This window comes from Carya illinoinensis, chromosome 14 (assembly GCF_018687715.1).
Source record: "Carya illinoinensis cultivar Pawnee chromosome 14, C.illinoinensisPawnee_v1, whole genome shotgun sequence".
NCBI lineage: Eukaryota > Viridiplantae > Streptophyta > Magnoliopsida > Fagales > Juglandaceae > Carya > Carya illinoinensis.
In genome coordinates, this window is record NC_056765.1 from 5,432,148 (window position 1) to 5,489,222 (window position 57,075).

The 57,075-nt window shown below is 35.3% G+C and overlaps 5 protein-coding genes across 26 annotated transcripts; all 5 read right to left on the reverse strand.

Moving 5' to 3' along the window:
* Window positions 1–10,594: 10,594 nt before the first annotated feature.
* On the reverse strand, window positions 10,595–19,470 carry LOC122294347 (serrate RNA effector molecule-like). Its single transcript, XM_043102992.1, has 12 exons — window positions 18,959–19,470; window positions 16,654–16,778; window positions 15,913–15,970; window positions 14,201–14,275; window positions 14,023–14,097; window positions 13,834–13,881; window positions 13,501–13,569; window positions 12,555–13,358; window positions 12,433–12,478; window positions 11,945–12,228; window positions 11,668–11,847; window positions 10,595–11,111 (listed from the first exon to the last, which is right to left on the reverse strand). Exons 1-12 carry the CDS (start codon window positions 19,291–19,293, stop codon window positions 11,051–11,053), a joined length of 2,160 nt encoding a protein of 719 aa, XP_042958926.1. The 5' UTR covers window positions 19,294–19,470; the 3' UTR covers window positions 10,595–11,050.
* A 2,786-nt stretch (window positions 19,471–22,256) lies between these two features.
* LOC122294399 (ETHYLENE INSENSITIVE 3-like 1 protein) lies at window positions 22,257–25,625 on the reverse strand. Of its 5 annotated transcripts, none has more exons than XM_043103099.1 (2): window positions 25,469–25,625; window positions 22,257–24,564 (listed from the first exon to the last, which is right to left on the reverse strand). In XM_043103099.1, exon 2 carries the CDS (start codon window positions 24,479–24,481, stop codon window positions 22,646–22,648), a length of 1,836 nt encoding a protein of 611 aa, XP_042959033.1. In that variant the 5' UTR covers window positions 24,482–24,564; window positions 25,469–25,625; the 3' UTR covers window positions 22,257–22,645. The 5 variants fall into 5 exon arrangements, with proteins under 5 accessions (XP_042959033.1, XP_042959035.1, XP_042959034.1 ...); XM_043103101.1 differs by having other exon boundaries at window positions 22,257–24,560; window positions 25,469–25,617; XM_043103100.1 differs by having other exon boundaries at window positions 25,464–25,610.
* A 7,474-nt stretch (window positions 25,626–33,099) lies between these two features.
* On the reverse strand, window positions 33,100–37,181 carry LOC122293890 (probable pectinesterase/pectinesterase inhibitor 47). Its single transcript, XM_043102331.1, has 3 exons — window positions 36,362–37,181; window positions 33,987–34,347; window positions 33,100–33,889 (listed from the first exon to the last, which is right to left on the reverse strand). Exons 1-3 carry the CDS (start codon window positions 37,121–37,123, stop codon window positions 33,192–33,194), a joined length of 1,821 nt encoding a protein of 606 aa, XP_042958265.1. The 5' UTR covers window positions 37,124–37,181; the 3' UTR covers window positions 33,100–33,191.
* An 8,641-nt stretch (window positions 37,182–45,822) lies between these two features.
* LOC122294348 (type I inositol polyphosphate 5-phosphatase 10-like) lies at window positions 45,823–52,251 on the reverse strand. Of its 17 annotated transcripts, none has more exons than XM_043103003.1 (10): window positions 51,024–52,251; window positions 50,423–50,494; window positions 50,220–50,285; window positions 49,481–49,567; window positions 49,250–49,351; window positions 48,026–48,560; window positions 47,693–47,886; window positions 47,459–47,567; window positions 46,710–46,858; window positions 45,823–46,635 (listed from the first exon to the last, which is right to left on the reverse strand). In XM_043103003.1, the coding sequence occupies exons 4-10, from the start codon at window positions 49,510–49,512 to the stop codon at window positions 46,389–46,391; spliced, it is 1,368 nt and encodes a 455-aa protein (XP_042958937.1). In that variant the 5' UTR covers window positions 49,513–49,567; window positions 50,220–50,285; window positions 50,423–50,494; window positions 51,024–52,251; the 3' UTR covers window positions 45,823–46,388. The 17 variants fall into 17 exon arrangements, with proteins under 17 accessions (XP_042958937.1, XP_042958936.1, XP_042958932.1 ...); XM_043103002.1 differs by having other exon boundaries at window positions 49,481–49,580; XM_043102998.1 differs by having other exon boundaries at window positions 50,220–50,314.
* Window positions 52,252–52,394: 143 nt separating this feature from the next.
* On the reverse strand, window positions 52,395–56,290 carry LOC122294351 (SUN domain-containing protein 1-like). Of its 2 annotated transcripts, XM_043103011.1 has the most exons (3): window positions 56,177–56,290; window positions 54,970–56,063; window positions 52,395–52,977 (listed from the first exon to the last, which is right to left on the reverse strand). In XM_043103011.1, the coding sequence occupies exons 2-3, from the start codon at window positions 56,029–56,031 to the stop codon at window positions 52,672–52,674; spliced, it is 1,368 nt and encodes a 455-aa protein (XP_042958945.1). In that variant the 5' UTR covers window positions 56,032–56,063; window positions 56,177–56,290; the 3' UTR covers window positions 52,395–52,671. The 2 variants fall into 2 exon arrangements, with proteins under 2 accessions (XP_042958945.1, XP_042958944.1); XM_043103010.1 differs by having other exon boundaries at window positions 54,970–56,247.
* Window positions 56,291–57,075: the final 785 nt, after the last annotated feature.

The window sequence follows — 57,075 nt, forward strand, 5'->3', positions numbered from 1 at the left end:
TCCTAAACATCTTATATACATGTTATATTATTATTTTGAAGATATTTGATGTTAGTTTTAAAGATATGAAATTTTATGCAAAGAGATATTCAGATAAGCCAAAGTGTGGATATTCTTGGCTAAATTTATGTTTTGGTTAATTTCTAACCATGTGATCTTGAATTAGAAGCTTGTATATGTTTTAGGACATCTTTTTAAACCATGTAATGGTTTGGTTTGAAGATCATATATTTATAAGTCATAGATCAAGAGATTTATCAAAACTAGTTGAGGAAAAAGTTTCTGTTTTTGGACTAAGTGTAAAACCAAAAAACTCCAAATATTATTTTGTGATTTTGGTGACTTTAGTTTGATGATTTAAAAGCATGGTTGATGTTAGGATGATATTATGAATATGTTAGAAGTAAGATTTGATTTTTGAAATTCTTGGAGATGTTTTGATTTAAGGTCAAAACTTGTGATTCAAGTGCTTGGATCTTTTTACAAAAAAGTTTGGTGTTGATTATTAGCTTTTTCTAAATGGATGTTTTAAGTATGGTTTTGAACTAAGGATTGGAAGATGTTTGTTGCAAAATTTTGGTTTAAGCATGAGTTTTGAAATTGGAAGGAATTGCAACAAAAATAAAGGGAAATGACCTATGGATGTTTCAACCATAGTGTGTTCTTCATAGTTGTGTTTTGTTTTAAATTTTTCTGAGTTGATATTTAAGTTTAGGATAAAATTTACATGAGGAATGTAAATTTTAGAAACTTTTAGAGTTAGTATGCAAAATCCTTAAGTTATGGGTAAAACGGTCATTTTCCCACATGTAGAGAGTAAAATGAAAATTTTACTCTTTAAGTTAGTATTTTCCATATTTCAAATTATTAGTGATTTAGTTCTAACTTTTAGAATCACTAATTACAGTTCCTCGTGATCGCATTTGAAGTTTTATAAGAAACGCGGAGATCGAGGTAAGTTAGCTTTTAACTTACTAGCAGTCTATTGTGTATGTGTGCTAAGTAAAAGAACTACAGTGTATGTATGTATGTTATCATATGTGTCATGCCATGTCAAGTTATCATGTAATTGTCTATTATACAGAATTTATTCTGTCATCAATTTTTATCTGTTACATAATATATTCTGTTATGTATTACTGTACATTACAAGTACGTCATGCTAAATATGTCATCTATTACATGTAAGTCAAGTCATGTAATATTCACTGTTGCAAGTATGTCATGTTAAATATGTTGTCTATTATATGTTATGCCATGTTACGAAATGTTTCTAACTCAAGTTGGTCATGTATTCTAAGTTATGTTCAAGTCACGTTATGTTACGTCAGGAATTCAGTCCTTTCGTATTCCAGTCACATTTCATCTTGAGTACATTATGATGTGTAGAATACATGGGGCCACAACAACTGTGGAGTATGTATTTTTATTGTTAAGTCAAGTTTGTGTAGAATACATGGGGCCACAACAACTGTGGAGTATGTATTTAACTACAATTGTGATGCGTAAAATACATGGGGCCACAACAACTGTGAAGTATATATTTTTCATGTTAAGTCAAGTTTGTGTAGAATACATGGGGCTACAACAACTGTGGAGTATGTATTTTTAATGTTAAGTCAAGTTTGTGTAGAATACATGGGGCCACAACAACTGTGGAGTATGTATTTACACGTAGAATACATGGGGCCACAACAACTGTGGAGTATGTATTTTTCACGTTAATTCAAGTTTCAGAGCAAGTTCATGCTAAGTCAAGTTTCAGATCAAATTCATGTCAAGTCAAGTTTAGTTCATGATTCAATTTAAGCTATGTCAATTATACTATGTTGTACGCTAAATTATACTTTAATTACTTATGAATTTGATTATGCATTTATGCTTTTACTGTCATACATGCATCATTAGTCTGTATGGAAGTTTTTTGTTAACTTGCTGAGATTTGTAATCAAATCTCACTGTGGTAGTCCCAACTACCATTCCCCCCGAATGGTAGATCTTGTTACAGGACCTGAAGGAAGATCAGGAGCTGACCAACTAGATACAGTCGACTGAACGACGGTGCGTCGTTAAGGTTAATATAGTAGTTAAATTACTACTTGTACGATGGAGTTGCATCTCCAGTACTTTTAGATCATAACTATTTTGGAATAGTTCTGTGATCTTAGTTATTCAATGTATCTTTATATATGAAGTATGTTTTAAGTATTTGGGATATTTTAATTTGGTGCATAGTATTGCTAAAGAAAAAAATTATCCGCTGCGAATATTGCATAATGTTAGATGCATGTTAGGATTATTGCATCTTATATGTCATGAACGGGGGCAGGTAACCTTGTGTTGCATGTCTCGACGCTTCAAATGTCCGTCCAATCCCAAACGGAATTTGGGGGCGTCACAGGGTGGTATCAGAGCAATACGTCTCTGGGCAATAAATCCACATGTCCTTAGGAAATGCACCAAACATTAGGTTTGAAATTTTAGTCGTCATTAGGCTTGAATTTCTTAAGGTATGAAAGGTAGTATGTGGTTTTAATACATATACTCGTATGTTTCAAGAAGGGACACATGACTCGTGATAGAATACCTCGGAATCCTAAGGGAGATAACAATCAAGAGGATCAGAATTTCTCGATGTATGAAAGATTAGTTGAGGTAAACATAGTTAATGTTGATCTGATTGCAATTGATGGTAGTATTGCATTATTGTTATTTTGGAGTAGGTCAAGTCATTGGAGTTGGTAAATTGTACATTGTTTGATTCAAACGGGTCATTGTTTCTATTAATTGTGGTGCTTGAGAATTCAGCTTGGAAGCTAAATTGTTACCCTAGTGGTAAGAGTAACAATTTTCATTAGAAGTATTATTGTTCATACCAATGTAGATATAGAATACCTTTTAGTAATATGAGAAAGGATATGTAGGATTGATAAATGGTATTCCACATATTTGGAGAATTGTTTTGATTCTGAGAATACGATAGAAATTGTGTTTGGAAGAGTAATTTGATTGGGAGAAACTTTAGCCTTAGTAGAATTTACTTATGATAATAGTATTACCACGCCGCCAGTAAATGATTTCTGGCAAAGCACTATCTTTATGGATACATAGATCGATCTTCTTTTGAAGACTATTATATGGAGAGAAAAATCTTGGTCTTGAGGATTTATGTGAACATTAGGAACAAATCATTTAGAGTTAGAATAATTGATAACTTATGATGGATAGAAGAGTTATGACAATCATAAGAGAGAAAGTTTCAAGTTTAAGTTATTAACTGGTCAGTTATCAAAGTACCACCTAGGAAGATGACTGATTGTTGCGATTATAAAGAAGTAAGTTAGTCCTAGACCAGTAGAACTCCTTGAGGTTTTTATTAACTTGAAGATTACTGAAAGTTTGGATATGCATGATTAAAAGCATATTTATATGAGTCATTGGATCATGTCATATATATGAAAATCCCTGAAAGAAATAAAATGGAGTACATAAAACATATACCAGAAGATAGAAACACAAATATGAATATTTGTGAAGTATTATTTTATTATCATAAAGCAAAATTACAGAAATTTGAGACTCTTTGCCTCAATCTTTAAACGTTCTTGCTCTTCAAAAATCTGCATGCCTCTCCTATCTAAAGGAGTAGCCACTCGAAAAGAAGAGTTAAGCAAAGATTTTAAATCTCTGTTCTCTCGCTTTACTGCTTCTATCTTCATGTTGGATTCCATAAGAAGCCTCTGAAGGATAGAAATACTCTCGTGGAGTTTGTCAACCCCACCAGTCCTGGATTGCAGTCGCTGAGAATATGCGACAATGGCTGATGAGTATCGAGTACCGAGACTCACAAGCTCGTAGATAAGTTCATTTTCTGACTTATTAGTCAGATCATTATTTGATTGCATAATAGCACCTACGGAAGAAGCAGAAATAACTGGGGAACGAGGTGCAGAATACCTCATGTTTTGGCAATGAGAAGATTGCTGAGCCATTGCAAAGTGAGTAAGCAGAAAGAGATTGCAGAGTAAGAATGCAGACTAATTTCAGAAAAGTGAAGAAGATGAGATGAGAAAGAAGATGAACTGAGTAATCCTTTTATAGAGAAAATTTTGATGAATCATCTCTCGTGAAGCATTTCTGTACAAGAGATAAGAACAAAGTAGTGTCATAGCTATGCGGCGCCTGACAACTACAGAAAACCTATAAAAATCACGCGGATCAGAGTTGTCTGGTCTAAAACAGAGTGCCACCGATTTTGTTAAAGAGAGAGAGAGAGAGAGAGGTTAACGGTTTAATTTTGATGAATTCTATACTAACTATGGTATTTACAAGAACATTTAAACTATATCACATATGCTTTTCTAAAGAAGAGTTTCGGCAGATTAATTACTTAAAGTTTTAGGTTTGGAGAGAATGTCGTTACAACTTGGCCAACCTTGTGCAAAGAAGTATAATCTAATTGTTGATTTAAGTAAGAGAGTTAAGGAATGACATAATCTCAAAGACAAATATATACGGGATAGACAGTAGGTTGGTAAGCAACACATCCTCATTAAATTGCTACTTCTTATTTAATTCGATTTCGAGGACGAAATCTTTTTTTTAGGAGGGGAGATTGTAACAGCCCGCTAGAAATTCAATTGTGAAATTTCTATTAACTTTAGGAATCTCGTGAAAACCTCATAAGTTTTCACGAATCCATTAATCGTATAGGTTTTTGTCTAACTATATAGTTAGTGTTATTATTTACTATGGTATCATAAGTGTATTTTTGATTATTGGAGATAGTTAGAAGTGTCAAAATGTATTATGGTTTGTGCCATTAGACTCGGAGGATTATTTAAAGTCTTATGGCGCAATAACATTTTTTCATATTTTCGGACAAAACGTCTGTTCAAAACTGTAGATATTATTGGATAAAAAGAAATATCTTGAGGTAAATTTCGTGAATATTATTGGGTAAAAATATTTTGAGTTCATAGATATTATTAGATAAAAATATCTTAAGTTGATGTTTTTTTTAGATATTATTGGATAGAATATTATAAGATAATCATTTATAGATTTTTTTTGGGTAGGAGAAAACTACACTCAACTCTCAAGTCCAGCCTCATCTCTTCCATATCTTATCCACAAATATCTCCAGCCATCCCTCCCCACGAAATTACTTCATTTATGCTTTCCATTGAAAGAATACCAAACACTCTCTCTCGGACAGTTTTTAGGAGTTCTTTTGCACACCCATTTCGAAGCTTTTGTAAGTGTTTTATCATAAAGTCTCCTTCATATAAGTTGTTCCTCTTTGAGTCTAGTTTCCGTAGATATATTTTTCGTATCATTCCATAGTCATTTGGTCAGTCAAAAGTATTTTTAACCATAGAAAGGTCATTCTGGGCGTGAATCTGGAGAGTATGTTATAGTTTGGAGTTTTTGACCAAGCTAATGGATAGATATTGGTCCGAAATTTTTATGGAGTATTGTTAACATGTATATATGACTATTGGTTGAGTATTTTTGCATGATTAAAGGTTTTGATGAAAGATTTTCTTAGATTTAGAAACTTAGAAACTGGAAGAGGAAAAACAGTTTCTGTTTTGAGAAAGTTTAACTCTTTGGTAGTCTAAACCTATTCTAATGACTTTGATAATTTTATTGGAGGATCCTAAACATCTTATATACATGTTATATTATTATTTTGAAGATATTTGATGTTAGTTTTAAAGATATGAAATTTTATGCAAAGAGATATTCAGATAAGCCAAAGTGTGGATATTCTTGGCTAAATTTATGTTTTGGTTAATTTCTAACCATGTGATCTTGAATTAGAAGCTTGTATATGTTTTAGGACATCTTTTTAAACCATGTAATGGTTTGGTTTGAAGATCATATATTTATAAGTCATAGATCAAGAGATTTATCAAAACTAGTTGAGGAAAAAGTTTCTGTTTTTGGACTAAGTGTAAAACCAAAAAACTCCAAATATTATTTTGTGATTTTGGTGACTTTAGTTTGATGATTTAAAAGCATGGTTGATGTTAGGATGATATTATGAATATGTTAGAAGTAAGATTTGATTTTTGAAATTCTTGGAGATGTTTTGATTTAAGGTCAAAACTTGTGATTCAAGTGCTTGGATCTTTTTACAAAAAAGTTTGGTGTTGATTATTAGCTTTTTCTAAATGGATGTTTTAAGTATGGTTTTGAACTAAGGATTGGAAGATGTTTGTTGCAAAATTTTGGTTTAAGCATGAGTTTTGAAATTGGAAGGAATTGCAACAAAAATAAAGGGAAATGACCTATGGATGTTTCAACCATAGTGTGTTCTTCATAGTTGTGTTTTGTTTTAAATTTTTCTGAGTTGATATTTAAGTTTAGGATAAAATTTACATGAGGAATGTAAATTTTAGAAACTTTTAGAGTTAGTATGCAAAATCCTTAAGTTATGGGTAAAACGGTCATTTTCCCACATGTAGAGAGTAAAATGAAAATTTTACTCTTTAAGTTAGTATTTTCCATATTTCAAATTATTAGTGATTTAGTTCTAACTTTTAGAATCACTAATTACAGTTCCTCGTGATCGCATTTGAAGTTTTATAAGAAACGCGGAGATCGAGGTAAGTTAGCTTTTAACTTACTAGCAGTCTATTGTGTATGTGTGCTAAGTAAAAGAACTACAGTGTATGTATGTATGTTATCATATGTGTCATGCCATGTCAAGTTATCATGTAATTGTCTATTATACAGAATTTATTCTGTCATCAATTTTTATCTGTTACATAATATATTCTGTTATGTATTACTGTACATTACAAGTACGTCATGCTAAATATGTCATCTATTACATGTAAGTCAAGTCATGTAATATTCACTGTTGCAAGTATGTCATGTTAAATATGTTGTCTATTATATGTTATGCCATGTTACGAAATGTTTCTAACTCAAGTTGGTCATGTATTCTAAGTTATGTTCAAGTCACGTTATGTTACGTCAGGAATTCAGTCCTTTCGTATTCCAGTCACATTTCATCTTGAGTACATTATGATGTGTAGAATACATGGGGCCACAACAACTGTGGAGTATGTATTTTTATTGTTAAGTCAAGTTTGTGTAGAATACATGGGGCCACAACAACTGTGGAGTATGTATTTAACTACAATTGTGATGCGTAAAATACATGGGGCCACAACAACTGTGAAGTATATATTTTTCATGTTAAGTCAAGTTTGTGTAGAATACATGGGGCTACAACAACTGTGGAGTATGTATTTTTAATGTTAAGTCAAGTTTGTGTAGAATACATGGGGCCACAACAACTGTGGAGTATGTATTTACACGTAGAATACATGGGGCCACAACAACTGTGGAGTATGTATTTTTCACGTTAATTCAAGTTTCAGAGCAAGTTCATGCTAAGTCAAGTTTCAGATCAAATTCATGTCAAGTCAAGTTTAGTTCATGATTCAATTTAAGCTATGTCAATTATACTATGTTGTACGCTAAATTATACTTTAATTACTTATGAATTTGATTATGCATTTATGCTTTTACTGTCATACATGCATCATTAGTCTGTATGGAAGTTTTTTGTTAACTTGCTGAGATTTGTAATCAAATCTCACTGTGGTAGTCCCAACTACCATTCCCCCCGAATGGTAGATCTTGTTACAGGACCTGAAGGAAGATCAGGAGCTGACCAACTAGATACAGTCGACTGAACGACGGTGCGTCGTTAAGGTTAATATAGTAGTTAAATTACTACTTGTACGATGGAGTTGCATCTCCAGTACTTTTAGATCATAACTATTTTGGAATAGTTCTGTGATCTTAGTTATTCAATGTATCTTTATATATGAAGTATGTTTTAAGTATTTGGGATATTTTAATTTGGTGCATAGTATTGCTAAAGAAAAAAATTATCCGCTGCGAATATTGCATAATGTTAGATGCATGTTAGGATTATTGCATCTTATATGTCATGAACGGGGGCAGGTAACCTTGTGTTGCATGTCTCGACGCTTCAAATGTCCGTCCAATCCCAAACGGAATTTGGGGGCGTCACATCATCTCTATTGCTTCATTGCATCTCTTGTGAAGCATCTCTCTTTAAAAGACAAGATATATAGCATCATAATTTTGCAGCGCCTGACAGCTACATAAGAGTTGTAAAAGCATGAGGTATTTGTTTGGTCTAAAAAGATGGCCACCGTTTTTGTTGAAAAATGAGATTAGCGGCTTAATTTTAATGACTTCTCCACTAACTATGTTATTTATAAGAACTCTAGAAGAGCAACTCCAGAAGAGTAGTGAATTTAATAATCTTGAATCTATATGGTGAATTTGTTTACCAAAACATTATCAACTATATCATTTAAAGAGTTGGTACATAATATTGAGATGCATTAACGCAAAGGCCTTTCATTATAAAGTCTTAAAGTACTTTTATATGGACAAAGTTCATCCCATGAGTACTCCAATAGTTGCTCGATCATTTGATGAGCAGAAAGATTCATTTTGTTCTTGTAAAGACAATGAAGAAATTCTTGATCCTGAAATACCTTATCTCAATGCAATTGGAGTCCTGATGTATCTTGCAAATTGTACTCGGCTTGATATTGCATTTTCAGTTAATTTACTTGCAATATATAGTTCCGCACCAACTCGAAGACATCATTGGAATGACATTAAACATGTCCTTCGATATCTTCGAGGTATAGTTGATATGAGATTATTTTATTACCATGGTTCAAGTCCACAATTAGTCGAATATGTGAATGCAGGTTATCTTTCAGATCCACACAGAGGTAGATCTCAAACTGGATATGTATTTACTTATGAAAATTTTGCTATATCATGGAGATCTGTCAAGCAAACATTATCTGTTACCTCTTCAAATCACTCAGAGATCATTGTAATTCATGAAGCAAGTCGATAATGTATTTGGCTAAGATCAGTGATTCAACATATTTAAGAAAAGTATGGCCTTCCAGTGATTAATGATAATGCAAAATTTTATACGAAAATAATGCTGCTTGTATTACTCAAATTAGAGGAGAATATATCAAATATGATAAAACCAAACATATTTCACATAAATTCTTTTATACCTATGAAATTCAGGAGAAATGTGAAATTAATGTCAAATAGATACGATCAAGTAATAATCTAATAGATTTATTCAGAAAAGCATTACCGACTGTAACATTTAAGAAGATTGTGCAGAACATTAGAATGCGAAAACTTGAAAACCTATTATCATGCAGTTTTCAGGAGGAGTAATGTCTTGAAGACTTATCCTGATTGTACTCTTTTTCCTTCGCTAAGGTTTTATCCCACTGGATTTTCCTTTGCAAGGTTTTAATGATTTAATCTTAAAACACTTGACGACATACATGAATATTGTACTCTTTTTCCTTCGCCATTGGTTTTTTCCCACTGAGTTTTTCCTTTGCAAGGTTTTAACGAGATATATTCTTTATATATAGTCATCCAAATGAGGAGTGTTATAAACTTATTGTATGACCATACATAACCATTAATTAAGACCATTAAGCCATCAATTAAGATCTATTTTTAACTATCAATTAAAACTTAAGCTATACCTACTCCTTGTACTCATATATATATATATGGATATCATTCATTTGTATATGATCAAATTTTGTATTGAAAAACAACTCTCTCTTATAATATTCTTTATCTTGCAATATTCTTTCTATTTTGTTATATCATTTCTCTTTTAGTTTCATAACACATATAACACTATTATTTAATTTTTCATTCATTCAATGCCTTTTTCGAATGCAGAGAAAATCTAACTGATTCCCTAAATGTCTTTCTGAATATTTCTCAATGTCTCAATCTTGAGAAGCAATGATAGCCACACAACATATTGCAAAATAAAGATATTTTTATAAAATATATTATAAAAATATCCCTCATTTTAAAACATTATTGTGTGAAGTGTTGTAAGAAGTAACGTATGTTTATCATTTTTCTCAATTCATACCCATCATTCTTTGAAAAAGGTAGTAGAGACACAGGCGTTGCAAGTGTTCCTCACATATAGCATTCATGTACCATGTCAATACCATCTAGTGTTCCATTGATAAAATTGGTCTAGTTGCAGTTACTGTTTTTTTAACTTTTCCATTTCCACGTTCAGTTTTCAGAAAGTTAGGCTCCGTCTCTTATCTCCCAAACTGAAGATGCATCATTTCCATATTAGCATATATTGGAAACTCATCTCTATATGCAACCCTCCATATCTTTTTACCCAATGAACATTGCATTTATTCTGTATTTTTGCTGTCAGTAGATTGTGACATGTTCTTCTATTTGAAACCTGCGATGCTTTAATTTTGTTTCTTTATTTTTTTTTTTCTCGGCACAACTGCGAGTTCTCCATGCTTTGACTATGCTGTTCCGATTCAGTCAGTTGGCTGCTGCTTCTCCCGGTGAAGGTGAACATCATGCAAAAATATAGAGATTTGCGTCAACTGGTGCATGATCCTGCAAGTATGCAACAATAAAGACAGGCCAAGGATGTTTTCTTTTTTCTACAAGGCATCAGTGAAATTTACCGGAATGTTTCCAATGGTCTTCAAATGTCAACCCAATTGCAATTGCTTATAAAAGTATAGTTTATACTTGGCAAGTCATCGGTGAAGGTTTTTGGCCAGAAATTCACAAAATTTTCTAGAATTCAGACTTGGGATCAACTGAAATGAACAAACCCTGGTAGTGCAATACGCCATCTAGTAATCAATAATATACCTCATTCACCCAATTACAAGGCAATTTAAGAAATCTTACGGCATTTGATCTGGCAAAATCTGGCAGCATATGCTAAGTCATCTGCTCAGGTCCCCGGGTACTTACTGTAAATGAAAGTTCAAAGCAAACAGAAGCTGGGAATTCTCGATGGAAATGGAAGCCATCACTCCTAGAATAAAGGCACCCAATGCAAATAACGTCGAAAGTAGTTTATACTTTGATGAAGAAGGGACCCATGCAATCATGCGATTGGAGGAAACGCATATCAAGTGAAGCTTTACAAACTCCGATAGTCTATCACCGTGACTTCATCCTCCAGAGCATCCAAATCTTGATAACTGCACCACCATCATAACAAACACCACAATCAGGTATATATGACAATGCACACACTCAAAATCACAAATCAGAGAACTACAAGCTACACGGTGAACTGGAAACTACAAACTATAGAGCTAAATTAACAAATCACCGGCCAACATCACATCATCATCATCATCACCACCACCATAATAATAATAATATTAATAATAATAACAATAACAAAGCAATTTTAAATCCGCTGGAATTAAACAATCTAGTAGTGCTACCCTAAACCATTCACCATGATAACATTATGTGTTAGAGTTCTAGAAAAATCAGTCAAAAGGTTCCCAAATCACCATCAGTGACCAGTTGCCAGTTGTGATTTTTGCCAAAAAGTTGCAAGAGAATCATTCTCTTCGCAACATTGGTAAAGCATGGGCCTGGTCTTAACAATAATTTAATTACTGCCTTTTTAAATACTCAATTTCAGATTAAGAAATGGTGAAGGCTTAAGCAAAGAAGCTGCTAGTGATATCTAGTCTAATTGTGAACCAACAAACATTAGAAATCCAAAAAAGAAACATGAACCTTCGCATGCGTCGAGGGTCAGATCTAAAAGCAGGGGGGGCAAGAATTGGTGTTGGCCCTCCAACATTAGGACCATGCCGCATGTTCCTACCACTGCCATCATAAGAAGATGGCCCCCCCTGCTCCCGTAACATCTGCATTGCAACTTCTGGGGGAGCAGGAACAAAGGGACCTAAAGGCCTGCAATGATTAGTTCAGGTTAGATTTAAAATTAATTGCAAAATTAATTGTGCTTCAGACGAAGAAGGTTAAAGCATTATATGGAAGGGTGACCAACCCGGCACCAGGAACAGGCATAAATATTGGTGGGGTTACATCCGAGGGAAAGGGAGTGACAGCACTCATGCCTTGCCCACTATATGCATCATACATTGACTCATCATGATTCCCCAATTCGAGAATGCCACGTTTAGACTGTCGATCATGGGAAGGGGAATTCTCAGTCCTATCAAACCGTTCACCATCGGTAACCCTTTCAATCCGTTCATTATCCCTACGATTACCACGATCATCTCTCAATCTACTATCCAGACCCAGTCTCCGCCTCTGTGGCTTGTCCTTCTGAAAATAGTTCATGTAATTCATCATGAAAGATAACTCTCAGTAATGATTAAAAAGGCACCATCCAAGTATACAAAAACTATACATTAGATACATCTAGCTAGAGAAAGTAAAGTGGTCAAGAAAATTTTGAAAGATAATTTATTAGGTCAATCCACTTGGAGGTCACTGCATGACGTGCATGACATACAGCATGAGGGATACCTGAGGTTGCTGCATGACAGGTGTTCCACCCGGAGCATCTGGATCACTGCATACATAATAAGGTATTCATCATCTAATTCATAAAATACTGCCAACATTTACAATAACAAAGAAACACTTACTTTATGTAGTTTTGGAAATATAGATCCTCGCGCACTTTTGAGGTCAGTTCCATCACAAGTTCTGGGTGTTTAAGTTTGAGATGTTTATGCACAAATTCAGCAGCATGGAAAAGCTTTGTACAGCCCTTAGCTCCACAGCCATACTTCCATCCGTACTTTTCATCTCTTATTTTCCTTACATGTGGATCTAAAGCTTCAATAGCTGCTGCATCTATCTTATCCTTAGCAGTCATTAGTTCCAAGGGATCCTGACCTCTCAACCTTTCTTGCCAAAATGAGTCAAGTTTCTTTTCCCAGTCCGTACCAGATTTAGTTGTTTCTTCATAACTCTTTCCTTCTGGCCTTATATGCCTAAAACCCTTAGCTTCATTAGTTTCAGACATGCCGTAGTAATCTAAACCATGGATGCGCCAAAGATATGTAATTAGTGTGTCCAGAAGCTCAATGCCCTCTAGGCCCTTAACAGATGTTAAGCCTCGTATAATTATAATCGGGCCGACAGATCCACCATGAGACTTACCACCACCTGTTCTATCATTATCGACGCTGCTTAAGATATTATTTTCAATGCCCTTTTCGGAATCGAGCTTGCGTACGAGGGCCTGAGCTTGTTCAATATCTATATGTATTCGTCTAGGCTCAGAACTGACAGGGGGAGCCTTAGGAGCAGCTGAAAAATCGTTTTCTTTAACTGGTCCCCTTACATGTCTTCTTCGATTACCACTAGCCTCTGCTTCATCATCAGAGGCTTGATCGCTTGGTAGTCCTGATTTATTTGATGGGACAGCATTAACACCAGGAGTTCTGCATCACAAAATTCAAAATATGCATCATAGCCAGGACCCAATTTTCTGTTTTTTAATCATTTTCTCCTTTTCAATTAATTTTTAATTGTTGAGAGAGAGAGAGAGAGAGAGAGAGAGAGAGAGAGAGAGAGAGAGAGTACATGTCAAGTGTTCCACTCTGCAGATCAAGCAAAAAATCCTTCGCCACCCGTCGAGCAAGTTCATTCCTCCTAAAGGGCATAAAAGTTAGCAAAGACTTTTAGATAAGTTTGCCCAGATAAATACCCTCAAAAGTCAATTTAGCCCACAAATTAATCCAGGTATGCTCAATTCGTATTTGTGTTCACACACGTACATGTTAATACACATACACACAGAAAAACCCTTCACGAACACAAACCTTTTAACCATACCAAGATCAAATGATGCCAAAAGAATTGTGCTCTTTTTTTATTTAAAAAAAAAAAATCCAGACAGGAATCAGTACAACCCACCTTTCAATGACAGTAAGTAGATTGGTCGGATGATACTTGTCTTTCAACCTTCATCGACGGATAAATCTAATTAGTAAAAAAGAAAATCTGTATCTATATAAACAGCTAATATTATAATTTTGTACATCAATGAACCATAACAGTCAAAATAGCGACAGCTAAATTCAACACCACAAGAAGAGAACCTACCATTCCTCATCTTTATGAGCATCAAAGAAAGTACGTTTCTGAGTAGAAATGTACTCTGATTTATATTCTTGATACCTAAAATCCAATACACAAATTATTTATTAATAAAAATAATCTATCAATTAGTGAATGCTCAGATGAAAAACCATTTCAAACTTATTTACTTTCTAGAATATACCTACGCTCAGCTTCGGCAGGTAAGATATCATCTTCAAGCTCCTGAATGAATTGCTTATAGGACATCAACCCCTCCCTGAAACAATTATCATAATGCATCATATTAATAAATATCAACACCTGACGTCTTCAATAAAAGTGAAACAAGGATAACCAAGACTACCTGCCATCAATTATAGCAAAAAGGCATTTACAAACCCACCGCACCCCAAGGAGGAAAACAAAAGAAGGTACTTGAAAAATGTGAGAGCAGTTAAATACTTTTTGATGAAAAAAGACTGCTATGTCAAAAGAAGCCTAACAAAACTTGATCGTTCCAAATATAGGAACAGCAGTGGAGTGGGTCTGCATCTAAACATGAGGTATGACTACTGTGTGGGTTCTAAAGTTCAATGGAATTAAGAAATGTCTTCCACGTGGCTCAGAGGGTGTGTCAAAAAAGGTCTTTTTAGTTGTGAGATTTCTAGCATCCAGAGGAGTATGATCACAGGAAATTCTTCAACAGATTCATTTTGGACGAACGCAAATACTCCCACTAACTAAATTCAATAAAAGCAATTCACAAATGTCTCTGGACCAAGTTTCTTTATATTCTAATGCAGCTCCTATTAAATTATCACCTCATTGTCTCCACCCGAAAGACTGACCCGATAATATACAGGTGTATTTGGGTGTAGCTATATACTTTTAGTTGTCTAGGGAAAAATAGTAATATTCAGGACGTGGTTAAAACTTGAGCCACCTAACCACAAAGGTCTCATAGTTCCCAGGCTAAACTTGCAAAGAACACGGTAAATATACAAGTTACGGGAAAATTTTCCAAGAAAAAAAAGAAAAAAAGAAAAAAGAAAATGACAGCTTCCTAGTGGAGCCGCTCAGTTGGAAAACAATCTAGGAAACATTACTTTAAAGCTTAGTCAAGGGGAGTTCAACATCCATCATCCAACTAATCTTTTACCATTAAATGGACCACGTCCAGTGAAATAGTACAATCTCAATACAGCTACACTTACCAAACCCCCTTTTCTGAATTCAAAGTAATTCAAGTGTCTATGCATCAAAAGTGTTTCACACTAACAACTAAAAATCGCCCTTAATCCCAAAAGAAGGGCAAAAAATTGTGCTAGTTTAAAGTGTAGAAATATATGTACTGTTTCATGACTATTTTAACATAATACATGCACAAAACCAGCCCACAATAATCCTCTCTAAAGAAGTTCTCTAAGATGAGGATCTTTTCCATTGCACAGCTTCTTTGGGCACCTTTAAGGATCAAATGCTTTCCCATTAGAACATTTTTACGGTGGGTACATCTCTGAAAGCCTTTTAAGTGTTGAAAACATAATATATTGAGACGAATAGTAGGGCTTCCTAATAGTGGAGAGAACACCATGCTCGAACTAACTCTGCAGCAAAAGGAAGCTGCAAATATGACGAAGGCAATTGCTCAAATAATACGAACTAGCATAATATGGCATTCAAATATTTTTATAGTTTTTAATTTTCTCAACATTTCTGTCAAAATTAAAAAGTAAAAAAGGGAAAAGCCGAGTCCATAGGTATTACATTTTCCATTAATACTGAAGGATACTGACATAGTACAGCTTGACAGATCCAATGCCTAGACTTAGCTTTAAATCATGCAAACATAAACATAGGAGATATTATGTACTTCCATTTACAATCAAGAGAATAGACATTTAGAAACCTAACCTCTGTGTACTCCCTGTGTTTGACGAATCTGCATAACCCCCACGGTTTGATTCAAAATCTGCCCAAAAAAGGTCCCAAAGAGGCAAAAATAAATATATTGAGAAACAACATAAGGACATACCATTTTACAGTCAATTTGACGCTTCCCTAGAATCACTTCTAAAGCTCAGTTTAACCTAGTAGCCAATGTAAGAGTTAGCACATATGACTACCTTTATAACAAACCCATTCTACATGAGTTATTGCTTTTTCCCAATGGGGAGACTAGGGCATTACAGCTATACAGTATCATGCGGCAATAATAATCATCCAATATCATGGATACAGAACCCATTCTCATCTGACATATATTGTAATATTGTTCACATGGTATTTGGTAAGCATTTGATTTACCCCATCAATTGATGCTTAGACAGGGGATAAAAGCAACACGAAATTACTTATAAAAAAATTTAAAAAAAAAAAAAAAGCAACATGAAATAACTAAACATTGTTATTAAATGGGACGCCCATAAATCTAGATCAGCCTGTGTTTTTTATGACTTCTCAGTGATTCTGTTTTCCTATTTAAACTTTTAGAATGCATATTTTAAGCTTATTTTAGCTTTGATATATGTAACATAGAGAGATTTTTCTTTTCAAAGAAAATGCATATACTATGTCAATATGCGATGATCATCAATGCAAAAACTTCTAATTGAATAAGACATGGTAAATCAATAACCCAAAAAACTTACATACCAGAAGGTCCATTTTGATATGTGCCTGCTGAGCGATTCATAAACCGACCATGAGATTTTTCATCAGCATACCCAAGTCTTCCTCCCATCCCTCGTTCATATCCACCAATGTAATCATAGCCAAACCTGAACCATCATTAACACAACATAAGAATAACCATGAAACTACAAAACATCGATCCATTTAGATAAAAAAAAATTTAACTTGTATGATAATTTTTCATATCAAACCCAGAGATTATATCTTGAGCTGCTCCAATGAAAAATTTTCTTTGCCCTCCCAAACTTTGTTCTGTAGCAAAAAAATTTGTCAACTTCTTCTCTCTCTCTCTCTCTCTCTCTCTCTCTCTCTCTCTCTCTCTCTCTCTCTCTCTCTCTCTCTCTCTCCTGTGAGTGAGACCTTCCAAATCATTTTTTGATTGGCACCAGGTGTCTAGGAATAACGTCCCGACTAATCCTGGGAGTACACAGACCCTTGGCAAGGAGTTTGCCACAAGTGCACCTCGGGTAATTCAAGGAGAAAATAGATATTGTTTGCACCCAAGGGGATTTGAACCTTAGACCTGGGTGGAGCATACCCCGAAGCCCAAGGCCTTTACCGCTTGAGCCAACGGTTGAGACCTTCCAAATCATGAAGTGGCAAAATAAGAAAAACAAGCCGTAGCACACGAAGATTATGTATAATCAACCTTTTCCTCACATCCCCACAGGTCACCAGTTTGAAACACTCCAACAGCACTCTCAGTTTTTTTATCAGTAAACAAGGATTTTATTGATGATATAAATAGGCATAGCCCAATTACATAGGTTAATTCTCTTATCAAAAAATGATTATGTATAATCAGCCTTTTCTATTCTTTTTTCTTTCTACTTTTTGGTGATGGATTGTGGTTTTAGGGGCGGAAGGAAATGAAGAACATGGATATGCTATCTTCTCATCTCAACTTTGAATGAGCAACGTATTTAAGTATAGGAAACAACTCAATGCTACTATGTGAAACACATCAATGTCCTTAGTAACCTCAAAGATTTACCTGAAACAAAGGGGAAGAGAAAAGGAAAGAGGCTAAAATACACCCATGTTTGCTTATCTGCTGGATAGAAGACAACCCATCTCTAAGAAACAGTAGCCTATGCATCTGATAATATTCCCACCCCTCCAACACATCACATAACTTTTTGTTTGGCTGTAAACAACATAAACAATCCAAAATCTGATGGAAAGCATTGTGCTGTTCTTTAAATCCATGGGCACATAATGATAGGTCCTAGCTCTCCCAGACCAACGATGACAAGGATAGTCATGAACCACAAAACACAGATACATTCCGCTACTACCATGTTAATGGCACCATCAATGACAAATCATTTCCAATGGTTCCCAAAAACCACATGTTCAAACTATTCATTCAACTGCAACCAGGTTTCACATAAGCAGAGCAACTGGTATCTTTTCTACAGGAAGATAAAACAAGCCAGCCAATGAGTTGTGAGAGAAATGGCACTTCCATCCCTATAAAAGGGTATGATTCACGGACCAATTTGTAAGGGCTCTGTGTTGGAAGGAAGGGAATTGGCTGGGAATGGGAAATATAACGATATTAACTGTCGCAGCAAAACGGTGCGTTGCAATTAGTCATGCGGGGTGTTTTGACGAGAACGAAGGAAGTCTTTGGCTGAGTAAAACGGTGCGTGCAGGTTAAGCGTAGCAGTGCATTTCGGATTGTGAAGGTGTCACAGTCAGCGTTTTGATTGTAAAAGAATGTAATAAAAGATGTGATTTACTGTAATTAGCCGTAGGTATAAGAACTAACTGAGAAGGAAGGATTATTCATTCCGGAAGTTCGTCTAATTCTTTGGAGTTGGAAGATTACTCGAAAATCTCTTCCAAGAAATGAGAAGTAGTTTCTTGGTTCTGATTCTTGTATTCTTGGTTTGTTCTTGAATTGTTCTTCTGTTTTCTTTACCATTCTTGTTCTTAATTCTGCGGGCTGAGTTGGGAAGTAGCAGAACCATAACACAATTCTAGTTTCTTTTCTTTTTTAACCCAGTTCTAGTTTCTGTTTCAGGTGTATCTCTAATATATTTCCCAAACACTTGGCTAGCGATCCTTTTACCTATAAAGTTTAACTTGTTACAAAAGAAAAAAAGCTAGTTGCTGATTAAAAAATGCAAAGAATCCTCAAACACGGACATTAAAAAAATGCATCAAACAATCACTCAAACAAACTAATAACCCAAAACAATGATGATGATGGCTAAGAAAACAAAAGAATAAAATAAAAGGAGCAAATTTACTCCCTTACCTATCGTCCGGTCCATAACCACCGCGGGGGCTCCCACGCCTCGAACGCTTGAAGTTCGGAGAAGAGCGGCGAGGAGAGGAGTACCGGCGGTCGCGGTAGGGCGGAGAACTGGGGCTACGCCGGCGCTTGTAATCCCTGTCTCTTTCCCTCGGGGGCAGCGGCGGCGATGTGTTCCGGTCGTGGTAATCACGGCGGTTCGGAGGGCGATCCAACTCCCTCGAATCTCTCTCCCTTCTACGAGACGTCTGTGTTGGAGGCGGAGGCGGTTCATCGTCAGCGGAGGGCTTGGGGGATTGGTCGACAGAGTCCGGGGGCACGTTCATGACCTCCGCCATGGATGAAGAATTTGCGAGAGAGTTAACCTTCAACTCGACGATGAAGGGGGTAGAAGTGGGAAAATTGGAGGGTTGGATTAGGGTTTTAGGGGGTGAGAGAAAATTTAGCAGCAGCAGGAGTGGAAGAAGGAGATTGGAGTAGAAATGGATGTGCGTGGTAAAGTTTCCTGCAACGCTAGCTTTTTTTATTTTTATTTTTTATTTGTTTGCTAATATATTTAAATTATTGTTAATTAATAATCACATGGATGCAGCACCGTGCACGTCTTTCCATCTTATTATAGTAGTAAAAACTAATAATTAAATGAATTATGAAACATATATAACAAAGTAAAATGCTACTATTTGTAAAAAATAATAATGAAAATATTATTTTTTAATAATATTATAATTTTTTTTAAATATTTAAAAATACCAAAAGAAAAAACACACACAAAATTAATCATGGGAGCTCCCAGCAGCCACCCTTGTCTTAATCGGATGTAATTTATTAGAAAAATTAATAAATATTAAGATATTTATTCATTTTTAATTGTACTTAATTTCATTTGTTTATTTTTCTAAAGTATACATTAAAAAAATAATAGCGTTACACGTGCCAATTTTAAGCACAATATTATATATATAATAAGTGACAGTCCCATTTTATCAATATATTATTTTAATTTTAATTTTAAATTTTAAATTTTTTACCATTTGCAATAATTAATACATTTGTGAAACATAAGTAACATCTTTTTCACGATATCAATTTAGATCATTCAGCTCGTATCGAGTTGATCAGGTTAATTTTCTTTTTATAAATCATTGTAACAATTTTGCCATAGTTAACCTCGTTTGATTACGTAGTGAGATATTTTATTAAAAGTTAAATATTATTATAATATAATTTTTATTTTAAAATTAAAAAAAAATTAAATTGTTATTATATCTTGTATGATAGTGTGAGTTTGAGAAATTGTAATAATTATATGAGATAAAAAGAGATGAAATAATTTAATTTTATATAATCAAATTCGTCTCAAGAGTTAAAATATTGGTTCTGCTTGTATGTGAGATAAAAATTTTGAGTTTAAAATAAATATTTTAATATTATTATTATTTTAAAATTTTAAAAAGTTAAATTATTTATTATATTTTATATGAAGATTTGGAAAAGTTGTAATTATGAAATGAGAATTTTGAATTTGAAATGAAAATTTTTTGTTACCAAATTTCAAACCAAATTCGAAAGAGTTCTGTCTTTTTTTTTTTCGATCGATTTATTGGAAAGATTTTGATTTATGCGAAATGGGATAAAGTCTTATCAAGACATTATACAATGTACTTATGTAAGATATTCTTCCTATGTTGTTCTTCAATTAATGCCTCGTAAGGATCAAAACGTGAATTGAATGAAATGATTTCCAGTATTTGTTTTGTTTAATAATCATTAATATAGACTGATTACTTTTATGAAAAATAAGAGAAAAAGTAAAATAAAGAATGTAATTTTGGGTATAAGATTTACGTAATTCAATAACTTATTTATGTCCACAAAATTGTCAAGATTTTATTCAAATGATAAATAAAGATACAAGAATTTAATATAGTATATAATGAATAAAGTCTATGGAAGATGAGTGGTAATAATCCATTAACCCTAGTGCCTAGCGTCTTCGTCTCAAACTTTATCTAAAAAATTCTCCAAATCGTTGGAGGAGGAAACTGTGGCCTTCTCCTCCTTTCTCTATCCTTCCTTTATCTTCCTTTCCTCCTCTCCTTTCTTTATTTCTTTATTTTTTTAATATATCTTTTTTCCTTCAAAACTAAAAAAAGGGATCTAGAGTTCTTTAACATCTCTTGTAAAGATATGAGCAGTACAAAATGTTTTCCAAATAGATCGTTGGAAAGATAGTGACAGATCACCAAATCAGATAATTCAGATATAATTTTTATAGTTGATTTCGAAATCTACCGAAATACATTTAAATTGTAATTTATCATTTTCACATCTATCTTTCTGCTTTCATTGTTGTTTCTTTTTGTTTAGTTTTAAAAAAAAAATCATTTGTTGAATGTTTTGTCCATAGAGGTTAAGTCCTCTCATCCTATGAAAGGTGGAGTATGAATCTCTATTTTAGGTAGATGACTATCTCCTAAATGGTTTGTCTGTAAAAAGTTATAGTAGTAGTTAAGATCATACCAGTCACAAAAAAATTTGTGTATTGGTGGAGTTCCAAATGTAATAATTGGTGTGTGATATGAGAATTTTTTTGTATGAATCTGATCATAGATGTAACTTTTCTTTGATGAATGGATAAAGTCAAATTTTCATAAAAAAAAAAAAAATGTAGTATATAATAAACTCTAATGAGCGGGTTGGATCGAATTTAGAGCTGAAAACCAATGAGTTGTGTGGTCAGTTCGCTTTACTTTTTAAACCCTGAGGATCCGTTTGGATGCTAACTTAGATGGAATATTGAAAGGGATTTAGAAAAATGAAACATCTACTGCATTTTGTATGAGCTTGTATTGAATCTTTTGTTTGCTTGGAAATCATCATTTACCTCAACTCTTTCCCCATCTCAGGGGAGAGATTACGCCTTTGCATTAAACAAAAGTAGAACCTAGGTTAAAAGAAAATGCAGAGAAAGAATAGAAAAGTTGGTCAGAACGATGCCATATCAAACTCAGCCTGGTGTTATTTTTATTTCCTTTTTTCCTTTTAGCCCGCAGAGCCTTTCATATCTCATATTCCCATATTTCTACCATCTTTTATGGCATTTTCAAGTTCCGGCAGCCAGAGATGGGCATGCTTATGGAAGTCAACTGAATTAGTATTTATGGTCATTTCTATGAGATATAATTTAACAGAAAACGAATCACTCGGAGGATTAAGTAGTGCCCATAACAAGCAAACTGCAGCTTAAGGAATGTAACAACTAACCACATACATACATGCATGGATACATACATACATATATAGAAACAGGTAAATTTATATATTTTGTAACATGGAAATATCAACTTTTGCAAAAGATTCTTATATACTTCTAAACATTTCACAGCAGCAAAGTGCGGATTGGTCCTTCCCAGCTATTTGTTGGCCCTTAAGTACAGCACTGAAAGCTTCCTTGCCCTCTAAACTAGCAAGACTAACCCAAGTTCATAGGGGCGGGGGTTTTAGACATCCTGATAAAACAAGCTTTATATATAACAATATTAGATTTAGAAAGGAAGAAGCTGCGCACCCACCCAGCCTTTGGAAGTTGGAACTTTGTAGAGATAAGCTCTTTCCTTCATGCAGCCTTCCCTATCAATTAGGGTTGTCAACCATATAAAACCTAAGATGCATGTTTTGCCTTTTTCTTCAAAGGTACCACGAGGAGATATCTTGCTTTGGCATCGAATCCCATGTATAATCCGCAGATGCTAGGTTAAATGGAGAGCTGAATCTGAAGTCGGCAATATTGTCAGGGGGGATGTCATCAAATGCAGGGTCAAGTGGCTTGTACTGATCATATTGAATTCCTGTTGTTGGAAACACTGCATGATGCATCGGCATGTTGGCTTCATCAGACATGTTTACCCCCATAATAACCCCCTGGCTGTAACAGTTATCGTTCATCTGAGGTTGAAACTTCTGCTGCTGGTTGTGATCTTCTGTAGCACTGAGATTCCCAGGATTCATGCTTTTATCACGCTGAAGATTAGCATCATAGAATGACATGAGATCAGAGATCATTTTCTGTCCATCTTTTGGAAGTCCGAGTCCTGAAACACTAAAAGGAGTCTCGTTTGCCTGGTTCGCAGGTGGAGCAGCTGGCTTAGGTTGGCCAAAGGGTAGAGGGAAGACTATTGGCTTGTCCTTGTTGATTTGAGAGTTCGACGTTCCAAATATTGGGGAAAAATTACCCCGGTATGGACAATTCAGTTGGTGATTGTTTCTTGCAGTCATGTCCAGAAATCCGAGGCGGTAATTGTTGTATGGGCATTGGGAGTACTCACAGGTATATATCTTTTGATCAATCATCGTATGTGGTTGATCAGCCAGGAGTTTCCGCTTTTGAGTGAAATCCGATTCAATTTCAATGATCTCTCCCTTGATTTGTGGATCCCCTGGGGGCATCACAAGCCTATCTCTTGGCCCAGCAGCCCCGATATTGAAGAGTTTGACATCGCAGGGTTTGCAGTCCACTACATCAACATTCAGTTCATCATCCACCCCTTCAACATCATAATGGCTAGAATCACTGACTAGACAAGACCCACTCCCACCAGCTGACACAGGTGGGCATCTATCAGGATACAACTTCCGGGCCAGCACTTCTTCCTGGTTTATAATGGTCAGCCAAGTGGCACTCTCCTTGGCAGTCATCTTGTCCTGCAAGCATTTTGACTGACGAACAAGCTTTCGGATCTTGGCAATGTCCGGGGACATGTGCTTAATCACAGATGTCAGAACACTCACCTTCCAAGCCTTCTTCAGATCATGAGGCTTTTTGTATGGGGGAGGCCCCTGATCTTTGGACAACCCAAGTTGAGGCCACCACTCCTCATTTCCGGTAGGCCACCATGGTGGTGAAACACCCTTCTCCAGTGGGAAACGCCTCTGTGGCGGATCACAGTGCTGCATCAGAGCTGACAAAAGTGATCCAAGAGTCGTGTCCTGGAGCTCCTGCAAGGTGTGGGGTGTGGATGCCACAGCACTGCACTCTTCACTCTTCCCAAGGACTGAATGATCAGCCTGATACTTGGTAATTGCAGCAGGTCCATTACGATCAAACCTGACCTTTTCCTTCCACCATGCTCGCAGATTGTCAGAGGCTCCACTTACTGGCTTGCCCTTCTCGGGAATAATCCCATACACAAAACCTTGAGCTTTACAAACTTCCATCATTTTGAGCATATACTTCAGGATGCCATCTTGGGCACGAGACATCTTCTTCCTTCGAGCTTGCTCCTGTGATTGACGCTGCTTTTCATTGTCAGCCTCCTCCTTTCCCTTATTCTGTTCTTTGAGCCGTCTCAATAGCATTCGGTCTCTCCACATCCTCCTCTCAAGCTCATCAACATCCATCTCATCATCACTGTAATCCTCCACTGCCACCTCTGGTTCCCGCTCGGGAACTGCATCCCCTTCCCCAGAAGGAGCAGGAAGAAATTCAAGATCACCAAAAAAACCCATATCTTCAAAGATTCCCATTTACCACCAGAACATAAATATCAGCTCAGCCCAGTTGCGCTTTCACTCTCTGATCAAGTTGATGAAACTCGATCGATATCTGCCTAAATTAAAGAACAAAATCACAGTAAGTTCAGAAGACAACCCCATCTCATGCACATCTGGAGAGCATCGACAAAAACAGAACGGGGAAATATTTAGATCGTCAAAATATAGACGGGAATATCATGAATACTGCAAAACAATAGCAACTGATGAACATGAAACACAACCCCCCAAGACCTCATTTCTTTTCGGCATCAAAATAGGTGTAAAAACTGAGGACGACCCCGATTATAGAAATAAACCAACCAACAAAGTACGAGAATAAAACAAATTGTCATATTTCGATTAAATAATTACCATAAAAGCCATTACATGAAAATTACCTGAAAGCTAATTTGGCGAAATCAAAGCTAAATAAACCATAAACAAAAAGAAGAAGCAGGCCTCAGATCTACAGCACTAAAATTCACAATTCTCTGTATAAACGACGCGATCTGATTCAGCTTCTAAAACAAAACTTCCACCTTTTTTTCTACGCAAGCAACAAAAGATACAATTTTTTTTTTCTCAAATCTTTTACCGCAATATACTCATTAAAACAAAAAACTGAAATCATAAGCAAACAAATTTGACTAATGGTTTCCGAAAATCATGGGGTTGAGCACAAGAAAATTTCCGAAGCCGCCTTTTTTCTAGATCAAGGTTCTTAAGGCTCAAAGCCATCCACAACATCTCTTTGAGACAAATAACCATAATACAAACATATGTATTGGTATAAAAATAAATAAATAAATAAGAAAACGCAAGACTGAAAGAGGAATCGAACTACGGCAACCCAATTCAGACACAGAAATATTCCAACTCAAAGACCCAAGTGATACATGCATCTATAATAAAATTTCTTTGAGAAAAAAAGGGGTGATGAATAAGGAGACTTCAATAGCAGAATAGTATTTACGTTACCCAACATTCATTTCTTAGCGGCAGCCATTTAAGGTACGCCTCAACAGTGTTACAGAGAGAGAGAGAGAGAGAGAGAGAGAGGAGAGATCAGTTGCAGAGGAGAGATAGGAAAGGGACAGAAAACTTAAAAAGGAAAAACCTTAGTCAGGTTTATGTTGTAACCGAGGTTAGGTGGTGGTGCATGCAACGAAGCACAAAAAGTTCCCAAAAAAGTGTTTTTTTTTCCTTTAAGAATCAACACGTGATGGGTTTATTTTGTTGGCATGATTTTATCACTTTTCCACTTCTGCAAATACAGGAATCTACACTGTATTAGATATCGAGTTGGAAAGAATATTAAAATAAATTTTTATTAGGAATAATAAAATCACAAGTATTAATATATATAATATATGAGTAATATTACGTATAATTATTTTTTAATATTTTTATATACTTTATTGATATAAGTAATTATATTAATTTTTTATAATATACAGTTAATCACATCAATAAAGCACATATAAGAATATATAAAAATAACTGCAAATATAATTTTTATAACTATCTACGTTTCATAGTTTATACTGATTTTTTTCTCTTTCTAAATTAGTAATTTGTTGTTGATAATGCTCTATTTCCAAATATTTGAAAACTTTGAGAAATTTTTACCATTCATTTCACGATTAGTGATATTCAACAATAACAAGACTCACTTTAATGAAATATGTCTAACGACCACCAAGATGATAGTCTAATTAATACGAGTTAATATTTCATGACTTCAACGTGGAGAGTTCAAGTCAAAACTTAAGTTGAAACTACTTATGGTAGGAAATCCTGACCTTTGGGTCATGGGATGTGTTTTGGACTAACTAAATATTTTGAAAGGGCTATGATGATAGACTTGTTGTTGGAACAATAGCTATGACTAAAATCGAACATTCTGCAATAGAAAGAGGCTCTTATGATTATATCTAAAGATGATTGCTATGCTGATAGACCCCACCTTCCATTTTTTTAAGAAATAAGAGGACCTGATCTAATGAATTAAAGTATGAAAATAATTTAAGATAGAATTTCATTATCAACCAGGCCAAGTGTACATTCTCTAAAATGAATATTCAATTAGAGAATAGAAGTAAATCGTTATTATCTATTGGAGAGGCTATCAACGATCATACATCTTGGATACTACATACAGAAATATATATTAAAATTAATAGAATCTAACAAAAATGAATATTCAATTTAAGAACAAAATAAAAGGTTACCATCTACAAAGATATTTCTTTCAATCGTGTAACAAACCTTGTGACTAGGAAGTTACCTAAAAGGAGAGTTTCTCACATAAAAAGACTATGTAACCACTATAATAAAAGTTATTTTTTGGGACGAAATTACTTTGGGACGAATTGAAAATCGTTCCAAAAAGTGAGATTTTGGAACGAAATTTGAATTTCATTCCAAAATAATGACGGAATGTCAGACTGTTCGAATGCATTCGGACGCTATTCTTAGGGACGAAATTTTTTGTCCCAAATAAGTTAACCGTTCGACCGTTAATGATTAACCATTCGAACGTTTAATTGTTACCGTTTGAACGTAATATTGGCGCGATAGACAAAATTATTTTAGAGGGAAATTGACAAACCGTTCGAACGGTAAATTATAAACGTTCGAATGATGCATATTCACCGTTCAAACGTTATTTGAAGCGTTCGAACATGGTACCATTCGAACGGTAAGTTAATACCGTTCGAACGTATTAACTGAAAATTAATACCCTTCCCTAATTAATCCAAATTTCATGATAATAAATGTTATTTAAATGCAATATTCGGTATTAATTATATTAAATATAATAATTAATTCAATTATAATATATTTGAACTGTTAAATATATTAAATGCAATATATTTAATGCGCTTATATATTATTAAACACTATATATTATATTTATAATTTTATATATATATTATATATTATATTATATTTAATTAAAATATATTATACTATTGAATATTATATAGTATAATTAATATAATATAGACTACTATATACATGAAACTATGTTCATGTATTTATATAACATATATATTATATGTGATATTAACTAATATATATATTTAATAGTATATGTATTACATGACTTGTTTAGTATATTTTTCTTATTATATTGCAGTTATAGGCTAATTAGATGACACTCTTTATTCTAGCACTATAAATAACACTATATATACTCAATTTTAGTTTTTGTATCATTATAATACACTCTAATTGCTAGTAGTATTGATGACACTATATATAATAGTAGATATCCTATTATTAAATAATATTATAATAATATAATATAATAAACACTATATATATATGCATGTGATACATATAACCCTATGCTATGATACCATATATATGTTATATATAATAGGTTAATATATGTATTTGACTATAATACTAGATGTAATATGATATTTTATACTATATATGTTACTAAACTATATAATATATGTTTGATTATATATTATATAGTTATATTACTATGTCTCTAAACTATAGTATATTTACAAGTTATTATATTTAAAGGTATAATGCAAAAAAAAATACAATAAGTAACATTTTAATTTGACGTTTGAACGGTTTAAAATAACCGTTCAAACGTATAAGAAAACGTTCGAACAATCACTTTCACGTTCGAACGTTTAATTAGAGGGGGAAAATTTTCCCGCTAATCTATTTGACGTTCGAACATTCATTAAATAACTGTTCGACATCAATGTTCTACATTTACACGACAGAACCTCACAATCTCGCACTCGTTCCAGTCGACTTCCAGTCGCTCCCACGCTCATTTTCTTCCAACCAACTCCATTATTCTTCAATCCAGCCCTCAAATATTACTAACTTCTATCAATCTCTTATATTTTCGGATGAAGAGATTATTTTTACTGTTTGGTGAAGAGTATTTAAGTTTTAGGCATTGGGTACGGGTGGATTTTCCAGTTTATCTCTCCAAATCAGGTATTCTCCTTAAATATATTCTCATTTTAGATTTTATATAAGTGTTTTCGTTTGCTATAATGAGTTCGTCATATAGTTTGCTGTCTTTTGTTGTAATTTGGATTGTAAATGTTGAGGTTTTCTGAAATTGAAGACGACTGTAATCTGGAATTAATCCGTTCGAACGGTATTCGTGTGCCGTTCGAACGTATGTCCTTAGATCGAACGGTGACTAGTACTGTTTGAACGTTATGTTGGTCAGTGTTAAAATAATTAATACTTTAAATGCAGGAATTGAATTAAAAATTAATTATTTATAATCTACATTTAATAATACTTAAATACTTAAAAGATTAAAGTAATCAAATGAGAATGAATTAAATTACAAATCATCTAAGATTTAATAATACTTAAATATTTAATAGTTGAATTATTCAACTATAGGTTAATACAAATAGTTTTGTTTTAATAACACAAAAATACTTAATTTTTGAATTAATAAAATGAATTTTAAATCAAATACAAATAATCTAGATTTAATAATACTTAAATACTTAAAAGTTAAAAAGTAATCAAATGAATTTGAATTAAAATATAAATTTCAAATTATAATTAATAAAATGAATGCTAATTACAATACAAATAGTTATAATTATTAACTAGAATGTTAATTACAATACAAATAGTTATAATTATTAACTAAAATGTTAATTAAAATACAAATTTGTTATAATTAATAAAATATTTTGAAAGATATAAAACAACTATCTAATTATTTAATAATATAAATACTTAATTAACATATCTTGCATTGTTTGTTTGATACATGTTATATTGAAGAATTGGTTGCAAAACAACAAGAGTTAGAGGCTCAATTGGCGAGACAAGGAGACATGGAGATGCCCCTCAAACAACATGAAGAAGAACAAGCAGAGTTCATGAGAGATATGCAACTCCAAACGCAACAGCTTATGCAACAGTACAAGCCTCCAACCAACTAATGGTTTTTTATGTCTAGCTTATGGCATTATCTAATTATGTATGAACAATACTAGTATCATGATTATTTATTTCTTCGCACTTATTATAAAACTTTTGTGAGTAATTAAACAGTTCCTAATTTATGTTTTTCAAATATTATGGATGTCTATTTAGTTTTTTTATAATTATTGGTTTGAATAAAAATAATATCCGTTCGAACGACCGTGTCACGTTTGAACATTAATGGGTAGACCGTTCAAACGATAATGTACCATTCAAACATTAATGACCAAATTGTTCGAACGATACCAGATGCTCAAAAAACGTTCAAACGCAGGTCATTACCATAGCGTTCGAACATTGATCAGCACCGTTCGATCTCTTCTACCGTTCGATCTGTTCCTTTAACGTTCGAACGTAATTCTATTGATCATTTAAATGTATCTTGATAACCGTTCAAAAGATACATTAACGTTCGAACGGTAACTGAGAAGCATTCGAACGTCATTTTGGAACGAATTTTAATAGTGACAAAAAAGGTCATCGTTCGAACGGTATCGAACGGTCAATTTCAAAATCGTTCCAAAAGATATATTTTAGGACGAAATTGTAATTTTCATCCCAATATATCTTCTGGGACATTGATGTTAGGACGACCTTGGGACGAAATTTTTTCGTCTCAAAAAATCTTTTGAAACGAAATCTATATATTTTGGGATGAAAATTTTCGTCCCAAAAACTGTTTTTTGTCGTAGTGAATATAGCTAAACGCAATCTCTTACATTCTTGAATAAACTCACAAGCACTACTCTGATATTTTTCTCGAGTTCATAAGAAATTTCAATATCTTACCTAGATTGCCTTCTCTTTTATTTTGTAGGATATGTAATATTCTCCTAATTACTCAACTTTCATTATTGCAAGAGTCTAAAAGTATTTTTTAAAAATTAGATATTTTAATTTTTGAGACACATAAAAAGAAAATATGACAGTATTATATATATATATATGCATATATCCCGATTTAAAATCCTGATATAAATCATGTCAAACCATGTCAGCAATAATTAAAATGACAGTTAGTATTAAGGGCAATTTATTGAAGGATGAGTTGGAACATGAAATTAAGAGAGAAATTAAGTCAATTACGGTTTTTTTTTTTTAAAGGGTAATGGGAATGGAATTTTGCTTCAATCCTCTTAATGAATGACTATTCAATACCCAAGTTCGTACGTATCCAACTCCAGCTAGATAAAGGGAATCAAGTTTTGTCTCTTTATGAGATATGCAATTAATTTATACTTCTTTAGACTATTCAATTCCCAAGTTTGTATCCTTAGATAGATTGAGGGAATCAAGTTGCACTGTTTATGAGACTATATAATTAATTTCCACTTTTTTAGGTTAATTTTCAAGATTCGCTGATCTATAAACAGTTATTGACCTTCTACGGCTACCACGTGCCTCATCAGTAAACTCTTCAACCGTCAATCTGTCAGTTGGGTGAGAAAAATTGATCAAAAGAGCAACGCGTGAATTTCACGTGCCACCACTTCATGAAGAGTCTATCATCGCCACGTGCAGCATTATTGGGATCATTTACTTCGAATCTCTCATATCTGACCAACACCTTATTTCGTAGAGTGGTGCATAAACTACACACTATTTCACAGATAATGAAGGTTCAATGCTGGCGTATCAATCCATCAACTGGTTGTTACGTTCCTATATTTCCTATTTTCCTAACCGATGATTAAAATAAAGTGTTGTGGAAGTCTCCTACAACTAGTCTAGATAAATAAGATGCAATACATATCGATTCACTACAACTTTTAGTCGCAGTGTTATAGTTTGTTTATTAGACTATGCAAAAACTGCTTCAAGCAACTTTTCTTTAGTGGAAAATGGGTAGAAGTCAACTTTTGGCTCTAGATCCTTCTTTTTTTATTCCACTTGTGTTACATTTGTTGCTTTTGAGATGATTGTTGAGACTCTCATCCCACTGAATCTGGTATCATGTAACTACATAATTTATCTATGAACTTGCTTGCTTAGAAAAATAAGAAATGAGAATGATCAATATGTAATCAAGGAAGATTTTTAATTCTTACAATTCAGACAAAGGTAGACACAATTTGTAAATCTTATAACATCAAATATTAGTAATAGACGAATAATGGTAGATACAATCATGAGTTATGTAAATGCCGAACACTCATTTTGAAAAAGATTTAAAAAAGAGTAGGGTCTATTATTAAAAAATTAATTTTTCATGCGAATCTCATATTTATTTTTATTTTTTTAAAATACTTGTTGCAACTTGCATACTCTATAATGGCAAATATCATTTTTCTTAACAATATATAGTATAGACTTTAACATCAAATATGGTGATATTGCATACTATATATATATATATATATATATATATTTATATATGATCTCCTTGAATTGTATGGATGAATAATGAGTTAATAGAGGGTTAGTATTAGAGTGAATGTTTTTATTGACTTATAAATATTGATGATATTATGGCCGGAAAAATATATAGAATATGATACCTTATGGGGAAAGAATTAGCATATTTTCTTCAAAACTTGAGGAAGATTTCTCAAGTAGTATATCATTCATGAATCATCCTATATTAAGGTTCGGTTTGGCACTGAGAATTCTCATATATATAAGAATTTTGAGTTTTAAGATAACATATTAAAGTATTATATTTTAATATTATTATTATTATTTTGAGATTTGAAAATTTTAAGAAAAAGTTAGAATTATTTATTATATTTTATATGAGAATTTGAAAAAGTTGTAATGATAAAATGAGAATCTTGAGTTTGATATGATCAGAATTTCTAGTGGTCAAACCGAACCTAAAGGTTAGCAAGTATCTCCAAATACCATTTAAGACAATAGGTTAAATCTTCGAATTCCACAGTTTGAGCATGAATAATAACTTTTATAAAAATTAAACGTACCAGTCCTATTCTCAAAATATCGAGCACATAAAACAATATTATAAAAGTTTAATATATACTATATATCAAATTTACTTTATAATAAAAGAAATTATATAGTTTAAAGTAATATATTATGCTACATCAGTTATAAATTTGTTCTTAAATTTTTTCTTGTGAAATTTCTTTATTTTCTCTTATTTTGTTATCATAGTTTGAAACATTACTTATTTTCGAATCTTTCTAGAAGACTAGGAGACCTCAAATCAACATTAAAATTCTCTCGTACCTTTTTCTTTTCTTTTTGCCTAATGATTTTGCAAACGTGGATTAGCATCTCGTAATTTTCTTATCACTTTTGAGCCTTTGAGGCAAGTGTCATCTATTAACAACTCGATACAAAGTCAAGCACCTCATTATGGGATCTGTCCATGATTGTCTCTTTATTCTTAGCACCTTAGATGACGATGAATAATAATAACAACAACAATAATAATAACAATAATAATGGTTAATGTCGTGTTTCGCACGCGATCTTCTTTAATCCAGGCTTTTAGTAATTTGAGATTGTTTTTGTATAATTTTTTTATAATTAAAAAATTTTCCTTAAAATAATGAAAAACTTTCTTTGTTACTAGTCTTGTCATTTTTAGTTCATAGTCCACCAATCATGTCTCGTGGCATCAACCAATGAGATTAAAGATGATAAAATTATCAACCATTAAGAATAATATTATAAAAAAAATCATCAATTAGGAAATTATAATACAGCTATATAAATGGAACTTGTATATAGTTTTAATTTAGATATCTAGAAGTCCAGCTGAAAAGGGTATATCAGTATAAGGCAACCAAGTATCCCCAAGTGTGAAATTATCCACGGTAAAGTTGAAAGCCTGTGAAGCATTCATCAAACTATAACCTGGCCATTGCACTCTCTTAGCTGTATGTGCACCAGGCCCATGATTCTTAAATTCCCCATAATAAAGTGTGTCTGTTCCAATCGTTCCATTCCATTCCAACCATCCAACTTGATGGATCAGGCCTCCAATATAGGATTGCATGTACACAGTCCTAGAATACATCTTCCAAGGTCGACCCAGATAAGTTAAGGTGGAGTTCAAGTTCTTAGCCAAGTCTGGTGCAGCTTCAATTGTGCAGTTGTGGATGGAAATACCAGTGTTCTGGTTTGGGTCTGTCCGGCCTTGGGCTGTGACAGCATTCTTTTGGTTAGCCATAGGCTTTCGAGCATATATATTGCAGCTCTGAAAAACAGCAGCAGCATTCCCAAAAATGAAATCTACAGTTCCATATATGTCACATTCCCTGTAGAATTGTCTGAGAGAGTGAACATAAAGAGTGTCTTGATAGCCTTCAAAACTACAACGATAGAATGTGGAGAGGTCAGCATTGTTCCTCACAGCTACTGCTTGATGTTTTTCAGGACCAGCTGTGTTCCTGAACGTAATGTCTACCGCTACAAACCGGTCTCCAGAGACAGCTGCATCAGAATACAAATCCGCTTAAGAGTCAGTTGGAACAATTCAACATAGTATCCTTATCCAAATGAAGAGGAAAAAAAAAAAAAATCTAGTTACCAAAGGTGGAAGAGTTAAAAGTTGTCCAGCCGTCGATAACACTATGGTTTCCTGTAATGACCGTCCGATTGAGGCCATCTCCAAGCAGCATTATATTCTTCTTATACTGGGGCACCACAACGTATTCCTGGTAGCATCCTTGTCTAGCGTAGATAACGAAGTATCCATCTTCTGGCATTGTATTATTTGGCGCAGATGCGATGGCCTCCGTGATTGACGTGAAGTTGTCGGTGCCGTCAAGGCCGACAGTCACTGTATCGTTCACGAGAATTCCATTGTCCTCCCTTAATTCATCGAGAATCCGTTCCGACCTCTTGGGGCAATTTTCCTCTGATTTTTTGCCAGAATTTTTCCGTAGAACCTAAAACAGAAGAAGAATTCCATTGTTGATCAGATGCATACTTCATTAATTAATATTCATTTCATTTTACATGCTGATATATATATATATATATATAAATATACTTGTACTGAACTTAATTCGAATGGATAGAATGCATGAGTGTACGCACACCAAGGCATGGCACGTTATGTCGACCCTTTGTTTTCCTCTATTCATTTGCTTAATGATATTATATATTCCAAGACAACGTTTAAGTAAAACCCAAATGGTCAAATTCTTCCCATCAACTACGGCCACCATATCTCTTAGCTGGAACGCGCAAATTCAAGACATTTATATATATATATATATATATATATATTAATGTGTACGAATTGGTTATATATATATATATATATATATATATATATATATATATATTTTATTAATTTTGTTTTGAGTTTTTTTTTAGAGCAGAATACTATATATTGACCTTCATTAGTTTCGAGACATAAATGAATAAATAAAAAGATTTTTTTTTTGATAAATGTCGATTGAGTACCAGACATATAATATATATATATATATATATGAGAGAAAACGTGTACACATCATACATGGTCACTCAGTCATGAGCAGATCATGATCATCGACTTAAATTTAGAAATGATAAGAGTTTTGGAATGGATGACTAATATCATATTTGTTCAAATAGAAGTGTTCAAATTGATCATCAGAGCCCAGACGTACGTAATTATTAGACAAACAAGGAGACAGAAAATTCCTAGTAAATGCAATTTAATTAGTAAAAGAAGTAAATTTAGAAGCTAGGCTTGCACATTAATATTGCTGTCTTGGTCACGAGCCTACGTGACATACAATACAAGCAGATAAAAACACGTGACATGCATGATCAAGTGCCAGCAAGTTGGGGAAACCGTGACTCTTTATTAATTTGAAGATCGAACTTTCATATATGTACCTTGACGACTAAAATTATAGATCTCAATCACATGATCATTTGACTTTGCACCCATTATTATTTTTAATTCACTTGCTTCTTATATTATATATTAAATTCTTGATCATCATGTTATTTTAATATCAAAAATTTTATATGCAGTCACATTTATATATTTTTTTATGCAGTCTATTAATGTAATTGGTTAAGTATTAAAAAAAATTAATACAGCCAATCACATCAGTGAAATGCGTAAAGAATATATAAAAATGATTGTATATAGCATTACTCTATTAATTCTCAAATCATATCTTATATATAAATACCATCTAAGTATTAAAATAAATTACAGGGGCACCATGAGCGATCGAGCTCAATAATCAATATCCTATATTAAAAACAGAAAACTAGAAATATAATATAGTACCATAAATTAAAATTAATTAATGCTTTAGAAGCAACATTAATTATTATTCTGTGTAAAATCCTTTTTCATTGAATCAATTAAACATATAGATATTTATTTTCTTAAACTAATCCAAGAACATAAGTGTTACGATCGTAACAAAATTTTATAAAAATAATATCACAAACTGACATAGTTTTATGTGATATATTAAATTTATTTTATAATAAAAAAAATCTAATTACAATTTAATGTATCACATTAAACTACAAGTTAATTTAAAAAAAAAAAAAAACTCTTTTATAACTAAAGCATATCTAATGGGAGAATAGAAATGAGGTGGAAAATGACTAGTACTTCTTATATGTTTAAAAGTTATTCTATTATTAAGTAAAGTTTATTATCCACATGTCAGATAAAACTTGATATATAAAATTTAAATTTTAAAATTTTTATTTCGAATTAAATTATATTATATAAGGGATGCTTTATCTTTTAACTTATAAATTGAATTTTTCTACGTCCAGACGATGGAGTTGACCAGGTAATTCTATGGTCTGTCAATCTTAAGAATCTAAAGCTCTGCAAAGCATGACCTCTAGCTAGCTAGCTCGGAAGTTGCTCAAGTTACTATGCAGGAAAATCGGCCAGACAAAAATGGAACAAGCACCATGCATGATCATTACCTTGATGAGACTTTCGAGTCGTTCCCGGACTGGGTGTTCCTTGGTCGGAAACATTCCACCTTTATACCCCTTTTTCTTCTTGTTTCGTTTAAGATTTAGTTCAGAGGCATGCGTCACCAACCCAAGAGACACACTGTACAGCCGAGTGACGTTGTTCAGCGGCTCAGACAAAGCGCCCACGATGCTGCTCTTGGAGTCCTCGAGCCCGTCGTAACACGTCTGCTGGTTCGTCACGATTGCGCTCAGCAGCGTCTGCACGCGATCCACGAGCTCGTCGTTCAACGAGTAGGCAGACTTGAGCTCGGCGGTGATGGACTGCAGGTACTCAACGTTGAGCTGCGAGAGCTGGCCGCAATCGTCCAGCGCCCCGACCTCAGCGTGGCTCATTAACGAGCCCCGGTTATGCGTGAGGTAGTGACCGATCCGTTTCGACAGCTTTCGTGCTTGCTTCAGGCATTGCTTCACGGAGAACTTGCCGTAGCCGTAGGGGTCGGACGGTGAGGAGCGGATGGCGGAGAGGATTGAGCGGCAGAGTTTTGGGTAGAGAGTAGATTTGCATGCATCAGAACGTGACTGCGGTAATGAGGACTGATCAGCCGAGGTATACAGGGCTAAGAAAAGTGAGAGAAAGGCACAGAAGAGAATGAAGGAAAAGGCTGGCTTTCGCATTATGATTGACATGCACAAATTTACAGAGCAAGTGCTACTTGTGGAAAAGAAAGGAGGAGGAAGTACAGAGAGAGAGCGATTATCAATTTGCATGCAGGGCAATGGATTCCGAATCTATGACATGACATATAAATATACATATATTATGTATGTATGCATGTACGTATGTATGTGTGCATGGATGTATAAGAAGTGAAGCATATATATATAAATATTGTGCGTGGAAGTAATAATGACGTTGGGTTTTGTGTGTCGGTTTGGACCAATAATGCATACAGTAGTTGTGGGAGGAACTTGCAAGGAAAGACATGACCGGAAGATCATGTGGACGTTTAACGTAGAATGCAGTCGTTTCCGCTAGCTGTCTTTAGCTAGAAACCAACGACCTTCGTCTCTTTTGTTTTGTTATTGTTTTTTTTTTTTTTAATTGCAGGAAGTAAAATTTGAAGAGAAATGTTTTAACCATAAATTTTTTTTTTTTATAAAAATAAATCTATAAATTAGAGTAGTTTGATATAATATATTATATCATCTACTTTATAATAAAAATAACTTTATAATTTAACGTATCATATTAAAACATATCGGATTATGAGTTTATTTTTATGAAATTTTTTTGTGACTATACTAGAACTTCTCAAAACTAAAAAGGTTTTGAAAAGTCTACATCCATAAATGTCAAGAAATGATATTTATAATTTTAAAATATGTAAATTTCACATATTCACTCTAAAAAGGTTAATTTTTAGACCTGCATGATTAAAAAAATTATTTTTTACTAATGAAACGTGCATATATATTTAAAACTGTACGTAACATTACTCGTTCAATTAGAAATGTTTTGAAAATGGTCCAGAGGATTCTTATATTGGAGCCCTCGACTAAAGAATATAAGCAACTCCAAGTTGGCATGATAAGTACTTGGTACTCTTTGTTTGGTTTTGCTTCGGAGGGTTTGTTCATGTAATGGTGGCATTTATATATATATATATATATATATTATTCTCTCTTTGATGAATTGGTCCTTGGACACGTTCATGTACGGTTGTGTCAAAGCCTTGCTTCTCGATCGCCAAATTCATTCTTAATTTGTTAAAAAATGTCACGTCTAAGACTTGGAAAACCACCCACGTGGGGTTCTCAAATATTCTCTAGATTTGTATGTCGCCGTTAAAAATATAAATAATTAAATCTACTACTTCTTATTATCTTAAATCTTTTAAACAAGTGATGATTTCATGTCCGTACCCCTATATGTGAACTTCAAAATAGACTATATATGGTTATCTGCGTGCACATGATTTATATAAGGTGGGGATGAAAGATCAATGGCTTCTTTTGCACGGTCTTTGCATTATGTATGTGTGTATATATATATATTTAGTAGGATCCTTGATAACTTAAAACCATATTATTAAAGTGACAAGCCTTGTTCCTTCCTTGTCAATCAGATGACTAGGTCTGCCTCCTTCACCTCAAACTTCGGAAAATTGACATCCCATTCTGGGTCGATAATTCGATGTTGACAAAGGAGAATGTTTGACATAGCTTCGACTATCACCATCCCCAAGCTACTGGCATTGGCATCAAAGCATTCTCTACCCTGCTTTGCCATCCCTCTCCATCACAGCCCATCATTTAACCAGGTGAAAGACAGTGAGAAAAAGTGTACGAGGGGCAATCAGAGCTGGCCTCCTTATGACCATAGTAGCACCTTACCCACCAAAAACTAGATAGAAGATTCTTATGTAGCGGGAAGTCGCGGACGCTTCCTCGAGTCGGGTTTGTCATTCCTAAACCCCAGCCCCATTAGAAAATTCAATAAATGCATGCTTAGGTGGCTAATGGTTATAGTCTGAGATGAATTCGTGTAAGATTTAAGACATGGCGTAAACTCCAACCCGACTAAGAGTACTTAGTCCATGCCAAACCAAGTAGGAGTAACTGTTGAGCCACCAGCCTAGGTAGCCTTAGTGATGAATCAACATCTTTAGCTACGAATTTCTCCCCCTTGACTTTTACATTAGTACTGTGGGCTTTGTACTTTCTTCTGGAAGCAAAATTAGTAAAAGAAATGCTACTGGAATGTTTCCAAATCCTCCATGGATTGAAACTTTTAGTACTTCTCTTCACGAGATATTGATGATTGACTATTCCTTTACAATACGTATGATTGAGATGGCTTCTGGCTAATGGAACTCTCCTGCAAGCGAGATCTGTTGCCAAGATATATATACTTCTACTTCTAGTATGATCTCGAGGCCGAAAAGAAAATTGATGAAAATCAAAACCTCTGCTTTTGTATAGTGAGCTGGTGGTTCCAAAGTTTACTTTTTTAGTTTGGATTCTTGTTGCGGATTGAAAAGTTTGTCACCAAATTAATCTTTCTTTTAGCAACATTATCTGTTGCACCAAGCCAAGTTTTTGCAGTGTTTTGAAGACCTTTAATTTGCTGAGGTGAAGAAAAGAAGAAGTGCTATTTAAAGTTGAGGCACTAAATCCATCCAAAACTAAGAATACAAGATATCATTCAAAAACTTTGCACTTACAATAAGCTAGCGTACCTAAATGCAGTGCTTCTGTCAAAAAGCTGTATCGTCAAAGCATCAATAGCTGTTAGATTTTGAAGACTATGCCATTTTGCATTCTTCTACTCTTAGCAAAACCAAGTGCATCTTGCAGCCTGATATATAAGCCTTGAAGGTTCAAGAGACTGCAAATCTTCAGCCAGTTATCCGAGGCTTTGACCTGGGCCACCTAGCATAGAAACATGACTTGATGTAAACTCTTCAGATATATTGGAATCCGTGAGTATATTAGTAAAGGTAGGTAAGATTACTTGTTCTGAGTGGGACTAGGACCACTGCGAGGTATTCTTCGAAGACTAGATGCAACCATCGGCCGGGTTTTACCCCAGGTTTTCCTGTCCGTGTCGGAATGTACAAGATCTTGAGAGGGTGAATGCAATGTTGAAGATAGGGAAGATGAAAGAATCCTGGCTTGGGCAATTGAAACTATCAATGTAATGCAGAAAATAACTGCAATCAATGATATGAAGCAGGATGTCATAGTTTTGCAGACTCAGAGGATATCTTCTTGCCAATGCTTGGGCTAATGAAAGAGTTATGGCAACTTATAACAGCTAATGAAAAGTGAGTTCTTGTTTGTCTGTGTGAGAAAGATAGAAATTGAGAGGAAGGGAACTCCCCAAGATCTTATTCTCAACAGGAACTTGCATTCAAAATTGAGTTTAGATGCAGGTGTGTCATGTGATGGAGCTTTATTTCGGCTCTAAATTCCAAGAGATTGGGTTACATTTATTTTTCTTGTTAAGAGCAAGCATGTGATGATGCACGTGATTTAGGTACAAATGGTTGGTTGGCGACTTTGGATTCTACTAGATACTTGACACAGAACACAAAAAGAAATAATAATCTGAACAGTGCAGCCTGCAGATAACACAGAAGTCAGTAATACTTGATCAATTCAGTATTAAAAATTTTCTGTCATCTTTGTCATTCAAATTGAACAAATGGTTATTATTCTCACCAAAAATTATTCTATTATTTAGATTGAATAATGGTTCAATACAGATCACGTTGAGTTAATATTCTTGTAAATCTAAAATCAAACCAGGTGAGGGCAAGCATTTGAGCCTCACAAGCAGCATATATGGAAATGGAATATTACCTCCTTGTATTGACAAACAACAGAGCTTACATTGTTGAGTACTGTGGAGTCTGGTCCACATCGCTCGAGCAGAGGCATTAACCGCTCGAGCGAAGTCAGACAGATTCGAATGCTCGATGTTAGCTCAACAGTGAGCTCGAGCAAAGGCGGAAGGAAGTTTCGCTCGAGCAGAGCATTGGCCGCTCGAGCGGAATCAGGCAGAGTTGAACGCTCGATGTCAGCTCGACAATGAGCTCGAGTAGATGCGAGAAGGAAGTTCGCTTGACATGCTGCTCAAGCGAACATGCATTTTACACAGTTCTAGGATTTTTTTCTACCGTTTGACTATATATATGATTATTAAATCATATGGTCGTACTGTAGAAATACTATGGATGTACAGTGATTGATCCATCATTATAGTGTGATATTCCTCAATAATAAAATTCTCTACAACTCCTGTGGACGTAGGCAATTTGTCGAACTACGTAAATCTTGTATCGTATGTGATTGTTTTTCTTGTTCCATATTCTATTTCAATTTATTGTCATCGTTTTTCACAATAATTGGTATTAAGAGCCAAGGTTCGTGTTTAAGAAAAAACGATGGCTGGAGATGAATTGAAAGCATCAGGGATCAAGAAGTTTGATGGCACGTATTTTGGATATTGGAGGATGCAAATAGAGGACTACCTCTATGGGATAGTCCTCTATGGGAAGAAACTTCATCTTCCACTATTGAGAAAACAATCGGAAAAGATGGATGATGCTAATTAGAACCTGTTGGATCGACAGGTTCTGGGGGTTATTCGATTAACCCTGTCAAAATCCGTTGCGCACAATGTCATCAAGGAGAAGACGACTGCGGATCTCATGGTGGCTTTGTCAGGTATGTATAAAAAGCCGTCAGGCTTTGAACAAGGTACATTTGATGAAAAAGTTATTCAATTTGAATATGGCAGATGATACGTCTGTTGCACAACATCTAAATGATTTTAATACTATCACAAATCAATTGTCGTCTGTTGAAATTGAATTTGATGATGAGATACGTGCACTGATACTATTGGCTTCATTGCTAAATAGTTGGGAAGCCATGGGAATGGCTGTCAGTAATTCTGCTGGTAAATCTAAATTGAAATATGATGATATTCGTGATTTGATTTTGGCTAAAGAGGTGCGCAGGAAAGATTCAGGCGAGACCTCGGGTTTGAGTTTATCTCTAAATGTTGATTCTCGAGGGAGATCACAAGACAGAAACTCAAACAGAGGAAAATCAAAATCAAAGTACAGGGACAAGAGCAAGTCGAGACCTGGTCAGCAGGCAACTTGCTGGAATTGTGGCAAAACTGGCCACATAAAGAAGAACTGCAAAAAACCCTAAGAAGACCGAGAATGATAGTGCTAATGTGGTAACTGAAGAAGTACAGGATGCACTATTGCTTGTAGTTCATAGTCTAATTGATGACTGGATACTGGATTCAAGGGCTTCCTTCCATACATCTTCCCACCGGGAGCTAATACGGAACTATGTTGCAGGTAATTTTGGGAATGTGTATTTGGCTGATAGAGAGGCTTTGAACGTAGTGGGAATGGAAGACATTAATATTACACTCCCTGGCAAGAACAAATGGACCTTGCAAAAGGTCAAGCACATTCCTGAGTTGAAAAAAAACCTCATTTCTGTTGGGCAGCTCGATGAGTATGGTCATTCAGTGGTGTTCTCAGATAGCACCTGGAAGGTCACAAAAGGGGCATTGGTACTGGCTCGGGGTAAGAAAACTGGTACACTATATATGACTACTGGTTTGATTGACACTATTGCTACTACCGTTGCAGAGAACACAACAGATTTGTGGCATTGCAGGGTTGGCCATATGAGTCAGAAGGATATGAAAGAACTTCTGTCTAGAGGCAAGCTACCAGAACTGAAATCAGTTGATCTTAGTATGTGTGAGAGTTGTGTTATGGGGAAACAAAAGAATGTCAGCTTCTTGAAAAGTGGCAGGACGCCTAAGACAAGAAGACTGGATCTTGTGCACACAGATGTGTGGGGTCCTTCCCCAGTGGCATCTCTTGGAGGTTATCGCTATTATGTCACGTTCATTGATGACCATAGTAGGAAGGTATGAGTTTATTTTTTGAAACATAAATCTGATGTATTTAATGTATTCAAAATTTGGAAAGCCATGGTTGAGACAGAGACAGGCTTGAAACTGAAATGTTTAAGGTCTGACAATCGTGGTAAGTATGTCGATGGTGGGTTCAAGAAGTATTGTGCAACTCTGGGTATTAGAATGGAGAAGACCATTCCTGGGACACCACAACAAAATAAAGTTGCTAAGCGTATGAACAAAACCATTAATGAGCGTGCTAGAAGCATGAGGTTGCACGCTGGACTACCACACACTTTCTGGGCAGATACAGTCAGTACCGTCGTTTACTTGATAAATAAAAGGTCATCAGTTCCACTGGATTGTGGACTACCTGAGGAGGTTTGGAGCAAGAAAGAGGTCAAATTTTCTCACCTTAAAACTGTTGGTTGTCTCTCTTATGTGCTTATTGATTCTGATGCTCGTAATAAACTTGAGGCTAAGTCAAAGAAATGTTATTTTATTGGCTATCGAGACGAGGCATTTGGCTATCGTTTCTGGGATGATCAGGATCGGAAGATCATAAGAAGCAGGAATGTGATTTTCAATGAGAAAATTATGTACAAGGATAAGTCTAGTACAACTTCTGTAGTAGCTCCTCAGGAATCCGAGTTTGTAGGATTGGATGACCTACCGTAGGTCACAGTGCAGTGTAGAGATGTGAGTGACGGGGAGAGTGGGTCCAGTGCACCCATTCCTATTATTCCGCAGGCAGTTTCGGAGCCGTCCACTCCTACAGTTGCAGTTCGTAGGTCAGTTAGGACTATACATCATCTACAACATTTCTCACCTACTTTGAATAACATTCTATTGACAAATGGTGGAGAACCGCAGAGTTAAGAAGAAACTTGCAAGATGAAAATTTTAGCAAGTGGGAGCTGGCCATGAAAGATGAGATAGATTTCTTGTTAGGGATTTAGACATGGGAGTTGACAAAACTTCCATTAGGGAAGAAGGCATTACACAACAAGTGGGTGTACCGGGTGAAAATTGAGCATTATGGCAGTAAGAGGTACAAGGCCAGACTTGTTGTAAAAGGCTTTCAGCAAAAGCAGGGTATTGATTACTCTGAGATCTTTTCTCCTGTAGTGAATATCACAACCATCAGGATGGTCCTGGCTATGGTTACTACTGAAGATTTATTTTTTGAGCAGTTAGATGTGAAGACAGCTTTTCTTCATGGAGACCTTGAAGAAGATATCTACATGCACCAGGCTGAGAGGTTTGTGGTATAGGGAAAGGAAGGTTCAGTTTGCAAACTGAGGAAGAGTTTGTATGGCCTAAAGCAAGCTCCTAGACAGTGGTACAAGAAATTTGATAACTTCTTGCACAGTACAGGGTACATTAGATGTCAGGCAGATCACTATTGCTATGTCAGACACTTTGACAATTCTTATATTCTTCTACTGTTGTATGTAGATGACATGCTTATTACAGGGGCTAGTATTGATGAGATCAATAATCTGAAGAAGCAGATGTCAGAACATTTTGCAATGAAGGATTTGGGAGCTGCAAAGCAAATCCTTGGCATGAGAATTGTCAGAGATAGAGTCAGAGGTACGTTAAAACTCTCACAGGTTGAGTATGTGAAAAAGGTACTCAGCAGGTTCAATATGGACAAGGCCAAACCAGTTGGCACACCCTTGGGCAGTCACTTCAAACTCAGCAAGAATCAATCACCTGAGTCAGAGGAGGAACATGATTACATGAGTAAGGTTCCTTATGCCTCAGCTATTGGTTCACTTATGGATGCTATGGTTTGCACAAGACCGGATATTGCCCATGCAGTGGGAGTTGTGAGTAAATACATGAGTAACCAAGGAAAGCAACATTGGGAAGCAGTGAAATGGATTTTGAGGTACCTAAAGGGCTCCTTAGAAACCTGTTTGTGTTTCTCTGGAGAGAACTTGGAGGAGCAGGACTATGTTGCTGCTGATCTAGCTGGAGATATTAATATCAGAAAGAGTACCACGGGCTTTGTTTATACACTTGGTTGTACTGCAGTGTCATGGGGTTCTAATCTACAGAAAACAGTTTCTTTGTCTACTACAGAAGCTGAATATATTGCAGTATCAGAAGTTGCAAAGGAGATGATATGGCTACAAGGCTTCTTAGAAGAATTGGGTAAAAAGAATCAGAAATGCACTCTCTACAGTAATAGTCAGAGTGTCATATTTATTGCCAAGAATACAGCATTTCATTTCAGGACCAAGCATATTCAGATCAGGTATCACTTCATACGATTATTGTTAGATGACGGACAGTTGTTACTTGAAAAGATTTGTGGAAGCAAGAACCCTGCTGATATGTTGACAAAGCGTGTTACATTTGAAAAACTGAAGTTGTGCGCAACTTCAGTAGATCTTCTAGCATGAAGACAGGGGCAGTGAGTTGCAAAGATGGAGGATATCATATTTGAGGAAGACGGCGATACAGCGAGTGTACCAGTCTCTAAGTGGGAGAATTGTTGAGTACTGTGGAGTCTGGTCCACATCGCTCGAGCGGAGGCATTAGCCACTCGAGCGAAGTCAGACAGATTCGAACGCTCGATGTTAGCTTGCTAGTGAGTTCGAGCAGAGGCGGAAGGAAGTTTCGCTCGAGCGAAGTCAGGCAGAGTTGAACGCTCGATGTCAGCTCGACAGTGAGCTCGAGCGGATGCGGGAAGGAAGTTCGCTTGTCGCACACTTGACACGCCGCTCAAGTGAATATGCATTTTACACAGCTCTAGAATTTTTTCCGCCGTTTGACTATATATATGATTATTAGATCATATGGTCGTACTGTAGAAATACTGTGGATGTACAGTGATTGATCCATCATTATAGTGTGATATTCCTCAATAATAAAATCATCTGCAGCTCTCGTGAACGTAAGTAATTTGCCGAACCACATAAATCTTGTGTCGTGTATGATTATTTTTCTCGTTCTATATTCTATTTCAATTTATTGTCATCGTTTTTCACAACATACATAGCAAATATATTGAGGCACATAGTATAATTTCTGGAATACAAACACCTCGCCAATCATTCCCCCTTAAGTTTCAGAATACAGAGTTACTAATACACAGGTACATTAACCAGAAGCATTCTTGAATGCTGGGAACATAATACATGATACTGTACGACATTTCCCAAGAAACATGTTTATCATTGAAGAGCTATTTACACTTGTGCTGTTGCTAAGTGCTCTGCATAAGTTGCCCAACTTACAATGATTCCCTGCTGAACTCTATATTTTTTTATCCCTAATTGATCTCACACGAGCAACAAAACTGGAATATTCTTCAATCTTGTGAGTACCGTGTTAAGTACATCAGTTCCTGAGGATATAAGAAACATCCAAGCAATATTCTTAACAACAAAGATGGAAATTTACCAACCATACTTTATAATTCTGATCTCCAATGGGCTTCATGACAAACAATGTAGCCCATAGAAGAGACCAACATTTTTTCTTTACCTATAGGGCCTCTTCAGGCTTTTTCTCTGTATTGTGGTACCTAATCGGCTAATCTTTTAAAGTCACAACTTGAAACTAAAATCCTAATAATTTGTTCGTGAACTCACACCTTGTTCGACGAACATATTTACTAGTTGAAGGCAAAAACTGTTGAATCCCAACTTTCATGTGAGACCCTGCTGATCCCTCCTTTACTCCACCTGATACAACAACATCCACCAAAAATGTTGCACAAACAGGCCGGTGATCAGAAAACTTGGACTCTCTACGTATGTACGAAAGTTGCCGTATCCCAGTTCCATGCCACAGTATTCTGTCACACCTGCAATTCCAAACTGCTCAGATTTTTGCACATGATGCTTAATGATATCCCATAAACGTGTTATCTTTACATACCAAGCAGGAGTTCTCCTCTTCTTTTCTGAATTTTTTGTCTCTCCAGTATAGGTGTCTGAGTTGTAGGAGTACTTGTAGGTGGGTGCAAAGTAGATCTTACCCTCTTTCCATCCCTCGAATACTCGCCCTGCTTCTCTTTCAATTCTCAGCTATAAAAGTATATAAACTTAAATGATGAGTACACCCCATAAAGCAGCAAACAAAGTATGCAGCAACAGAGACAATCAAAAGTTCAGGGCAATTGTTTTCAAATCAAGTACTGGAAAAGTTTCAGGGTATTTGAGCCAAAAACAAACCAATAAGTTCTTTGTAATTTTTTTTTTATCAAAAGTAAAATGATAGATCATTTTGGTTTGCATGGCATTAACTATTAAGTTCATGTCATTGTTGTTCTGTAAAATGATCCTCTCCAATATTCCAACAAATGACATGTTTATTTGAGAGCTGTAATAATACATAAGGAGGCACATATCCATGTATGAACAAGCAAAAAGGGATATTATCAGAAAGTGATTAAATTCAGTTACCCAATTGATGACATGCCATGAACTCACTTTTACAAGACAGTATTGATTGCCGCCATACTCTACAATAGCTCTTTTCAAGGGAATGGAGTATAGGCAAATAGTAATATGAACTACAAGGGGCTTTCCAATTTCTATGAAATGCACTGAAAGAAAATTTGGCTTTCCATACGTTTTCAGAAATTCCAACTGAATTCTTGTTGTATTCATGGTGAAGTCAAGTACCTGATCTCTGTCAAGAAGTGCATCCCAGGCATTCTCCTGCAGGAGCTTTCTTGTGTCAGAGTAGCTCGATGCTATTCGGTAATTCAAGTCCCCTAACCAAATGACCCGACTGAAGCAGATTTCCAAATGGTAAATAAAACAATGGGTAAGGAACCAAAATTAGTAATGGACTACAATAGATGCACTTCTAAAGACACTTAAAAACTTTCAATCGATAATTTCATAGATGCTCACTCATGTTCAACGATTTTATCTGGCACCCTACTGTGAGCCGATTTGCAAATCTTTGGAAACTGAGTATTTTTCAGTATCTCAATGACATCCATATTTCTTCTAAGCGCATCCCCCTCCTTCTCTCCAGATGCCAAGTGACAGCAGACAAGGCAAAAGCTTGTCTGATGGAATAGCATACTCAGAGAAATACACCCCTGCCACCGTAGAATCAACAGTAAGATGACATATATAGTATGGTAAAATACGCATGCGACACTCTCAAATATATCTCAGACATGATTTTGTCTATGCATCTATAAAAATCATATCTACAACAATAAGTATTCACAAAACCTTGTTTCCAAGGCAGCCCATAATTCCACGACAAAAGCAGGAGATCCTCAAGTGTCCTATATGCTGAACAAGCTCCTTCCTCACCCAAACAGTCAGGAAAATTCCCACCATTTGCTTACTGGCTATTAAACTGTAGTTCATGTGGTTGGTACTCGAGGGAATGGAGAATTCCGCAATGTTAATTCCATTAGGTACATCATAATCGTCTTCTACGGAAATGTCATCTTTGCTTTTATGTGATTGTTGATAACCGAAACAGAAATCCTTACTCTGTTTCCTTTCTACATCAGGTGTACAGTTGCAAGTCTTCAGCCTCCTTCTGCTCTCAGTCCTAAAAGTCTCGCTGAGCTTTTTAAGGGAATATTTTGAGAAAAACAAGGAACCACCAAGGGAGGCCATGGGATTTAATGGTCTTGATGCCACCTCATATGATTTGTTTAGTGACTGATTGATCAAAGCTAACCATTTTGCGGCAGGCTCATTATCTTCTACAACTAGGACATTCCCAGCATTTAAAGGGACAATTTCCTGAAAACTGACGATTTGAAGAACAATCATATAACATGACAGAAAAATCATATAAAATGGCAGAATCACCATATAACATGACAGAATTTCTTCATTGAATTATAATAGATATAAAAGTCTCCAGCATATGACCGCATGGTACATGACTTCTAATAACTACCAAGGTGGAACTAAAACTTCAGAATTATTCTTCTTCTCTGTTGGTCACACCAAAATGAGTGCTTACAACCATATTGAGCATTGGAAACAATATTACAGCAAACTTGTTTCAAAATCACCAAGTAAGACAATTCAAAGGATTCTACTTATGAAAGGGTTTCAGACTTCTTCCCTTCTGTTGTTGTTTTTTTTTTTTTTTTTTTTTTTGGGGGGGGGGGGGGGGGGGGGGGGGGGGCGGATGGGGATTATTATGATGGAATTTGTTTTTAGCTAAAAAAAATTGTATCAAATAAAAATATCACGATATATTAATGCAATAATTTGGTTGCAAAAACAATTAAAGAGGGAAGAAAAAGAGATTTTTTGGGGGGGAGGGGTGGGATTATTCTGATGGAATTTGTTTTTAGCTAAAAAAAATTGTATCAAATAAAAATATCACGATATATTAATGCAATAATTTGGTCGCAAAAACAATTAAAGAGGGAAGAAAAAGAGATTTGGGGGGTGGGGGGAGGAAGAGGGAAAAGGAGAACATACCCAAAGATATATATATCTGATTGATCTGCATGAAGAATATCGTTCAGGTTAGGTCCACTGTGGGGAGATTTCCCCCCTACATTCCATGTTGCTACGGAGACTCTAATTACATAATGAAAATTGAATGTAAACATTAAAAAAACTTAATTTAGAACATATGCATCTGAATAGAAATCCAAAAAATAGAAAGAAAGAAACAAAAAAAGGGGGAAAACATAATATTTTTAAGACCTAAGTGTCTGAACATCTTGACCAGGAGGCATTGGATGTCCTGTGCTTGTAGAAATAGACTCTTAAGCCTTGGATTAGACCGTGCTTCTGCAAGTAAAAACTATGAAGAAGATTAAATGACAAAAAAATATGATTAAAATTAATAGTAGATACTAGATACGATTAATTAGGCAACTTGAGCCAGAGAAACTCTCTGTAAGTCTGACTGTGTAGCTGTGAAATCTATGCTATTCTCAAACTCCACTTTATTGACTGACAACAGAGAATATATAAGGAGCAACTTGTATCAAAAAACAATTAATAACTGAGAGAAAGATAAGACGTGCCACTCTAGCTTCCTTTCTTACACTAGCTTAAGGTTCCAACATGAATATATTCTCCATTTGAGAGCATATTGTCATGTGCTCCGCCTGTTTCTGTCATTTGGTTCCCTTATCATTTAACTGCTTCAGTTTCTATTATCTTCCATATTCTCGATCAGTTTTCCAAAAATAAACTACCAAAAACAAAGAAATGGAATAGACAAACGTCTCCAGAAAAGAATGCTCCACTCAGAGGGAAAAGAATACATTCACTTTATAGATAAAGCAAGAGGAATATTATGCGTATAACAAAAGAAAAACAATGTCTATATGAGGATCCTTTCTAACAAAGAGATACTTTTCACATCTATGAAGAGACATGTAAAAAATGTTTTCTTCCGTTTATTTTCTTAAACAGATATAATGATGCATCTCACTCTGTTCAAGAGGGAATGCCATGGCAATCAGCCGTGCCTTTATTCATTTCTCGTTCACTTCTCTCCCTATTGGCAAAAATATCCCAAATGAAAGACTGGAATGACAGGGTCAACAATGGGTGAGAATATTGCATTTTGAGTAACAAGATATGAGAGATACATGTACGAAATGTGTGGAGATTTTAAAAGGAAAAGAACAAAACCTTCTTTTTCCTCTCTTGTCATTAGAGTAATTTCTGAAATCGGATCACTCTGGCAGACTCCAAATCATAAACCTTCACGGCAAAGGTATATAGCAAAATCATGCAGTTGTTCAGAATTACAACACTAGAAAATAAAATAAATAAATCTATTATAATTTATTGAAAAATAAATTTGACTAAGCATCAGAGAACATCTCAAATCCCCACTTACTCCTTTTGAAAAAGAAAGTCAATTTTCATATTCAAAGACAAAAGTTGAAAAAGGCAGTGCATTAAGAGCAAAATAACAGGAAAGAATGGACATCGTGAAGCCATCAAACCAACGTGCTGAAAACTACAAGAAGATTCAAAGAACGACATAGACCTACATATTCAGAGCAGGAATAACATCCAATTGGCTCCTAAACAAAAACAATCAGAAATTTCCAGAAAATAAGTTTGCACATTCTCGTTATGGCACTCATGAATAGGAGAGCAAGGTTGGCCAGGAGGCCATACAGAATTTCAAGAATAAAATAAGAGGGTGGCAACCCTCGAAAGAACTTGACTGCCCAGATGGGTTTGCCCAAAAAAGTCAACTGCCAAGGCAAGCAATTCGTACTTTATAATTTTGCCGACTGTAATATGCCAGTTTCCTGGAAGTATTCATTGAAAGTTTCAGTTGGAAGTAGACAAGAAAAGAAGAAAAGAAGCTGAATCTTCGATGATCTAGAACTGAAAGTCTGTCTGATAGTGACAATGAACTGAATGGATTAAAGTTTCCAAAACGAGGCTGGAAAGTGTAAACTCTTTGATTTACGTGGAAAAGAGAAGTTGGGATTTTTTTTTAGGGGAAAAGAGAAGGCATCAAGAATTAAGGAACAGTTAAGAGTGGGGATAGAATCATAGAATATGTCCCTAGAAAGTCCCAACTCTTTTAGGGTAACGTTTTGATTGGTCATTATGTACTTTGTTTTCTGTCTTATCCGCATAAAACGTCAGAAGAGGAAATAATGCTGAAGCATCGCCCCACTGATTTTGTGGCAACAACGTGAACAGCGTTCAACTATGAATTTAAATTACATCTACGTCATTGTATATTAAAACATTTAAATTAAAATAAAAAACAAGGGTGGCTGCCCACCCCTTAGGGATCCACCCTGATGTGGGGGTGGTTTGTGGCCACCCCAAACCGCCTTTATGGGCGATCGAAAGGCCAAACCATCCCACGGGGTGGGCAGATCTACAGTAGATCTTTGGCTACTCGAGACGGGGGTGGACTTTTGGATGCTTGGGATTAGGGTGGTCGGATCCACCTCTGAATTCATGGATTATTGAAGTTGAAATTTCATTGCTCAATATAAGAACAAATAGTGCTTAAATCTAGATATTGTATCCTAAGGAAGCACCCTAAACCAACTAGACTACATTAAATTGTTTCATATTTCTTGTTCCGATCTTTTATTCGACTTTTGAAATTCTTGCTAACATTCCGTTCAAAGAGAAGGAAGAAGAAGAAAAGGAAACAGAGTAGCATCTGCATAAAGAACAGTATCTTGTGCCTTTATCTCCATCCTTTAAAGCCATTTTGGATTCGATATACAATTAGATAATGACCACTTGACCTATCACAGGCCCGGAGGATATTTGCTTTTGTTTTTTCTAAGTTTTCAGATCATAAGAGGTCTAGTCAACCGGCAGGACACTAAATGATGTAAAAATTGTAGAAATAATCTCAAATGTCTATTTTTCTCTTAAATTTTAAGTCCTATAATTGTTATCCTAATCCGAACCAGATCCTTTCCTTGGGATAGCTAAAAGATTTGGATCCACAAGCAACTCAAGATACAGATGCAGCATCTGATTGTTAATGGTTAGGCCACTCATCATGCATGGCTTGCCTTCTTTTGGTTCAATTCTACCTCTACATTTGTCTACAACCAAAGTAAATATCAGCTGTCAAATTGAAATAAATTTCGATTCACAGCACTAATGTAAACTCAATTTAAGCTCCTTCATAAGGATTCACCAATCATACAATAAGATACACATCTACTTGATGAACACTACTTGATGAACACTAGGAAATAGTGAACTCTAAACACAGATAATTAAGGTCCATATCTACTCTCTTTTTTTCACTAAGCAGAAGTTTATATCTAGCAACTAGAAAGTTATAAGTTTCAAACACTAAATCTAAGTAAAGAATATGGGAAGTAGAAACAACAATTACAAAACAAGCGACGTGGATGCCGAAATCATTAGCTGCATCAAGACTGCATTGCCATTGTAAAGAGAGAGTTGGGCTCCCAACCATGCACTCGGAAGCGGTAAATGCAAGTATGGGAAGGGCTTCCATGGTTGGATGTGAAGTCCAGCCTGACTGTGTCGACAATGCCAGAGCTTTCTGAGTTCAACACATTGAAGGTTTGAGCATTGCTCTTCTCAAGGTCATAAGTAAACTCTGCTAAAACAAACATCTTCTCAGTATCAACCGACTCAACTCGGTTCTGCCCTTGGAGCCATCCAGAGACCCTGCAGTCCTTGGGAGCACTGGCTCTGTCATATGCAACACTCTGTTCGGAGAGAAAATTCAAGTAAATCAATTTATTAGCACAAGCGGAAACAAATCAAGACAGAGTGAACAGAAATAACTACAGATGATACTGCAATTTATTGACAAGTTAATGAGGATGCACATGAGTTACATAGAGAAAAGACAGGCAACTTCACAAGGATGTCATATGAAGAGTTTTCGGTGCCACAACTGCATAAAGCATGTGCTTCTCATATGCTCAATGGACACTTCTCAAAGTTATACATGGTTCCTCCAAACTGAGTTGGAGGAAAACTTTGTCCTTGAAAACACATAAAGCGGAGCCTTAAGACTCAAAGTGCAAGAACCTCAGAAAATATAGCTTTTAGAAAAAATCTATTTATAAGCCTCATACACCACACACCACTCTTTTTATTATTTTTTTAATTTTTTTCTCTTACTAAATATGTGGTATATGGATGATTAATAAAAGAATTCAATTATTTTACAAAGAATAAAACTAAATAAAATTTTTAAAACAACTTTAAAAAATAAAAAAATAAAAATTATGAGGTGTGTACTGTATGGGGCTTATGAATGGCAAAGCTCTAGCTTTTAACATTCCACTGGCTTTGCCCTCCTCCTCAACTAAAATCAAACAAAACCACACAAACTCATGGAACCAAAAAAAAAGTTCATTTCACATGAAAATATTACCACTTCCGTGCAATCTGCTATCCTCTCCAGGTCACCAAGAACTCTCACCCTTTCTATACATAACTCAATCAACACAACCCCTTAAATATGAAGCACCATAGATCTCTTGCTACTTCACAACGAAAAAGAAGATAATCTATGGCGCCATTCTTCAACTTGCTTGGCCTTCCTTGTCTTAAATTAAACAGAAACACACAAACTCATGACAAAAAAACTCCTTTCACATGAATCATTCTTAACCCTCACAACTCTGGCACAAGAACTTTACCACATGTGAATAAACCACGGAAATTCAGGAAATAAAAAGTTCACAAGTAGATACATAGCTGGATTTTTTTTTTTTTTAAAAAAAAAAAAATTAAGTGCAGCATCTCAATCTAACCAGGAGACCTATACAATACACCTATTACTACATCATGGAAGTTTAAGTACCATATTAATCCAGAATTCAACAGGCATTGTAATTGTCTCAACAAAATTATTAAAACTACAAGAAAACAATGAAGATAGTATGAACAAAGCTGGGAAGACTACAATAAAGTTAAAAGATCGGCCACTCTTCAAGAACTAATATACCATCCCACCCTCATATATAAATATAAGCACATTTTAAGGGCAACACACACATGTCGTTACCACACCTGCCACTACGTTCTTGCAAGATGAAGTGGTGCAATTTCAGCTAGAGCTCACTGGCATCTTCCCATCCTTAAATTAAGCTTCCTTGCATTTATAACACTACAAAATCTAGAATTTCACCTCTCCAAAAAATAAATGTAGACTTTCATTCAGTCTAAAAGTCAAAATACTTCAGCTCAAGCTTCCGAGTAGGTGTTTCCACTCTCACAAGTTGTGTATTTAAAGAGTTGTCACAAGTTCCCAAAATTACCATTAGGTCGGTTTGGTCATCAAGATTTCTCATTTCAAACACAAAATTCTCATCTTATCATTACAATTTTCCTAAATCCTCATATAAAATATAATAAAAAATTCAACTTTTCTTAACTTTTTCAAATCTCAAAATAATAATAATATTAAAATATAATATTTTAATATTTTATCTTAAAACTCAAAATTCTCATATAAGAAATCTCAGTTTTTTTCACCAACCCGTTTCCAAGTAAAAAATATGGCACCCAATAAATGGAGGAGATATTCTTCACAAGCCAATTTCACATTCAAAAAGTCCAGGTTTCATAGTGAGTTCGCGCAGGTTGTGAATATATGGAATTTGCAGTGTGAAACCTCAAATTGAACCTCTCAGATATTCAAACGATCCAGCAGCATAAAATCTATATTGAATAAGCAATATCACCTTAGCAACATGCTCCAAAGTAACAGCCTCAGGGACAATAGCCGTGCGCAGCCTAATCTGTACAAACCCACTGCCCGAGCTCAACGCAAAACACTGGCCGGGCTCCCCGAAACTGGGTCTCAACATCTTATCAGCATGAACCGCATTTCTGCCAGCCAAAGAGAACCAATTACTCGCCTTTCCCACCGAATACGCCGCCGAGTGCTTCACAACCATCGCCCCGCCACTTGCCAGGGCGTAGTCCACACGGCCGAGCCCATCTGCCGCGTGCTTCTCTATCTCCCTCTCAATCATCTCCCTCGCGTACGCTCTAATCTCGTCCAAACTCCCACGTCCATCTCCACGTTCTTTCCTCCTAGAATTTTTCAAATCCTCATATATCCTATCAAATTCCCCCTTCGATAACCATTCTACTTCTTTCAATTCGCCTAAGGACCTCTCCAACCCCTCGCTCTTAGTTTCCAATCTCTTCAACTCGCTCTTGGTTTCCCTCCTCAACCCTCCGATTTCGTTCTCAATCTTGCGGTCCACGACCTCAACTTGTACCTGGATCATCGTAGCGGTGGTCTTCATAAAGGCCTCCACTTCCGCAATCCGTCCCTCGAGTTCGGAAAATCCCATCTCTGTCCCGGCTACGGAATCCCTGGGTTTCACAGCGAGTCTACGAATCAATTGAACCAAGCCCGCGAGAATAAGAAGTAGGACGAAATTCTTGGCGAAGACTCTGAAAACAGTGACCCAGCGATGTTGCTCCGGCCTATGAGGGAGCACCTTGCGAGCGCGGCGAAGCGGTGCGCTGTTGTTGTCATTTTCCAGGGATGTTTTCACCTGCAGTTCCAAGTCCCTTGACGACCTCTCCCCGCGAATTGAGTGGTGGCTCAAGTCCTTTCCGTTTCCAGCGGCCAAGTCGTCACCTCCGGTTGCACCCTTGGGACTCGGTTGGGGCGCGGCCGCATCGTTGACGGCGAGCAACTCGATTCTGGTAGTCTTCTTCTCGGAGGCAACCACGGGTCGGCGCCGAGCAGTCGGGTTCGCCGTAATGGATACGGTGGAAGTCGACATTCGGTTGTCAAAACTACGGAAATTTCAAAATCCTGTTACTCAGATGAAAGAGGGAAAAAGATGTCAAATCTTTGGTTATATATATAATCGGCGCGACCTTTGGAGCGCTTGAGCCATTTGAAATCTGAAAACGTAGCCACCGTACCTAGGTGAGGTGCGATGCGATGCGATGCGGCGAGTGGGGAACCAACCCGCATGTCCCAACCGTTCGGATTTTACCGGTGAGTAATGGTAGATAGAGTACAAAATGTTGTCCAATTTTTTTCAGTGAGAATTATTTTTAAAAAAATAATTTTTTTATATAAATCTTGTCTTTATTTATTTTTTAAAAATAATTTTACATATTTATATATTTGAAATTATAAATACCATTTCTATTTAAAAATTATTACAGATATAAAAATATTACATAAAGTAAATTAACAAACTGATATAACTATTTTTTTAAAAAAATAAAAGTTAGATCAAGTCTCTAATTATTAAAAACCCTCACTAGGATGAAGGAAAACTATGAATACAACGTTTCATCATCAAAATACATTAATAACAAATATATAGAATTTCCAATAAGACTAGTCGAACAATACCTCAAAGCCTTCCTTACACCAAATCCTCACTAATAAAATCAAAATATCTATCCATCATGTCCTCTTTTGTCAAAAAATCTACTGCCAGCCTCTTTAAAATAATGTCAAAAGAGAATATTGAACAACTTAATAAGAGTTTTTGTTTCTTACCAAAAATTTTAAAAGAAACCAATATTTGTATATCTCGAAAGCTAGTCAATCCATTACAACACTTCAATCAGATTTCATTAATAAATCTCTCAAACCAAGTGAGTGACTCAAATGAAGACCATAAAAAAAAAGCACAATACTCAATAATAGTTTTCATCACATGACCATAAAAGTGAACAAAACTAATTATCATCTTACCCCTATAATCCCAAAAAATGAACCCACCACCGGACCTCCTTGATTTTTACAAGGGCTTTGCTAAATACAGTCGCCAGATACAGTTGACGTGCAGTCGGCTGTACGAAAT

Coding starts and splice junctions, on each gene's coding strand:
- LOC122294351 (XM_043103011.1), bottom strand. CDS start 56,031: ATGTCGACTTCCACCGTATCCATTACGGCGAACCCGACTGCTCGGCGC. Junction 52,978..54,969: donor CTTTGGAGCATGTTGCTAAG/GTGATATTGCTT, acceptor CTCTCCGAACAG/AGTGTTGCATATGACAGAGC.
- LOC122294348 (XM_043102999.1), bottom strand. CDS start 49,512: ATGCCTCCTGGTCAAGATGTTCAGACACTTAG. Junction 47,568..47,692: donor GATAAAATCGTTGAACATGA/GTGAGCATCTAT, acceptor AATCTGCTTCAG/TCGGGTCATTTGGTTAGGGG. Junction 46,636..46,709: donor AAGAGGAGAACTCCTGCTTG/GTATGTAAAGAT, acceptor TTGGAATTGCAG/GTGTGACAGAATACTGTGGC.
- LOC122293890 (XM_043102331.1), bottom strand. CDS start 37,123: ATGCAAATTGATAATCGCTCTCTCTCTGTACTTCCTCCTCCTTTCTTT. Junction 34,348..36,361: donor GACTCGAAAGTCTCATCAAG/GTAATGATCATG, acceptor CTTCTGTTTTAG/GTTCTACGGAAAAATTCTGG. Junction 33,890..33,986: donor TTTTAACTCTTCCACCTTTG/GTAACTAGATTT, acceptor ATTCTGATGCAG/CTGTCTCTGGAGACCGGTTT.
- LOC122294399 (XM_043103099.1), bottom strand. CDS start 24,481: ATGGGAATCTTTGAAGATATGGGTTTTTTTGGTGATCTTGAATTTCTT.
- LOC122294347 (XM_043102992.1), bottom strand. CDS start 19,293: ATGGCGGAGGTCATGAACGTGCCCCCGGACTCTGTCGACCAATCCCCC. Junction 13,359..13,500: donor CAGAGTGGAACACTTGACAT/GTACTCTCTCTC, acceptor TTTGTGATGCAG/AACTCCTGGTGTTAATGCTG. Junction 11,112..11,667: donor GACCCTCGACGCATGCGAAG/GTTCATGTTTCT, acceptor ATGGTGGTGCAG/TTATCAAGATTTGGATGCTC.